The following is a 71749-nucleotide window of genomic DNA, read 5'->3' as shown; positions in this document are numbered from 1 at the left end:
CGAGGCTCTGCTATTAAATTATCTCACTCCCTCGGCTGCAGGAAAGCTGCGCTCAAACCTCATTGCTTTGAGGGCTTTTTTGCTTTCCAGTCTGAATTGTTTCATGGCTGCTTCATCCCCACTTCTTGTGCCAGTGCTGTCCTTTCATTTGAGCAGCTCTTCTCCCTCCCCAGTGTGCAGCCTCCATCAATCTTCGTTTGGCCAAGCCAAACAAAGCCCACGCTCCTCCACTGTGAGGAGCTCTCTGTCCCCATTGTCACCTCTCCCCATCCCATTTTGAGGCCACCCCGGGACAAGCAGGACTGTATGTCCTGTCCGGAGGTTTAGGGCTTTTTGAATTTCATTCTGCTGCCCGATACTCACACGGGTGGAGTAACAACGCTACAGCCAGGGCATAATGAATTTTAAACAAGGCTTCTTGAATCCGTATCACCCATGCAGACAGGTTCCCACCTTCTCTCTTGCAGTTATTGATACACAGGGGCAGGCATTGCTTTTGTCCTTAACATTTGGGTGATGGAGAAATAAATCTTGTAAATCTTACTAAAAACAACAACAAAGAATACCTTCCTCCTTCAAAAATCTAAAGCAATTTGCAGATAGTGCCTTATGCCAGAATTCAGCTGGTTTATAATGTCCCATTACTATTTTTGAAATTTGGTCAAAATAAATATATAGAGATAACAACTCAGGAAAGAACAATTGGGTCTTCTAGAGGCAAACAAGAGTTATGAGTAAAATTTACTGCTTAACTAGAACACTTCTGAATGCTAACAGTGCTACATAGCCAGAGAATGCAGACCACATGTGCTGGTTTATTAGCTTAAAAATTAATATCTAGGCTTTCTGCACTCATCAAACATAGCCCAGAGAAAGATCAAGCTCTTAAGCTTTCTAAACTCTGTTGATAGCTGGGTGCAAACCCATAAGACCTTTCAGTACAGAAAAACTTGCCCAAAACTTTATTTAGCTCATTCATCCTCAGATATATTGGCTTCAGTGATTTTACTGCAGACTTAGCAAATGATTCTTTATAGTTCCAAAAAAAAAAAATATTCTCTGGCGCATCAATAAAGAGTTACTTGATACAGTCAGCAGAGGGAATACTTTACTCAGCAGTAATAAAGCAGAGAGGCCAGTAGCAGAGGGGGATGATGGGCTCTTGGAAAGGGAGGGAGAGCAGTTATCTCAGCTCTTGCAGCTCTGGAGCTTTCCCCTTTCCTCCCCTGCTGCACCATGCACCATGTGGTTGGGTGCGCTGGAGACCACCACGCCTGGAGGAGGCAGGTTCAAAGGCTGTGAACAATACTGGCATGGCATTGAATAGGTTTCCTGCTCATAAAAGGGTCTAGAAATCATCCACAGAGATTTCGACTCCCTCCTGCACACGCAAAGTGAAGGACGCTCACCCCTGTGGCTAAGCCCATCTGGCGGAGCTGGGCTGCGGTCTTAAGGAAACAGACTCAAAGATCTGGGGGATTTTATTTAATATTTTTCTACTTCTTGGCTTTTCCAAAGCCAGTCCCATTTAATGAATGCAAGTTTTGCAAGATCCTGCTTCAAAGGCAAACCACTGGCAAGGGAAGGGGAAAGGAATTGACTAAAGTAAAAAATTGCAAACTCTGAGGTTTTTGCATTGATTGAAAGGTGTTAACCATTGCCTGGCCAGTAGCAGTCTTTGCAGGGGTGCAAAACAGCCTGGAATAATAGGGTAAGGATTGGATGCATCAAACCTGTTTTCCTGCAGAAAACAAGGATTTTGAAACTTTCGTTCTGTGGTCACTTTTTATGGAGTGTTTCCATTTTTGTCAACAAAAGCAAACACACAAGGAGGAAAACATTTTTAACTGTTCAGTTTCACATTGAATGTTTGACAACAAAATTAGAAATCTGAAGCTGTAGCCCTAGAACTGCTTTTTACGTAAGACTTTGGATGGTTTTATTTGGAGTCCAAAAGAGATTATGCAACAAAAATCAGCATTTCTCCCACAAGTAGAAAAGGCACTCACTCATTCTCTGCTCAGTTAACACACTTACTCATTAATCATTTTTGCCATAGCATTTTAGGGAAACATATGCACTACTTCTCTTAGGATACATGTGCAGCCATGAGCTATTTAGCCTTGATCTAACTCAACAGATGCAGCCCCGTGCTCTTCTCGCCGTGCAAATTACACCTCAAGAAACATTTTCAAGGTTTCTGTATCTTCAGCTCTGAGATTTCAGCATGATGCTCATGGAGTGAATTCTCATGAGACCAGATGCTGCAAAATTTATAATTGGAAATGCACAGAGCCGTCATGGCCCTCGTATTGCAGGGGGGGGAGCTAAGCCCACAAAAAACCTGCAAGCCTGTAGCAATGACTGCAGAGCGATGCCTGGAGGCACTCCCTTCCCAAAGGTTTTAGGAAGGGGGAGGCTGGAAACCAGCTCCTCAGTTAGAAAGTTGTCACATGGGGTCAAAGATTTGAAGGGGACAAAAAATTTCCATCTACACAGAGAGGTGAAGAGAGTCAGCTTACCGCATGGGACTCATTTGCTTGGATAAGATTTATCTGCAGATTAAGGTGATTTAATGTACATGGCTCCATATGTGCTGAGTACCTATCCTCCCATCAGTCAAGAGAGATCTTGGGCGCAATTAAATTACTTAAGCATTTGTTTTATTTGGAACACCCTGAGGGCACCCAAGACGTACAGTGGCCTGGAAAATGTGACACAGGCTCTGAGAACAGTTCTTTTCTGGAGGGATGTTAGGAGGCCATGCAAGATACTGTATGGCAAGTGAGTTGCACTAGAAGTCTATACATAAGCAACCACATTGAGCTTCTCACCAGTAGCCAGTGCAGACCTCGAGACCTTTCTGCTCACCCAAGTGGACCCTGAGACTTTGCTTTGCCTGTGACCTGGGCATGTCCTTGTGAGCAGGGCTTGGATGTGGACTTGGAGACAGACCAGATCAACGGTACCTCCATACCGTTGCTGGTACTACAGTGGGCAGCAGTAGAAGGGTGTGTGGACTTGCCACCACCGCTGACCAGTCCTAATGACTGAGTGTCACTGGGCAGCTCCTGGTCTTTGCATGGAGATACACAACCCCCTTGGCTGCATCTCACAGAGCTTGCTTAGTTGGATCAACTGCAGTGTGCAGCACTCTGGTGAATGGGCCGGTGTGATTTCCAGTTTAACTTCTTATGAGTTATGCTTTCTTTCCCCTTTCTCGTATTTTCCACAAAACAAAACAATGATTATGGCACAGCTCCTGAGAGCATAGCACAGGAGGGTATTTAAGACCATCTCTCCCTCTGCCACCAGCCATGTTGCCCCTTAGGGGAATCCCTCCTTTTCCTTGCCTTCCTCATGCTGCTGCCTGCCTTCTGGTTCTCACCATACAGAGCAAAACACTTCTAACTCAGAGCCCCCAGGAATTCACACAGACCATTGACTCGCCAGCGCACCTCTGGAGTTACACCCGCTGGGCTGAGCCAATTTAATGATGCAAACATCACAAGCAGCAAAATGATTTGCAGCATCCTAGAGAAGCATCGCTTGCGGCATGCTGCTCTGCCTGTAGATGTTGCTGTGGGCTGCAGCTTGCTCCAGCCCATGGCTGGTTCCTGGTTAATAAGGTGTACAAAGCTGGAGCTTGAACGCTGTGGAAAACAAACTGCCTGTGTCTTTACAGAGGATACAGCTGTCTTAAATCAATGCTTGGTTTTTAGGGCTCTTTCTGATTTTAACCAGCATAGCAGACATCCTTCTAGCATTTCCAGAAAGTCTTAAGAGCATCTACAGTTCTTGGTTGTGATGGGAAGTTAGTTTTTACAATTTTTTGCTCATCCTCATCTGACAGTCTCTGTGTAGGATCCTAAATATCCTCCATGGGAAAAATGAATGTACATCAGCCTAGGTGTTGGGGCACTGTTTGCATTTTATAACGATTTTGAGCTCTTCTCAGTGCAAAAACATAGCAGGATGAACGCCTTATCCCAAATGGGAAGTTCAACAGACACTTGTGACCAGCTGGGGAGGAGCAAGGAGTTGTTTATCCAGTGTCAGATAAGGAAACTTTCCCCAGAAAAATGTGGGGATTGAATTCAGATGCAAGTCCCTCTGAAGTGACAAACCCAAATGGCAGCCCTCCTGCATCTTCTCAGACCATTGCCCTGTGACACAGCCACAAACCTGAGAGGAGTTTGGCTCTTCAGAGACAGAATCCAGCTGCAGCTGGAACCAAAATCCCCCAGTTTGGGTGCAGTACACACTGAACAAGATATGCTTTCTTTCAAGCCAAACAGCTGGATGATCTTTGCAGTCATTGCCTCAGAGGGATGGTTCATTTAGGACTTCTTTCCCCTGTGATGGAAAGAGAAGACATGTCCCGTATCTGTCATACAGCTTCACATTTTCCTCCCATGCCTAATGAAGGGACATTATGAAAACACATGCTTGGGGAAGGAGATGGGTGCCCACCAGTACTCTTCCTCCCGAAGATTTTGCTTCAGTCATGAAAAAAATCCCAGAGACAGTTTGTTCTCCTGATCAGAATCCAGGTGCCATATTTACATTTTGTCTGAAATTAATTCAGTCAGATCTTTCAAATGCAAATAGCTGGGAAAGAAATAGCCCTGGATTATGGGGAAAGTATATATATATATTTTTTCCCTTAATGAAACAATGCAGGCAATTGTTTGTGTTAGAGAGCAGCTGTTTGTAAACAATCAAAAGCATTACATTCACAGGTTAGCAAGACATAGAAATGTTCTTTCTTCTCATCTTTAATAAATTTTAAAAATTGACATTGACCGAAGCTACTAATTCTGCTATTAAAAGCACGTGCTTACTCTCTTTTCTATTTTTCCTGGTTAGCTTCTCATAAAGAAAATATGCTTAAGAGAATTAATCAAGTATCAGCAGTGTGTTTGCAAAACATGCCAAAAATAGGGCGGAATCTGCTTATTAGTGCTTTGTGCTAAGCCCTGCAACAGAGAGTCGTAAGTTGTATGCACTTGGCTCTTTCCACTGAAGCTCACCTGGGATACTCACAGGCACAACAGAGTGCGTGTTTTCTTTTCACTTGGATGTGGTGTTTCATAATATTCACATATATATTCAGCAGCAGCTCAGAGTGCTTTGGAAAGGAAATCATCAGCCATTTTCCCATTTTGTGGAAAATGAGGCAGAGGAAAGGGAAACGATCTGCTCCCAGCCATCAGGTTAGGAAGCATCACTGTCGGTGGCTGTCTTGCCCGCTGCCTCCTGCTGCTTCTTTAAAGAAGGAGCATTTTTTTACCTTCATTCACCTAAAACATCTAGAAGAACAGCAGGTTGTTTCTGGCTGGATGTGCTTTAAGCAGATGCCTTTTAACCCAACGCACCTGTAAACTTTGGCAACCAAACAAGTCCCATGTTCCTCAGTGTAACTGTCTCATTAGTGGGAAAAGGTGCCTTGTACCTGGCCGCTTTGGGGACATTTCAGGGCACATAAAGTTCCTTGTACTTGGGAATACCTGGTGCATTTGGCAGAGAAACAAACATGTCCTGCCTTGCAATGGCAGGGAAATGTGGCAGCAAATAATGTTCTGCTGACTGGAGATGGTATCAGAGGAAAAGTGGTAAAAATACAGTGGGTTTGGCTTCTGGATTTCCTTAGGCATTCCCAGGGCTGCAAAGCAGGATTCAATGGTCTGGGCATGGTGGCATCGCTGCTTAGCTTTGGTCAACCCAGGTAGAGAGGAGCTCTCTGGAAGTGTGCTCCTGGCCACCCATGCTTCTGGCTGCCCAACAGCCGTGCCGAGCTCAAGCACCTCAGGCTCCTTTGGGTGCCCAAAATGGGGGTCTGCTCGGAGTGCGGCCAACTGGCTCGCACGCATGGGTGTCCTCCTTGTGGAAATGCAGGTGCCTGGGTGAGGAACAGCGGGGGTCCCTGGGCTGTGTCCAAGTCGGGATGTGATGGGAGAAGTGACAACCAGCATAATGCAAGCAGGTGCAACAACGCAAAGGCATGTGGGTTTGTGGGCAGCGGTGTCTCACCACAGGTGGTCCAAAAAAGCCGCTAAAAGGGTCAAAGAAGATGAACAATGTTTGGTTTGATTCACCTCAGCTATGTAGAATGCCAGAGCCTGGTCAGTGTGAAAATGCCAAGGCGCTTAGGTGGAGAAATATGCGTGAGGGCTCTGCTTGTCCCTGGCTGTGGCATTTGAGATGTCAGGGCATAGGTACCTGTGGGAGGTCCGGGATTTTATTTATCCAAGTTTGCAAATGCTAGTCCAAATGTTTTCATGGCAAAAACAGAGTGTTGGGATCCCCAGAGCAGGGCTGTCCAAATTACTGCTCAGAAAATTAAAAACAAGAGTATGTTCTGTTTGCTGAAAATGAAAACATTTCCATTTTCTCACCAAACCTCAACTCACCTAAAGTTCTGTTTTGGCCTGACACAACTTTCTGTTTCTTTGCTTTTCCTTTTGAACAAAATTTTTTGCCATCTTTGGTGTAAGAATTTGAAAATGAAAACCCACTTATTTCACTTCAGTGAGAGCAGGAAAAGATGTTTCGTCACATCTGAATCCTTCTCCCATTTGTTTTTCTGGACTGACCTGCTTGATAAATACAGCTCAAGTTGGCAGATGTTTTCTGTCAGCTACCGGTTATTTTCATCAGCAAATAAATTCATCATGTGAGCTAATTTGCCAAGTCTGTTTGGGAATCCTGACTTGCCTGTTGCTTCTGCCCTGACGGTTAATAGCAGCCACGTGAATGTGCCCTGACTTTCAGTGAAAAACTAATAGGTTTTTAATATCACCACAGCTTAAGATGAAACCAAAGCATTTCATTTTTCTTGGAACAGAGCTAGAAAGGAAAAGGAAAATATGAATCCTGCCAGGGACTTCATGATTTCACTCTGTGCCAGCGAGGACCTGAATTCCTCAGAGTGTCACTCACCAGGCAGCCTTCATCATTAATACCCAGTGGCAAATGAGAAGTCCCAGGAGTGCAAGATTATTCTTATAAATTAAGTTTCTGTGGAAGAGGTTGGCAAACCCAGAGCATTGGCTCACACAGTCCTGTAGGTTCACCAAGGTGCTGGGGGAATGAGAGAGTGGGGCCAGACAAACAGACGAACCTTTAAACAAGTCATTAAAAAACAAAAAAAAAATCAAGTGAATTTAGTTGGTAGACAAGAAATAAACATTTTGGTGTGGCCAGAGGCTCAGTGATGTCCCTATCAGATCTCCCCTAGACTGGGAATATGTGATGGCGACGTGGTCTTCCTCCTCATTTAAATTAGTAGCAATTTGATGCTTGGCTTTATCTTTAGGTGATAAACATGGCCCCACTTGCATTCCTCCAAGTGAAGGGCTGTCTCCCCTCTCACCCAGGAAATCCTCATGATGTCAGTGAATTTCTCTGGATTAGCAGAGAGAAAAAATTATCCCAAAGCCTATTCCTGCATTTTGGAAGGTGGTGGGAGACACACTACAAATATCAGCCTGGTATAAAACAATGGATTTTGGATAACTTCTAAGGTGGTAAGAAATGCCTTACAGGGCAGATCAATGGCCCATGAGGCCCAGGGCTGTCTCTAATGGTGGCAGCAGGACATCCCATCCAGGCACGGCAGGAGATCCCAGCTCCTATCAGAGGACCTTTCCCTTGTACCCTCCCTTCACTTCCACACCTTCAGTCATGGAAGGTGTCCTTCATATCCATCAGCTCTGCTCAGATATCTCAGCTATCCTAGAGCTTCTCCAATGGTACTTGGTGCCTCTCCTGAGGCAATTCATAGAATCATAGAATCGTTTAGGTTGGGAAAGTCCTTTAAGATCATCGAGTCCAACTGCCAACCCAACACCACCATGCCCACTAAACCATGTCCTGAAGTGCCACGTCTACACGTTTTTGAACACCTCCAGGGATGGTGATTCCACCACTTACTTCCCTGGGCAGCCTGTCCCAATGCCTGACAATCCTTTCAGTAAAGGAATTTTTCCTAATATCCAATCTAAACCTCCCCTGCTGCAACTTGAGGCCATTTCCTCTCGTCCTATTACTAGTTACTTGAAGGAAGAGACCAGTACCTACCTCACTACAACCTCCTTTCAGGTAGTTGTAGAGAGCGATAAGGTCTCCGCTCAGCCTCCTTTTCTCCAGAAAATTCAGCTGAGCACTTACTGACCTTGATGGGGTCGTGGATGCCAGGCCCAGTTCAGTGGCCCACACAGTGTCTGCTGCCATTAGAGATAGCTTAGGGCCATCCTGCTCCTATGGCACATAAGTGCTCTGGGTCACATTTGCCATCCCCTGAGCATCTGAAATGGCCCCAGACACCTCTGGTTAAGCAGCGGTGTTGATCTTTAATGGGAACTCAAACACTGACATGTGGACACATACATTTACGATCCTTTGGAGACAAATTTCACCCACTCGAAGACATGCAAAAGAATGCTATGAGATCCAGGAAATGCATTTGTATTTTGGGATCTCACAGTGTTTTCCTGACGTACCCAACCAAGCTAACCCTGAGACTGGAAGCCACCCTCTGTAATCCCAGCCTGCCTGAGCCATGTTGTCTGCCACTGACTTTCCATGACTCTGATTTCAGTCATCTCCAGTAACTGGACCTGGGCTTTGTATCTTGCTCTTTTCCTTCATCACCTCCCTTATTTATGCTTACAGCCACACACACAGATAGAAGACATTCAGCTCAACAGTGGGCCGGGATCGCAGGCTTTTGCAGTTCAGGTTGCTAAGACACTACCTCAGAAAATTTGGAGGAAGAAGCAAAAGTGAGATCTGTTCTTCTAGCTCTACTGGGACCTTTTCCATAGATAGATGAACAGGAAACCATACGGTCACAGGACAGTTGCATGCTTTCTGCAAGCACGAGGCAACTTTCTCTACTGAATATTACCTTGCTTTGCAACTCCTTCAAAATACTTTGTGCTGCAGGAGCAGTTCTTACCCCTCCACTCCAAGGACACAGGTTGCCAAACACTTCAGCTGCTCACAAGGTGAGCTGAGGTGAAGAATGCTTGATCTGAGCTGACCCTGGTGTGAGTGATTTGACTGACCCAAAGAAATATAACTCAACCCAGCAGTGGGAAGAAAAAAGTGCTGGGAGAGGAGCCAGGAGCTTTGCAACAGGCTTACCATACAGGCTTCACTGAAAACTGGTTTTCTTCTTGTGCTGTTGTGTGTAATGCCTGCCCTTGGAACCTGAAAACCAGAATTTTTAATAATATTATTTTTTCTGCTGCAAGGAGGACAGGCAGTGCCATTTCTCTTCCAGGTCTTTTTGCTGGACTTAGATACGTGCCAAAAAGCTGCTAAGTAGCTTGTAAAATTCACAGGCTGCGTTCTCCTTTCTGGTGTCAGTGTAGAAGTCTGAAATCAGTGTGTTAACACTGGGCTTATAGTGATATTAATGGGAACAGTAGTATTTAGTGAGTTAGGCCAAAATGTTTTAAAAGAACATTTGTGTTATGCATGTCCAAGATGTGATACCTGCCCTAGAGCAATCATCCAACTTTTAGACAGGTTAAATAAGGTGAGATGAATCCTATAACTAATATTTCTTAATGGGATCCTTTGGGATCAAGATATGAGTCTTTATGATCTCATTATAACTGTTGCTCCCCTTCCAGTATCATTTCAGCATCTTTGACTTCTGCCAACATTTTGTGCTTATAAAAATCTTTTCATTATTGGATCATTTTACAGATATTAAGAGTGTGTGGCCTCACGCCATGTCTCAACCTTTACATCAGATATACTTCACTGACTTCAAAGCAAAAGCAGGCACCCTGCTAATTTCATAATGACTCTGAGATAGCTGAATGCTGTAGGGCCCTTTCTGCTGTCAGGGCTAATTAGGAAGGGATTGGACTGTGTCAGGTCTGAAACTGCAGTGAAAAGCCTGAGGTTTCCAAACCTGAGCTATGTTGCAATATTCAGTGTAATCATCTAAATTTAACCACTGCTGAGACTGTTGCACAGACAGAAGAGGCAGCCTGAAACCTAAAAATGCTAAAATCCGAGAATTTCAAGTGAATCTGATGTTGCTGATGTAAGTCTGGTTCTTCGCAAAAAAAAAAAGAAGAAAAAAAAAAACCCAAGCCACGCTACTTCAAATACTGCTTGACATCTTCAAAGTGGATCTTCAGCAGCCTTCCCACATTTGGGTGTAGGTATAATCTTCAAAGCTTGCTGTCCCATCAGAGTAGCTGTCTGCCCTCTTCAACATGGAGGAAATCTCAGTCTAGATCTGAGCTTCGTGGCTTTGCCCTGGTAGTCAGCTGCACATAGGGTGCTTGGTTTTTTTCAGCAGTCATTTCGAAACTGTGTGATGCGAGGAGGAGGGCTAGAGCTGAAGCAGATCAAAACAGGTATCAAAATATTCATGTAAGCTCATGGGAAAAGAAACCATCAAGTTACTCACGCTCTTGATTACTACTTCTTCTGAGGACAGAACTAAAACACAACAGAGTGCTTAAAATATCTCACCTGCTCTATGTCATGTTCCTTCTTTCCAGTTAAGTGCATTAAAGGAAAATGCGGCAAAAAATGCCTCTATCTGAGGACAGTTCAAGGGAAGGACTTCACCTATGGACTGAAATTCTCTCTTCCGTGATAATCAAGACAAATTTCATGTAGGTTGAAGGCCTTGTGCATAGTCACAAGTTCATCATAGGAATTTCAAGCCCTTTCTTGAATCCAGTCTTTACACTACAGGAGTTCATCCTTACAGTTCATTAAGTCTCCAAGGATATTTTAACTGGGGAAGGACTTCACCTGACCAAGAAATGGGCATCTCCAGGGGTGCTGAGTAGCTCCACATGAGAGAGAGTGAAGTGTATGACCTCCCTATACCTTGGGATATATTGTCATACAATTAAATTATTGATAATTATGTCATGTTGGCTACCTGCAGGGTTCTTCCATGGTGTTTCCTGCCCCACCACTACTATCTGACCACTTTAGTAGCCATCCAGTGGATGCCTGTGGGCCAAAGCAGAGAATCAGCAGTAGGTGAGCAGGTACTGGTTTCTTAGCCCTGGAAGCCCAGCAGGTCTTGTGTGCCTGTCCTTTTGCTGCTAAAGAAAAAACTGAAAATCTCTCAATTGGCCCCAAATATAAGACTTTATGTTGTTTGGTTCAGTGAGCCACTCTTTCGGTAGCATGACCTTTGCTGTAGGAAAGCTGTGTAGGAGGTGTTATGCCATGATCTGCTGGGTGTGAAAGGATCCATCCCCACGTGCATGTCTGTGGACGAGAGTGCACAGTGCCACTGTGTTTGGGCTGATACACAGCTCTGTGCTCATGGACTTAAAAGTAGGTTTGTCTCCCTTGCTGCAGCCACACATCAGTCCACTGGATTGTACAAACAAGTGTGTCTATCCAGCCTTGTCGCTGATGGGGGCCAAAATTTTCTTCCCAGGAAAGAGCACAAGAACAGAACACAGCATTTTCCAACATCTGGCCATTTTCAGCTGAAGGACTTTGTTCACCTAATGTGGGGTTTTATGTGTTTAATAACCCTCTATGGATTTCTATTCTCTGAACTTGTCCGTCCTTCCCCTACAAACTCATGGCATCCTATGGTAGGAGTTTCACAGCTTAATTCTGTGTAAGGGTGTTCATCTCTGTGAAGAAACATCTTTTCTTTGCGTTGACTCTGCATTCTGCTACCTTGATTTGATGACCTCGGGCTCTCATTTTGGATTAGGCACTGAATGATCAATTCTTGTATACCTTCTCCATGCATCTCATGAATCCTTCCTGGGCAGCACGACAGCTGTGCTTGAGCTATCCCTGATGTAAAGGGGGCTCTGATGCACGCTAACAATGTGATTATGTCCTCTCCTGGGCAATGCTAGACAATTCTGTGAGAGTTTAGGCATCATCATAGATTCAGAGAGAATGAGAGCTGGAAGAGTCCCTGAGACATTATATAATGCATGCAGTTGTGGACAGACCAGCAAGAATGCATTCCTCTCACATGCAGGCAGGTGTGAGAAGGTGTTAATTCTTTCTGTAAACAGGTTTATTATGATAACAAGACGTCCAAAAGCCCCTTCCAAGCATACACAGTGACTGATACAAATTCCCCTTTGTGTGACTGTGGGTTGGTTTTCAAAAACATCTTCCTCATGCACATAAGGAGACCATATCCCCAGGAGATGTGTGTTCTTGGACCAGTGTTTGCATTTCTAGGACGTTTTTCTATTCCCACAAACCCCTCAGGGAGCACAGATGTGATCTGTTGGGATTCTCACAGCATAGAGTGTTACAGGCACCAGTCCTATGAAGGAAAAAACAAACAGCCCCTCTCTGAGGTTTCATTCATACTGCTCCAAAGGCCCGTGAATGTGCAAGCAGATTTGGGGGAAGGGCTGTTGTTTTCCTTTGAGTGAACCCAGAGAGGCTGTTGATAAACACTGGCAGCTAGTCCCCAGGTCTGAGCCAGCAAACAGTTTGTACCTATGTGCATGATGCATCAAACCTTTGGGATTTGAAGGTAAAGGCTTACAGGAAAGCACAGCACCATTTCTCAGGTGCTTGAAAAGCCAGAGTGACTTCCAAACTGTGCTCATTCTGATGAAAAAGGGCAGGAATACCAGATAAATGCAACACTTAAATGCCTGGGAGATTTTAGGGTTCAGTTTCTTGTTGCTTTGGGTTTGCATCACATAATGTATTTTAATGCAAGGAGTAGACAGGAACAAACATAACGTCCTTAACGACCTCATAGGAGTACAGAGTTACTTAACCCTGGAAGACTACACATATGGTCACACAAAATCTACAGAGACACTGGAGCAGTTTAAGATGCTCCTACCCTGATAGGTATTGGTGACACCTCCTCTCCTGGAGGCCACCACTTCCATGGATGAACTGGTGGAAGTGGCTGTGTCATTGCTCCTCAACTGTTTTGATGCAAAGTCATCTACGCTGGCTTTTGAAGGTGCTTTAAGCCACGTGGGCAGACTTTGCCTTGAGGCAGTTAATGAGCATCCACAAGATCCTTCCGGTGAACTCAGTGGGTTTGATTTCATTTTGATCTCAAAAGGCTTCAGTGCCCAGGACAGCAGCACAGTGTGGGGTCAGGCACACAGAGCCTCTTTGATCTGGCCTGGTCAAATCATCTCAATGTCAGTGGGAAAACGGTCCTGGAAGACAAGAGGAAGCATGTCCCAGAGCGAAGGAGTAGAAACCTTCTACCCTGGTTTGGATATCCTGGGTAGGAAATTATTGTCCCTAATGTTAGATTTTTTACATTGGGCTTCTAATCTCAGCCAGCCATTTGTTGTCAATGGAGATGCTTCAGGAGGCAGATACATCTCATTATTTATTCAAATCTACCAAACCTGTATTCAGGACACCTAATTTGAGTTACTTTTAGTGCATAACCCAGAAAGTCCCTGAAGAATGAATGATCAAGGGAACCTTGTCTCACACTGTTCTCATCTACGACATTTTCTTGACTGTAGGTGATGTGCAACTGCTGTCAATCCCATATATTTTCAGTTTATGCAGACTCTTTCTCCTTAAGGAAAGGAGTCTAGACATAAGACAGTGTCACTTCATGTCTACTGTATGTCAAAATACAGATATTTCTAAGCCATAAAGTTAAACACTAATGCAAAAAGACACAGCTGAGAAAAATGTGTTCATTATTACATTGATCTAGGTGTTGCTTTTAGGACAACTATCTCATAATCTTGAGAATAATTTATATAATTTTGGTTGCAATCTTTGATTTCTTACTTTGTCATACCAAATTTCCAGACACTTTAAAAGGAAGAGAAAAATGCAGTTACTAGTGCTTCATAACAAAATCTCTAAATTCACTGTAAAGCAGAAAAATACTAGAGCAAAAATACTTATTACTGGGGCAAAAAATCTTTATTAGCAATATCCAGGATATGCAAAATAATTGAGACCCATGTCTTACCTTACGGGCACATGACATAGTAAAGGGAGGAAGAAGTCTCTAAGGTGTTTCTGGTTGCAAAGCGGGTTAAACACCACTTGAAAAACTGTCTATCACTTCTAGTGTCTTCCACAGAGAATGCAGCCATATAGTTTTGCCAGGTCAAATATGTAATCCAGGAAACTTTTCTCTCTGCAAGTCAAGCAGTAGAGCTCAGGCTGTGCCACATATCTTAGCTCTCATGCAGGTATTGAATGATCTTCAGAAATGTGCTGTCCATGGACATAGCAGACCAAGCTTTGTGTATTGCCAGAAGCATTTGAGTTCAAGCCTTTAGTCTCTTTGGGAATTCAATGAAATGCATGAACATGCCTCCATCTCTTTGAACTGGCACAAAATAAATAAATAATTAAATAGCTGGCAGTAAAGCACAGCCTGCAGGGAAGCAAAAATGGGCAACGGCACTTCTTGAGAGTCACAGTAGTGGAAAACAAACTCAAGTCCCTTTTGCTTTACAGCAGCTAATCCATGTCAATTTATTTTAAGGAAGCTTAAATCACTGAGCTAACATCTCACCAATAAACACATTTACCATCTAAGGTGTTTGGTGAAATGCCCTGGTGCTGCTCTTGCTGTGCTGTGCAGTGCAATACCAATGGGTATTATACCAAGTAATACCAAGTGGTCAGGTCAGCCTGGCAGAGAGCTGCAATTTGTCAGCCTTTAGGTTGAGACCAGATGCAGTTATTTCACAGAGGGGTATTTGGGGTGACTTAGGAGCATGCCAACGACAAGGAGCCATGGGCTCATAGGTGACATGGGTGCTATCCATTGCATGTGCCCTTAAGCTTTGGAGATGGTACAGATAGAGACCTAAGAACTCTTCCTGTCCTGTTCCTGTGCAGTTGAGAGCCAGCTCTAGTCCATGCTCATCTTCCCTTCTGAAAGTGGGGAATAACAGCATGCAATGTGGGGAGTGGTGGGGGGCTGCAGACCACAGCCAGATACTGGAACACCAGACCTGGACTTCCCATTCAGGCCACACACCACCTTGGAGCCAGTAAGGACAATATGATTGCTTTAGCTGTATTATTACAATACCTGATAGTCTCCACTCCAGTAACAGGATGTCATTCTGTCTGGCACCAAAATCAATCAATCTGGCATGCTTAATCAAAAAGCTGAAACTTTAAAGCTATATCTAATTTACAGCTTGACCACATCTTTCATTTGAGGATGATTCCTGAGTCCTTGCCTAATACTTAAAGCTTTTTCTCTAACAACTCTGTATGTTTTTGTCTTTCTCTCTATTCCATTCTACTTGTTTACCTTACCAGCTAGCTATCTATATATTACCCTTTTCTATATTTAATGCTCAGGAGAGAAAAGAATAAAAGAAGATAATTCAAAATGGACAGATTTTTTCACACTCTTTCCATTCCTATTACATAGTAAGACTATATCCTGGGAGAGAATACAATTCACAGATATTTTTTTTAATCCTAGTGGCTTTGAAAACAAAATTATGAGGTGTTACAAGCCAATTCCAGTTTATTCCAAAGGACCAAACAGACTCTAAAGTCTTTCTGAAGTAGAGAGAGATCCCTTTGTGACCATAGTGCTTTGTGGGCTCATGAAAAGCATAGAAGAAACACTGACTCAAAATACATCTAGAATATATAATATTTAAAACATACCCGAGTCCCCTGCGCATGAATTACTGAATCAGAAAATCTCTGCTTTGCATCATAGGCGATGGTAGAGCATGTAATAATAACAGACCACTGCTCGCCAGAAAGTATGGGAACCTCCTATAAGGGCTGTTGTAAAGCTGGCTGTTAAAGTCAGTGGGATAGCTCCAGCGCAAATAAAATCTGAATATTGCTGTGTCAGCCTAACTTTTTCTTTGCACAGAGTCCTGTTTTGATCAGTGGTGTTGATGTCAGTGGAATGAATCATGATATAAGCCAAAGTGTGTGAGATCAGAAGTAAAAAGCAAGGCAAAACCAAACACTTGGGTCTGTTCAGAACTATCATCTGCCTCATTTCTGATTGTGTTTAGCCCACAAACAGACTCTGTAAAATTGTTGTTCAGCCAGTGATAGATCTTTGCACACAGAGTTAACGTGGTTTCATATCTTTGTTGCATTCCGGGAATGCAAGATGAATTTTCAGCTAGAGATGCAGAAGTAATAAAAGCTGTGAGAATTCATAGAAAGGCCAAGAGTTGATTTCAAAACCTCATTACTTCAACTCCTGTCAGTCGTTCAGGAGAGTCTGCAGCCAGGGTTCTCACCTCACCTACTTGAAAAACATAATTTAAGCGTGAAAATTAGATGGTTTTGGTGAAATGTCTAAGTGTGTCTGTAAACCTGCATACTGTACTGTAAATTAAGTGCTTTGCTGCTGTCTCTCTAGTGCATTTATCATATTTTTTTCCCAGCATGGGAGTGTTGCATGCCCATGGGATGCCAAGTCACATGAACATGGGGGGTGACAGAGGGAAATGTCAGGGGGAAGACCCACAGCAACGGGGAGGTTTCCTGTGCAGGCTGTGCACTGCTGAACATGGCCACAGCCTCTCTCCCACCCTGGGACCTCACACATCAAATACAGCTGGTTGGTAACCCGAAAACCTGTGCCTGCCATGTCTAGATGTGGAACTGGAGCTGCATTTGGAAATAGGCCATGGAAAGAGGGGACAAAAAGTTGCCCTCGCTGGAGCACTTCTGTTTTGGGAGCTAGCACCTGAATTGCTGTAACTTAGTTTCAGACTCCAGTGAGACACAGGTGAAGCAAACAAGGGCTGGGAAGAACAAGGAGGAGATAAACTTAGAAGCCCTCCAAAAGACAGTATCTAAATTTAAGATTCCTGCAAATGGAAGGAGACAACAGCCTGGAAATGGATGACGAAGGAGCCCTTGGGAGCAATGTCTATAGATCTTTAACCTCTGTGTAAGTAAATGGGAAAAGCTTTTACCTAGCATCAGAAAATGGAACAAAGGAGAAAAGCTGGCCAGTTTTTGACAGTTTTTGACAACGGTACCAAAGATGTTGGGGAGAGCAATGGAGATGACACAGATGCTGGGATCATTGATCAATAGCAGGGGTAGGTGACAGGGAAAACTGGAGACCTTACTAAAACTGCCTCCATAACATCTTTGCTTCTGTCTACAGGTGGAACAACCCTGCAAACATACATTTACCTTTCTTGTGTTATTTCCAAGACTGAGAACCTGAGGAAGTCCAGGCAATGCCACCTAGACCAGGGCAAAATGGGTGCAAAGGTCACATTATTCCTATTGCCTCACACGCTGGTGTGATTTTACACCTGTGTTTTACCTTACCTGGCAAGTTGCCCAGTTGAAAGAAAGATCCAGCACCCAAATACAGGGTGCCTAAATGTTTTCTTCAGGTTCCCAGCTTCCTCCAAATCATCATACCAGGCAACTGTTCTTCATCTGTCCTGTTTCTCATGCCTAACTCCAGTAACATGGTGACCTTGGAAGTTTGCTTTCACTGCATTGCACTCCTAAAATTTCATTAAACTATCTCCGTGGCTCCCTCTGCCAAAAATGCTTCACCTGGCTTGCTATACATGATCTCCCATTTGTGAATCCAGGCCTGTTCTCTTTAATTAAATCAAAACTTACCAGGGTTTTTTCCTCATCTGTCCCTCATCCTGTTCCCTAGAATCTTCCCCTTTGGCAATGTCAATCTTTACAGGCCTGTAGTCTTGCTCTGCTGTTCCCTATAGCATTTTCCTTTGACAGGTGTTGTGTACACATCACTAAGGTCCACTGTTAATTTTCCATTTTCCGAGGAAGCTTCTGATGTACCATCTTTCTAGTTCTAGCAGCTCCCTTAGCTCCTTTGACACTTTGCTTGGAGTTTGGAGATTTGACCATCTGGTCTTTTTTAATCCTAAATTTTGAACAGTCACCTCTCTTGACCAGCTATTTGTCACAATCCCTTTCACAGATTTCTGCCTTTAGAAAATTATCACAGTTTTCCTTTTTTAGGTCCTTTCTTTTATGTTCATGGGAAATTTATGTCACTTAAGACCTACAATACCATGGTGTGGGAGATGGAGCACAGATAGCACTGTGGATCAGACACAGTCCAGGTTTCTCCTGACCCATTAGACCTAACCAGTCCTGAGCTAAGCTACCCCTAAGGATAATATGATGATAATTATGCTCATGGACTTGAAAAAATCTTTAATGTTTTTACTGACCTTGATATCACCCTAATAAAAGTTTTAGATGAAATACAACTATTATCACATGACAAAGAGAAAATTACTAGAGAGATGTGTAGACGCTGCCCTTAGTTCTCAGAGATATTAGTGGTAAAAGGGTGAAAGATCCACCTTCTCTTTTGTGTCTAGAAGTTAGATGTCTAAGTCTGCCCTGGTCATACTCTATATAATTAGTAGTTAGACATCTATACCACTTCAACCTGTTTCTCTTAGCCTGAAACAGGCACTTAAGACATGTCGGATGAACTGGTCCCTGAAGGTTCCTGTTTCTTTCTGTTTCCAGAGGAAGCCTTCAGCAATGAGCTCAGGCTTAAGGCACTAAAGGTTGGGTCTCCAGTCTTGTGAGAGATGACATTCAGCCCACAAATCCTTCCTCTGACACTGCAGATCAGAAGTAACTTTGGTTCCCTGAGTTTACATGGGTGTAAGAGGGATCTGAGATCCCATCAGAGATCTCTCAGAAAGAGAGCTGTCAGTGGCTTGTGAGTGAACTTTCAGTCCCTGCCTGTTTTTCACATGACCTTATTTAGGGCATCCCACTAAATTTTGCTGTGAGCATGGATTTCAAAAAGGTCTAGAAAGTAAAGTAAACCGAACTTCAGCCAAAGCCATGATTTCTGGTCAAAGCTCACCTCTCTCCTGTTCCGCATGTAGCTCCATGCTAAGCAAAGAGCTCATGAGGCTCAGAGATGTTTCTAACTGCTCTCACCTCAGGTTTTGTTTTGTAGAGAAACCATTAATTTCTCCAGAAACGCTTTCATGGATTTGCGTGTGAGCAATTTCTTGGCACCTCTGAAGCAATCTCCTTGTCATGCACTGTCTCAACTCTTTACATTCACTTGCTTTTAATATATTAATTTCATTCTGGCCCCTTTCCAACAACAGCACCTCGCAAAATATTTGGTATCCTGTCTTCTGAGAATTAATCTCTACATCTCATTCCTTCATAATATTCTTTATTCTTCTATTTCTCAATCTTCTCAAGAGTACTGTCATTGACTGTGCCAGTTTTTCTTATCTTACACAAAGACATGAGAATTCTCAGGTCCAGCCTGGTCAGTGTTACAGATCTAAATGTGTCTCATGTGTGCATGGGTTTGTTCTTGACTTTCAGAATACATTTAATCCTGTGCAATTTGAAAGGTCTGCAGAGTGTATCTCTGATGAAGTAAAGCAGCAGAACACAACCAAAGTTACAAAAGTAGACAGTTTGCCTTTATAGGTTTTGTTTTTATTTTTCTTCTATGAAACATTTGCCAAAGTCATCATAGGTGGCTTGCTTAGAAGAGGGAGCTGGGCAGTATTAAGCAGCTGGGTTTTGTCCTCATCTCAACTGGTTGAGAATCTGAACACATAAATATGTAAATGAATCCCAAGCCTGTATCATACAGCCGAGAGCTGGCTAGTCCCATGCTAGCTCAAACATTATTTGTTGGGCTTGATGCATTTCTTCTCTCTTCCCTCTACCCTCCTCAACCACAGAAAAACATTGCTAAATAAATATTGACACATACAGAAAGATGTTTAGGGAATATAGAACTGGGACACATGATGAGAGGGATGTTTTCTTACTCTGAAACCTTATTCTTACCAGGCCAAAACTTTGCTGACCTTGAGGTATAGATCTGAATCCTACTCCTTCAACACAGCTGCTGACAAAGGAGCTTTGAAGGTACAGCCCAGGCACAGAAAGCCTTCACAGACAGCTGATGGCCACGCTAGCATTATCAGATCATCTACCTGTTTCATATTTTAATGGTCTTTACTTCATTTAGTAATCTGTACTCCAGAAGGCATGTACCATTAAAAAGCATTTATCTGGAGAGAAGTCTTGTTTCCAAACACTGTGTTCTGCAGTTTGTGATTTGGTAGTCAAAGAGAGGACATTTTGCTAGCTGTTTTGCAGATGTAGGATGAGAGATAGCTCTAATCTCCAGGCATGTCTGATTCAGAGGAAGTGAGTGATTAGTAGTCACCGAAGGAAATGGGGAGAGAATCCATCCTTTCAGTGCTGAGATGCAGACAGACAGCCCCTGAAACTCGACTCATCTCTTCCTAAATCAGACATTGTCATAGATGGGATTGCCAGGAGGTATCTGTTCCTCTCTATTGGTGATGAAGACAGACAACAGTGATCTGCTCAGACTTTTATATTTAACTCACAGCCATCTCAAGATTCAACTCCAGATTAAGACACCTGAATGTAGGTGTCTGCACATAACCTAGGAATCTAAGGTCTTTTTATATTTGGTGAGGATGCAAACTTCATTCAGTAGCTGACAAATAGTTATTTACTACAAATTCAGATGCCCTAGAGCATCCAAGGCATCTACATGGGGCTGACAGATATGATTCAGCACCTATGGGAGACACGGCCTTTCTGGAGCAGCAGTTGGAAAATAAATGTGATTTCCTAGGGAATGACATGGCAGCTATGCCACTGGAGAGCTATATGTGAGCAACTCCATCAACCCCAGCATAGATACAGCCCTTGGAGCCTGGAGGACCAAATGTGGGTGGTTTGATTCATGAACCCAAATGCAGAGACTGTGTGTGTTCATGGCTATCTCCAAGGATCTCAAATTGGCACTGTTATTGGGACCATTGGAACTGTCAATGGATGTGTCTATGCTGCTTCTGGAGGGTGGGTTTCCGCATGGCCAGCTGGCCTTCCCATCACTGGAGTGTCCTCTCTCATGAATGCAGGATCCTATACTGAAGCATGCCTGGCACAGCGGGGTGTCCGGGGCAGTGCTGCAGAGGGATCTGTGGCTGGCAATGTGAGACATATGGGTAGGATGGAGAGGAGATGGAGCACATGCTCTGCTTCCAGCTGCTTTCAGCATGGGATAGCTTGGGCTGCCAGGAATACACTCACTTCAGCTACCTGAAAACCAAGATCTTGGGCTTTCAGCTCTTCAGGATCCATTTCACAGCTTACATGGACATTTAGCCTTGTTTGCCTTTTAGCAATGGGCAGATTTGGGAGTGCAGGATTTGTAGGTGGCGATATTTTTTAATCCAACCCACAAAGCCTTTGTTCAAGAGTAGGTTTTTTGCACTCTCTAGTCAGCCATTGCAGCAATAAACACAGCATGAAGGCCTGGACACAGGCAGCGTTATGGAGTTGCTATTTATGGAGCAGATGCAGTTTGGGTTTCTGAGGAGACGAAAGCCCTTTTGTGCCTGGCACTGCCCCCGTTGATGGTACAGAGTCCCTAATCCGGAGAGTGATAGCTTCCTTGGGTATTTTTAATACTGGTTCATTTAAACAAACACATACCCACATGGAGGGATGTGAAGGTTTAAGTGATTAGAATCTACTGAATAGTCATGAAAGCTATATCCAGACACAGCAGCTCCTCAGAGTGCAAATTGCATGAATATATATGAAGTGACTTATTTAAAAACACTAGCCTTTAATGCTGCTTCTTTCAGTTCATTTCATGCAGAAATAGAAGTGGAGTTTTAAGGTGAAAATCTATTCTCTTTTATGCTGCCATAAATCAAGATAGTTAATTCAAAAAAATGTCAAAGTCAGACCCTAGGGTTGTGACTCACCTGGATTCTGCTACAAATCATAAAAGGAAGTGTGAGAGTAAAAGGGGTTTTTTTTGAAAAAAGAGTCAGGACCCTAGAATTTAAGAACCAGATTGTTAAAAGTGCTCAATGAAAACAATGAAAACAGAGTGCTCTGTTTCTAGGAGGAGTTGGGCAACATTTTAAAATGAAAACTTTTTTGTGTCCTTTAAAAAATTCTGTACCAATTCCCAAGCAAAGGAAAACACAAAATAGCTGGAAACTGATGTAAAATCTTTTGTTTCAAGATGACTAGTATGCTTCATTCTGATAAAACCTGAGTGAGATGAGTCATTTTGGATGTGATCATAACCTGAAATGCTTGACTTGTTTTCACCTTTCAGTTAACTGATTATTATTTTTTTTAAATCTCCTGTCTTCTAACTTGAGGAAAAAATGATGTCTTTGGTTATTTCATAAACAAGAACTCTAGATCCATCTTCCTTTGGGAATTATGTTACTTACTGGCTCTGATGGTGCAAGTGATGATTTCTTGCAGAAGAGACCCATGTTGTTGCAGTCTATGGGTGGAAGTGACACCAAAACCACATTTGCCTGCAAGGGGGTCATTCACAGGCAGGACAGGGTGGGTGTGACATGGACCCGTGTGGCAAATCTCCTTCCTGACCTGCTGTCACCCCATGCATAGATAACTCTATGTGATGGCATTGTGGGAAGCACAAACATCTGCCTGGGATCCTGCCAAAACCACCAAACACATTTTCTAGCAGGAACTTCAGCAGGGTATGAAATCTGGTCTCTGAGGGGGGAAGTGGGAGTATGGACCCAGCCTCCTTCTTGCCACAGTTATTTGGAAAATGTTTAATGGGTATTAATTTTTCCAATAGAGAAATTGCCGTGGTTACTGTGGGCTGTGGTGGGAATATATATACATATATAAACACACAAACACACATATATATTTATATATTATACATACTGAAGTTAACATCTTTAAAGAACACCTTGAATAGGAGTATAAGCAGGGGCTTGAGAAAGGGGACAGCAAAGGGAAGAAACGCACGTAAATTCTCTGTTTTCTGGACATATATCCAAGGATATGTGGGTGTCTGGTGCAAACATGTAGAGGTTACCTGTTCTAGATGGGGAAATCAGGGTGGGAGGAAAGCGGAGCTGGGATTTCCCAGGGAAAGCTTCCTTGGGAAAATGACTGTTAGGTGTGATTCAAGGTTTTCGATGGCATGGGTCTGTTCTAATCGGTGTTTTCACCTTTATTTCACCTTTATACCTTTATTTCAGGTATAAAGGTAAAAAACCTCCTGTACCAGCTAGCTTGGACATTTTAAAATAATAAAGATGTCCAGCTTCACCTTGTATTTGGAAGACGTTTCTGAAAATGAAAATTAGTTAATGGAGTATTCTGAATCACAGGTTTGTTTGTATGTATATGTATGTGTATGTGTATATGTATATGTGTATATATAAAGCTTTGCCTGACTTCGCCCACCTATTTCTCAAAATTTTGGTTTAGAGAAGTTTTGTTGTTTCTTTTAAATTCTGTCCTGACCCAGGATTAGAATTATTCCAATGCCTTGACATCTTCCAACACAAAGAAAAAAAAAAAAAGAAAAAAAATGGTTCTTGCCTAATTCTAGTGATGGACTTCTCTCTTTTAGTAGAAATAGAGCAGGAGTAATGTCTGAGTGTCCTGGGAGCCCCTTGGTCCAGCAGCATCCCTCTGCACCCTGGCCAGGAACGGTGAGGGGTGCTGGGGTACAGGCACCTCCCAGGCAAAATTCGTCACAGGGACAGATTTACCAGGATGTTCCCTTTGGCAATTCTTTCTGACCTTGAACTGGTGGGGAGAGCAGATCGGTTTTTTCCATAGTTTGACCTCTCTAGTCCCACCCGCTCTTCCTCACAGCATCCACTGCCCACATCAGGCAGGGCATGGCTGGCGTTGTCTTCTCAGACAGACACCCCCGTAAAAGGGTTGTTTCCCTGACCATTGGCAAGAGCAGTAATAGAGTCTGGGATGCTCTTGCACAGAAATTTGGAGTGGAATGAAAAAAAAAAATCCCTTCAGCACCTGCTGCCCAGATCCCTTCATCACCTTGTGGGAGCTTCATGCCTGGCAAAGACCTCTGCAAAAGAGCCTGAAATGGGGAAACAAAGGTGTAGAGGGAACTAGACACTCCTCACCCATCCAGAGACCTGTGAAATCTATCAGGTTTTGACATAGACCATCATGGCCTGGCCCAGGGAAAAGTCCCCACTGTGCTTCTGGATAAGGGTGATCTCTGCTATAGGGATAGAATCAGAATAAATCATAATCAGTAAGATTTTCTGAATTGCTCCCATCCTCAAAACATTTCTTCCCTTTTCCCCTGCTAGAGAAGAAACATCCAGTCATTGGTCTAGCAGGGAAGGGGGGGGAAAAAAAAAGAAAAAAAAATGAATGAAAAGCCTTGAAAGCCAGCACACAAACATGCCTTATAAGGGTGTCTTTATTTAAGCGGATGGGGTAAGGGAGTTAGAATCACTTTTTGAGGATGAAGAATTCACCGGGGAGGCTGCCGTGAAGTCTCACAACCGTCCCCAGCACAACGCTGGCGTCTATGCTACCCAACCCACGGGAGCACCTCCAAAAACCCCCGCTGTTTTTAAAAAGGTGTGCGGTGGGATTTATGGCATTCCAGCATTTAGTCCGGTATGAAACAGATCTTGTTTTTTTACAGTTACAGTCAAAGAGGAGGGCTGTAGGCTGAGAGTGACAGATGCACTGCATTCATGAAGATTGTTGCAAGATACGTTCATTTCTAGAAAAAAACACAAACAAATCATTGAACTTAACAATTAGTACCAAAAGCCAGTTTGTAGTTACAGGGATGCACAAGTGCAGACAGCATTCCCAAGGACCCTGCTTCAACCTATTGGTTGTACATTCAGGTGCTACAATACCATTTAAAATCCAGTCAATTAGGCCACAATAATTGTGCACATTTAATAGGATTAAAAGCAACAGTGGAAATGAATCTATTGAAGAGTAGGAGGAAGAGAAGGAGGAATATTCTGGGAAAAAAAGGATGTAAAATGCCAAGAAAAATTAAAGAAACATTACCCTTTGCATTACCCTGGCTCTTGGCTACAGCTTGTTGCAAATGCTCCATCACAACTGTTTTTGAAAGGAAAGCAGGTTTTCAATTAAGTATACATTTTTTTTCCTAGAGATCCTCTGCTTTCCTGGGAAAGGCTTGATTTTTTTCATCCAAACAAAAAGTACCTGGATTCTGCAGCTGAATTTATATGTTCCTTGAATCACCTACATGCAAATCCCAAGATGTACGGCCTTCTCTCTTTTAGGAAAAAGAATTGTGAGGCATTGCAGGAATTTTACTCCAAGAAAATGCCCAGTAAAGAGAATGAAAGTACGAGGTATGCAATTGAGTAGTGCTGGCATTTTCAAAGCCCAATATTTAGATCTTGTGCCGCCCCCACCCCTCACCAAAAAAAAAAAAAAATATTAAAAAAATTAGGGCTTATTCATTTCTGCAAACAATTTGTTTTCATGGATTTTCCCCTATTTTCTTCTAAGTATTCCATTAGGGAGAAAATAAATAAATAAATAAATTCTGATCAATTGTCTAGGGACATCCAGGCCAAGCTTCCAACAGTTCTTCACCACAGCTGATAAAGTTCTTGCTCATGTATTTATAATTTTGGCTTAAAGAGAAATGCATGCACTGCTTCAATCCCCCACTTCATTTACATATAAAACCCCATTATTTAGTTATACCTGAGACACTTAGAAGAATTCCTTCTGCTTTCATCTTGGTTTTTAAACCTCAGTGGCAGCCTGTGCTGGGAGCAGACCGACTCTGAGCAGTTCTCTGCTTTCCTCCCCAGTGAATTCTGGAGTGTTACCAGGACAAGCCCTAGTAGGATGGCTGAAAGCTTTACCGAACTGAACTGATTTTTGAGCATGGCTAGAGATAAAAGTAGAGAAAATAAGAAAGCAAGGTCTTTGATTTCCTTGATCTTGAAAGAAGAGCATCTCTTCTCACTCACACGCGACAGCTTGTTCACTCACACAGTGTCTGGTCTCCAGGGCCTGACTGAGGTACGTGTAACACGGACAGCATCTTGTCAGTGCCTCCAGGCAGGAGGTGTGTTTAGAGTTAATGGAAATCAGCACCCCAAATACTCTGATTTTCATTTACACTGCAGAGCTTGTTCGCATCACACTACAAACCCCCAGAGTCTCTCCACAGGAATAAATGTGCAAAGTCAGAAACAACACGTACTGCTCAGTGCCCTTCCTTCACTGATTGCTGATGTTTCGGATCAAGCACTGGTACGATAAGCAGTTTGGTGCCGGGAGTTTCTTTGCAGCAGTTACCATTGCATGCTGCTGGCCCATGACCGGGTGCACCATTCCTGCTGCTGCAGCTCCTAATTCCTAAATCCTGCTGTGGTTTCAGGCTAGTGCAATTAGCTCAGAAATATTTACTGAATGGGACAATGCACATATCGGAGAAGTGTTTGTTTTGGCTCTTGCTGCCAGGTTCACAGTGTCCAGCGCATTCGTTGTGAACGGCACCATGGCCACTTGTGGTGCAGATCCAAGTTCTGAGCTGAAAATTGGCACCAGCACACAGGAGCAACACCACTTCTTACTGTTTGCTTGTTGGAGATGTGAAAATGAGTAAAAGAGCAGGAGAGTTAAAGACAGATTGAGAGATGACAGAGAACAGAAGGTGATGAAGGAGCCATCATGCCGCTGGCTGGCTTGTTACCCTCACAGCTAGAGAAATTTTTGAGTTAAAGCTCTGCACCTCTCCTCCGTGGCCTGGATTTTGGGAGGCAGACTCTGCCTGGAGTTGCAGTGGTGCAAATGGGATGTAAGTGCATCAAAACCAGCAGGATGGCTTCATATGCACAGCAATGTAAGGCTGGGCTGACTCTATATGGTTATAACGCAAACACATCCACAGTTTGGTTCCAGACGCTTTCTATCATAGACATACGAACTCTATAATTCAGTCTTTCTAAACTTCCCTGTGCCCTGATGTAACTGGTTATGAAAATGAAGTGTGTCTGGCACAGCTGGAATTGGAGAGCTAAATTATCATCTGGCGCCTTACAGCAAAAATCCGGTGCCTTGAAAGCAGCCAGGTTTCTGCTATGCTGTAAAACACAGAAAGGAGCCTGTGCTTTGCCTGCCTTAGACTGCCTCCTCCACCTCCCACCTCTCAGCCTCACTATAAAGAAAGTCTCTAAATCCAAGTGTAGATCATGCAGTCAGGGCATTGTCTGTAGAAAGGTATTTGTTTAGATTAAGTCTTTTAAAAATAATGGTGACAAAGGAATACGCGTTAAATAAGGAAAATCTTAATTGACCTAACCAAACCATTTGCTAAATTCCTTAGAAGATGTAGCAGTGTATATAGAATAGAAATAAGTATATTATATTTACTGTAACATAAGATAATGAATATAGTGGAGTAATGAAAGCAATTAATCTTGCATTATACTAGCTAGTAAATTTAGAGCGTGCGGAGAGGAGATAATACACTATTTTAGCATCAAGTGTCCTTATGAGACATTAGTGAAGTGAAGCTGTGATGAACTGAGCATTTTGTCACATACTTGTGAATTTTGAAAGTGATGCATTAGGTGGTCTTAATGCTGCTGTCAAGGTCGAAGCGATATGAATGTAATCTTAACCAGTAGAATGAGGTCTCGCTAAGTGTATCATACGGGATGCAAGACTGCATAGGTAATAAATTAGTATGTAAATTGGGGTAGTTTTAGGAGATAAAAGGGCATATTCGAGGGGTGTACTCCAAGAGCTGTTCTTCCAAGATAAGGTCACCGACAACCGCCATGGTCCTTTTGCTGTCAAATCAGCCTGTAACAGAAGTTCCCAAAGATTTTGCTCTGTTAGAATACTTATGTGCTCCAGAGTATAGCAGGTACTGAACTTATGTCCTGTCTGCCCTTTCTTTATTGCTTTTATTCCAACAGATCTAATAATTTTCATGTGACTGTTGAGAAAAAGTGGTATTTAACTGGCCTGTGTTTTCTACCAGCAACAATGGAATAGGTTACAGTCCAGAACTGAACCATGCACTCGTATTTAGGGATTTTCATGAAGTCCCATTTCTTCAGTCAAAAAAATGCTATAAGAATAACAATAAAAAAACCCACCCTTCTTCCTAAACAAAGAACCTGGCTTATTGCAGCTCCTTTGTTCAGCTCTTCTGCACAATGTGTTGTCTGCAAATGGAAGTCCAAACCAGCTGCAGTGATGAGATTTCCAGCTTTGCGCAATCAAAAGGCACGAATCTCATTTGCAGGCTGTCAGTTACAAAGCCCAAATCTTTTCAAGGCTACACAACAGTGCTAACAAGTGGAGGTGGGCAAACTAGAAAAGGCAGTATTTTCTTGTGGAAAAGGAATCCCGAATACCTGCCTATATAGAGCAACTTGAGCCAATACTCCCAGGGTAGGGAACGTATTTAGGACCGCTCCCTGAAGCATTTAATCTTGCCTTTGATCATTTCTGTGTCTAGCTGCAGTTAGAACATAGTACTAATAAAAAGGCAAGACGAAGTTGAAAATTAATGACTAAAGAAACTAAGGAAATTTAGGTTTTTTTAACAAGAATTGGACCTTTTTCATCTGATGTGACGTCTAACCTATGGCACTTGCCCCATCACTGGTAAAAAATGATCTCTATACTGCTGGGACAGATCACCTCCTGGAAACACCTCCATCACTTCTGTGGCTTTCCCCAGAGCTTAGGTGACTGCTAGAACTAACTGCATGATCTTTTTAAGAGCTAGTTAGGACAGGTGAATCCCATTCTCTGCAGGTATAATTAATTCCATCTCTAATGAAGCTGTTTCTGATCTTCTAGAACATCGATATTTCTCTACATGGTAATCATATATGCTTTGATTTTCCATTTTCACCCAACATGTCTGCTAAGTGAGGAATGGGAAACACCAGCAATTCTGCAAAATATCAAGGATTTGGTATGATAAAATTATTCTTTGCTGCTTTATTTGGGGATTTTCCTTTTAGAATTCTACCTGCAACCAGGAAGCCTGACTGAAAACAAATCCTGTTTCATTTTTCTTTACATGTGCAAATGAGCTATATTTATTTCCCAACTTTTTAAGAGGCTAATTTAGTTTTGGAGAAAGTTCAGGTTGTTTATGTTATTCTAAAAAAGAATGCCAATCTTTAGTTTCTTCATTTTAAAATCTAACACTGTGTAGCCAATATCATTGTTACCTTGGAGTAGGTTTCTCTGTTATTCCCCACATTGCAAAAGAACATTATAGATATGAAATTGTTCTGGGCAGGAGCTGGGAAAGAAAAGCTGGCCAGGAATATAAATTACTTTTCCTCTCATTCATATTGAGTTTGTAGTTATTCTGGCATAAAACTAGACTAAAACCACTCTTACTAGAGGATTTACACCATTGACTTAAGTGAGGTTGCTTTGTGTTCACAATCCTGGATTCAATGGAGGTACAATAGCACCAATAAAAGCACCATAAGGACACCAATAAAAAATAAGCAGAATCTGGCCCCTCAGAAGCACCTTTTAGACAAGTTGGAGCCCTAAGTCATGGCGCTGTGCAGCAAGCAAGGAAAACCTGAGGCCAGCAAGGAGAGCAAAAGCAGCAGTGTCTTCCTTGCTAGCAGCTATTGCTCGTGGGCCTGTGATGATGGGAAACCACTGCCCTGGGTGAGGCCAAAGTTTCTCCCTGAATACATATAATGTGGTTTTCTAATCCTCCCTCTGAGGTGTCAGTGGGGCTTTCCAGGATTGTCCTCTTTTTGGTTTTGGGAGAGCAGCTTCTAGATGGGAGGCCCCTTGACTACGAAGAGGTCAAGGATTCCCTGCACTCACACACCGAGTCTTTGACTTGGCAGAGGTGGAGCTCACAGAGCAGATGCTCCTCTGACTCATACAGGTGTAAATAAGGATTTCCTCCAAGGAAAGCTGCATGTTACACCTACCCGCCTTGCCAGAGCTTGTGGAGTCACTGCTGATTCACGCTGGGAAAATTTGGCTCCATGACCCTGACCACTGGACCACACAGTCCACTCCCTTCCCCTCTCCATAATTCGTACAGAGTAACACACTTGTAAGGATGATATATGCTTTCAGCAGATGTTCCCCATGCCGGTATGATGAATATGCATCTAGGGTATTGCACTATGTAACCGGTGCCAGCAGAGAAATGGTCTGGTGGGCTCAGATCTCAAAGGGTTGATCCATGCAGACAAGAAAAGCCCTTGCCCAGGGATCCTGAGGCATAATCCCAAAATAGAGGCAGTCAGATTCATAGATGGCAGCAGGAGAATCATTTTCGGGAGTTTTCTCTGATCTGAAGTCTAATAGTCCAAACTACAAAAAAAAAAAAAAAAAAATCCCATTTATACATGACACAGCTGGTTTAGGGTAAAAAAGCTTTTTTCCCCCAATAATTTTTATCCAAAATTTTAAGAGAAGTTTGCCAAACTTTTCTTTCCACATCATTTAGTGTATCCAGCACAGAAGGGAACAGACATAATGGCTGGATTGTGATGCCAAGTGTTGGTTAAATCCAGACCTCTCCTCAGATCCAAAGGGGACCTGAAAGAGGACGTATTGCCAGAACGCAATTCTTCTGAGACTCCTGGGCTGAATTTCAAAGACATAAAATAAAACTTGGAAATAAATGTAACATTTTGGACAGCTACCAGGATCAAAAGAAACTCCCAGCTGATAGGGTTCCTCTATAGCTACCAGCAAGCCTACGTAGCTGCTACCCACGTAGTATTTTTTAAATCTGTGGGAACAGCAAATGAATATGTAAAGAACATATCTTTTTGTGTGTCATAGAAATTTCCCATTGAGACCTATCACTAGGCCATCCAAACTGTACCCATATAAAATAGATGAAGTCGTCAGTGAATTTAATGGAATCTCTGCTCTTTTCTCTTACTGGGCTATATAAAACTCTGCTTAGATCATTTTTCTCAGAGTGTAGAAAGGAGAGGAAGTGGTTGCTTTGTATTTTGTTCTGTTCTTAGTCTGTGTTGCTTGAGAAGAATGGTTCAGTAATTGCTAAATGTTTTCAGCTATTTTTCTTCTTTTCCTTCACTGAAATCTTAAAAAATACCCAATCAACTCCATAGTTCAACAACTACATTAAGAAGCTATCACAGGAATTTCTTTTGTACATTTTAAAGAACTTTTTGATCAAAATTTTAAAATTATTATACTTTCCACTTATGGTGATGAAACTCCCTGTGATAATTATGGTTGGGGGTTTTAACCCAAGCTTTGTCTCAATGAAGTATTGCTTATATTTCTGTTTCTGCATCTCTTGTCTAGCTGAGATATATATCTAAGCTGACATGCCCACTTTGCCTCCAGCTGGAGTTTTTCTGAACAGGACCTGTCCTGAGATTCACCACCAAATTATATTTTCTTCCATATTCACATTCCTATTTTAGGCGAACACACAAAAATGTCATGGGTAAAGCTACTGACATGGTGAATGAATGCCTAAGAGCAGTCCCACAGAATTATTGACTCTGCTGAAAAACTTCCAGCTGGAGTAAAATTATGCAACTGCTGGGTCAGATAATTTCACACAAATTAATAGTTTTGCAGACAGCAAAGTATCTTGCCTCTTGAAATGAATACCAGGATGGCCTTTATCTTTCTAATTGATGTAGAACCTAGTGAGCAGAGCCAGTGGTCTCCAGCCCAGGGAGGGTGGCACTTACAGCCATTTCACTAAAACTGAGTTTCTTTGCAGGATTTTGTGGTGGAACATTGATGTCAGAGTTACAGGATGACAGATGGGTGCAATTCAAGGTGAGGGTCTTCTGCAGGAAGAACAAAGAAGGGCTCTTTGTGCAAACCACAGAGCTCCAACCACTCTATTCAAAAGCAATTCAAAATCCCATTCAAAGACCTCATTAACTCAGTGGGAGCCTGGTCTGACCAAGAATTTTAAGCTTAGACCCTTAATAAGGACAGTCACAAGGGGACAGAGACAGCAGGATATATTCCATTTGTTTCTAACCAGGATGAAATTAATCTCTATGCAGAAAATCAGCTTAAGGACTCTACCCTCCTTAAATTCCTGCAAGGCCTCTGTAGTTCACTTGAGTAATCATTGATTGGATTCTTAAGAGATACAGAGAAGCTCTAGCTAATTACAGTACATCTGTGAATAACTGCATTTTTGGTCCTTAGGCAGTTCTGAAATTTGGAAGGAAAAAAAAATTCAACCCAAAAGGAAAGTATTCAAAAATGCGGTGTCTTGAAAAATAAGACTGTCAAAATCTGGTCAAGTGAAACATTTTGATTTGATTGCTACAGGGTTTTTTACCATATATAACACTGAAACATATTTTGAGGTCAAATGTTTTCTCAACCTGAGAAGTTGAAATGTTTCATTTTGAAAATGGCAAAACAAAATGTTCCCATTTTTATATTATAATTTGTGGGTGGAGGATTTTTTAAAAAACTCTGCAAAGTTTTAATACATTTGTGTAGGTTCCAGCTGATCCTCATTTGAGTTTTGGGGTTCAAAAGTTTAGCTCAGACTTCAACTTTCTGTGCCCATCATGACACAGAGCCCTTTTCCTGTGCAAAAGCTACAGATGAAGCACCTGCACAAGAGGGTCTGTCTCTATAGACAGTTATAGTGGACATATATGGAGAAAATGGATTGTTCTCATTTTGGCAGAAAAGATGAATGTTTGTGTGATCTATGCACACAAGCTGCAGCAATATTTTAAGATCAATGGTACTGAGGACAGTCACAAGAAAAGACCATTTGCAACCCTGTAAGATTGATGCTTCCTTTCAGGAATGGGTGAAAAACACTGGCAAGATTTCTTTCTACTGTCTTAAAAATGCTCCCAGCCTGATCCAAAGCCATCTGAGCCAACAAACTGATCAGTTGTATTATGGTGACATCAAGAGGCCACACTGCTGTGCTGGAGACACAACTGCTCTGCAGAGCTCATGGTCCCCTGAGAGCAGAGCAGTAGCTGGCTCAAGGACATCTCTGTGCTCAGAGGTATGACCCAGACGTGCCAGATCCCAGCCCTGAACTGCCCAGCACATGCTGCTTTGCCTGCATCTGAGGCAGGTTTTTGAGGCTACAGAACCAGCTGCAGAGCTGAGATGGGGTTTTGCTAAAAAAAAATCACCCCTGAGGGTGGTTCGTGACCAGCTGCAGGGTATCCATCTGAGAGCATCCTGCAAGGCTGGGATCAGCGGGATCTGGAGTCAGGCATGGCCAGACCTGGTGAGGCAGACCAGGGCTGTTTTGGGTTCGTGTGGCGGGGTTTTGGTAGCGGGGGAGGGGCCGCAGGGCCGGCTCCTGTGCGAAGCTGCTGGAAGCTTCCCCGGCTCCGAGTCGGACCCGCCGCTGGCCCAGGCCGAGCCCCTCAGCGAGGGTGGCCGCGCCTCTGGGAGAACAGGTTTAAGAAGGGGAACCTGCGGTGAGTAGTGGGAGTGGAATGGGAGAGGAACCCCTCCGCAGATCCCGAGGTCAGTGAGGAAGGAGGGGAGGAGGAGCGCGGGAGGAGGGGATGCCCCTGCAGCCCGTGGGGAGACGGCAGGCTGTCCCCCCCCAGCCCAGGGAGGGCAGCGGGGGAGCGGAGGCCCCCCAAGATGGCCGGGACTCCATGGGAAGCCCGCGCCGGAGCAGTCTGTGACTGAAGATCGGCCCGCGGGAGGAACCCGTGCCAGAGAGGTTCATGGAGAACTGTCTCCCGTGGGAGGGACCCCACGGCGGAGCAGGGGGCGAGCGCGGAGTCCTCCCCCTGCGGAGGAAGGAGCGGCAGAGACAAGGGGTGAGGAACCGACCCCAGCCCCCAGCCCCTGTTCCCCTGCGCCGCCGGGGGGAGGAGGGGGAGAGAACCGGGAGTGGGGTTGAGCCGGCAAGGAGGGAGGGGTGGGGGGAAGGTGTTTTAAGGTTTGGGTTCACTTCCCATTATCCTTGGTTTGATTTGATTGGTAGTAAGTTAAATTGATTTTGTTTCTTCCCCAGGTTGAGTCTGGTTTTTTGCCCATGACCTTAAGTGGGGAGCGATCCCTCCCTGTCCTTGTCCCGACCCTCGAGCTTTTTGTTATATTTTTCTCCTCCTCATCCCATCGGGGAGGGGAGGACTGAGCAAGTGGCTTCACGGTGCTTTGTTGCCGGCTGGGCTTCAACCACGATAAGGGTTCTCACAACCTTGGAGAAATGCCTTCACACAGAGCTTTCTGAGAAAAACAGGAAGATGTTGCTTCTGCAAACTGCACAATAGCCACCAAATTGTTCTTCTTTCTATTTCCTAGGAGATGAGGGTGGTGATAGTGCGAGGACCAATTGACAAGGTCTCCTCCTTCTCTGCCCCGCTTCCTGCATAACAAAATCCCCCCACCCCATTGTCCCTTTCTGCCATCTCTCCTTCTCCCGAAGCTCTTTGCACAGGGGACACTAGCTGCGCCATGCAAACATACCCTTTAGTTGTAGTATTGCTAAATCTCTCGTGCCAAAGCACGGTGGCCTCTGCCCTCCTGCCTGCCCTGGGATGCAGGAAAGGGTCTGGCTGTCAGTCCTGATGATCCCTGCCTGGCACCAGCCAAGATCCTCTTCTGCTATGGGACATCTGAGCATTTGACAGGAAAACTTTCTCCCACTCCCAGGAACCTGCTCCAGGAAGACAAGCTTGCGTTGAGTGTTCAATATGTAGGTCTGAGACATAGCCTGGTGCCTCTCACCTCTATGTATGCTTGCGGGGAAGGAATGGCTTGCACATCTTTCCTGCCAAGCAAAGGCTTGATCTTAGGGCCAAATAGTAGAAACAATACCAAAGGCCAAGAATGCCACAATTATGTCCTGCTCATTTGAGACGTAATTTAATTTTAATCATAGCATTTATCCAAGAAAGTTATCTGAGGAGTCAAAATTGGGAAATCCCTTGAAGTGGTGACATTCCCAAACAGAGCTGGGATTTGCAGTGCATAAGCAATGGCTGTGTGCACCTCCTCCCCATCCTGCTTTTTGCAAGGTAGTTTTGAGGATAAGCCACCTATCTCAAAGACAGCACTAGTACAGCATCCGAATCCCAGCACACCACTTCTGATAGAGGCTTGTCCTGTTTCTCACGCTGTCTCAAGAGTTTCCCTTGACAGCCTTTCTGCTGACTTTCAGATGTGCATATTCTGCTATAGGCAACAGTCCCTCAAACTGGGAGTATGAGCAGTTAAATTTTACTAAGATTCTCATGTTTAACGCAGCAAGTGTTCCTTTCCAATCAAGAAAATGGAAGCCTTATGGTCCACGTTTGCTCTTCTTCCCTACAATGCCATCAGTGTGACCGAATCCTAGAAGCTCTCTGCTTTCCTGAGCTCAGTTTAGACTTCAATTCACTTTTGCGGTGCTGAAGAGGCTTCACTCTGCTGTGCAAATCGTCCATGTTTTCCTGCATTTCTTGGCTATTGTTGTTGGCCATGGCTGGTTTGTTAAAAAAACATATTCAGCGTTTCTCTATCTGTTGCAAGTCAATTTGGGTGGAAAGCTTGAGAGTGGGTGAAGGAGCAGAAGCGGCCTCCATACAGGCTCCTATGTACGTGTAAATATTTGAAAGGTCATTCAGTTATTCATACAGTATGTTCTGCCAAGCTTTGTGCAGAAAACGCTCACCTTTTTTGGTGTCTCCTAATAAATCTTTTGGGGTTTGCAAATGTAGCAGCAGGCAGTCTTGTTCCCTTCTGCAGCTAAATAATCCATTGTTTGCTTGTTTGTTTGTTTCCTGAGCAAATCAGGCCTAGGAACAAAAATATCATTAATAGGAGGTAATTGCAGATGCTTACAGTGAGCAACAAGGGCAGGTTATGAACAAACCTGGAGATGGAAAACTCAAAAGGGGTAAGATTTTTACATGGTGACTAAGTTCCAGGAATATGTTGTTTTCCTGTTGTGGCGAGCAGCAGCCCACTAATTGGGCAAATCTCCCGTGGTTTGCAATGGGCAAGGTCCAGGTCTGAACTGTGGAACAGGGCTCTCCTTTGCCCTCAAATAAGGTGAATTTGGCTCTGGATGTGAACTGCTCTTGTGGATTGTGCCTCCCTCTCCTGGCCTGACCTGATCCCAGGTTGGCCTCTGTGCTGGAAGAGGACCAGCACTTACCAGCACCCACAGTCCTTTGGAGTGCAATGGACATTCACAAATAGGTGTGCCAATGCTGCAGGAGTCTGGAGACATGTTGTTCCAGCAGCACATTGCTGGCACTTGTGCCTCCACATAGGTGGATCCCCCATGTCTCAGCCATCTCTCAACAGAGCCTCCCAAAGCTGCAGGAGCTCTGAGGCAGAGGCGTTGTAGGACACACCTCAAAGTCCTTATGTACCCCAATGGTCCTTTCCATTTTGGAGGTGATTTGGGTCATGGATTTCTCAATGGTGTGGAGGCAGCTCCAGCTGCCATTGCAAAAGGGATTCCTCTCTGCTAACGAGCTATTTATGAGCAAGGTACCTAGTCCAAGTTGCTCATCCAGGCTCCTACATTCAGGAGAGGGAATCATCCCATGTATCTCAGATTGGACACCTAGGGTGAGATTTAGCTCCAAGGTGAGGAGCAGCTTTTTGGTGTTAGATGGGGATATCTCTGCATGCTGATGGTGGAAGCTGTTAGGAGAAGCAATGGAGATGTGGCCCTTAGAGCCAAGAGGGGGGGTGGAGCTGGTCCATGAAATGTGTTGGCAATTTAGATACCTGGCACACAAGTAGACTCCTACATTTAAGTGTCCTAATGGGGAGTTGAATCCCATATTTAATTTTATAAGGCTAGGTCAAGGTAGGAAGGATCTCTCCATTAATCCCTCATATGAATAACAATTAAAGAGAAGCAGTGTTTTATTAATTTATCCTTGTTGGATGACTGTTCAGATTAAACTGCTGCCTTATTTAAAACCAAAGGACAGTCTTGTTCTTGCATAGCTTTGTGAGTAAAAGCTAACACAGCAGCTTCCTCTATCCAGCTGAATGAAAACAATAGTCGTTTACCTCTGTGAGCGCTTAAATATACTCCAGATTATTATTTTTTATGTCTGAGAAAAGCAGAAGGCATGTAAAGTAATGTATAAAATATAGTAAGGTATATCTAGAGGGAGGCTATATGGACATCAAGCATAGCAAACCTGATATAAAATATAATGAAAGAATAAAGCAGGTAACAGGGCAGATATAAATCCTGGTGCAATGAATAAAGCATGTCACATAATGGCGATAAAAAAAGTAGCAAATGGCAAAACACACATCAGCATAGACATAAAGCATAATGAACTGATGGATGAAAGTCACATTAATGAATAGATTGCTCTTGTCACTCAGAACAAGCAAAATGATCATTTTGTCTTCTGAGCCCTTAGAGAGCTCCCGGCTACACGGGACTATGGGGAGGGTTTTCTAGTTTTCTTACTCAGAAACTAATAATATCTGACACGTGCAAACACCTTTTGCTGAATATTATCATCAGGTCTAAAAAACCTGTCAGGTTGAAAACCTTTGCTGCTGGGCTTAGCAAGGGTTTGCACGAAGCAGGCATGGGCTGGAGACCTAGGAGAAAGATGGGTCAGCACAGCTTAGGGGAGCGAGGCTGGGAGTGTTATGAAATTTGGCTATGCTGCTATTGCAATAACCCCATCCACAGTCATGTCTCCATGGTACTCACTTGCACAAATATGTGTTCCCCAAATATCCCTGATGAAACACAGTCTGCTCAATGAGATGTAGGTAGAAAAACATAGATGGTAACTTTCTCTGGGGTATTGCTTTTCACCTTTGTTAAAAACATATTTGAAAGTATTTTTTTAAATCACGGTGATGTAATTCTCATGTTATGCTGTAACTGTTTCCGAATGCAAGGTTTCACCTTTTCGCTGCCTGGAGACAAGAAGCTTTATAGAGGGAACAGAGGAACCCAGGTATTTGCCCCTAGAGAGCAGGAAACACCCCCCTGCAAGACCGGAGCTGCAGTGGGATTCACCTGAATGGACTTGGGCACAGATGTTAATAAAGCACTGGTTTGTAAAACTCACTGATGGCAGAGTATTTTTGCCTACGAGCACCCTTCAGCTCAATCCAAGATAGGAGCCCATTACACAGAGCTCTGGTCACAGCTCACAAGCAGGTGCAGATTTTCACGACACGCTGACTTCTGGAGAAAGCCCCACATGCTCCCCTGTCCCCCCAGTGCTTTCATCTGCAATCTGGCAAAAGGCAGCGACAATCCAGTGACTGCGCCTCTTCTCGCTTCTGTTGCATTCTTTGCTAGCTGCATTTTTACAAACCTCCTTTTGCAAATAGATTTGAAAGGAAAGTGCATTTGGTTTAATTAGGAGACTCCAGAAGCAGAAGCCATTTGTCAGCCACTTAACCAAACTCTCCCCTTTTCCTGGCAGCAGCAGATGCCTGAGCCCAGCTGGTTTGCAATAGGAATTTGCGGTAGCAGACCCAATGCCAGCCTCTGCCAGAGATTTATTGGTCTGCTGGCATGCAGCGCTTCTCTCATTAAGGCTCTCACATTGTTGTTTGGCTGCTTCTAAAGTGCAAACACATGAAGCAATGCTTTGGAGGAAGCCAATTAGGAAGGACAGAAGAAACATTTCCCACTGGCTGGGGCCAGACCCAGGACTATGCAGGATCACGGCTGCATGGAAATTGGGAGCCTGTTACAAGGAGGCTGTTAGAGGTTTGTGTGCAGGAAGCTTAAGTACAAGTCAGCTTCGTTGTAGGCTGGTTGTTTCTCTGGGAAAAGCTTCTTAATTTCCTTGTACTTTGTTTCCTCATCTGTGAAGTCAGCACAGGCTTTTTAGACTAAAAGCTTTGTCTTCCTAACCCGACCTCTTGCTTTCAGGATTCTCACTTCTTCCATAATTGTCCTTATACAGAACAGTGCATGCCTGAAACGATGTCTGAATTAGGCATAAAGATTTAGACAGGGAACGTACGGCTGTGTTAATACCCTTCAGAGCAATGCAGGCAAATTGGCAGCTCTGATTTATTCGCAGTGGCTGTCCTACACTCTGGTTCAAATCTGCTCTCATCGAGGAGCAGCACACCCAAACCTGGGAAGCTCTTTGCTGCCACGGGTGCAAAGGAGAGTGGCACGTGGCTTGTTTCAGCCTCTCCTCATGCTCACTCTGAAGGAGATGTCTCGATGGGAGATGCTTTCTGATAGCAGTGGGCTGTGAATCAACCTGCAGGACAGACACCCCTCAAATGAGAGGTCCCACCTGGGATTGCTTCCAGGAAGGAGTCAGGGGCAAAGGTCTGCAAAGCATATAAAATATATATCCATAACTCCATGAAAAATACATGGCTGTGTTCCTTAGAGCAGACTGACTTCCTACAACACTGATCTTTCAGCAATGGTCTGGGTGTCTGAAGAGGCTGGTATGCAGACCACTGAAAGGGGCCACTCAGGATAATTCTGTGAGCCAAATATGCAGTGGCATTCAGGATTATTTGAAGCCAATGGCCCAGCCTGGGCCACACTTTCTATTTGTTTTTACACGTTGAGAGCTAAGTTTGGGTAAGGTATGCTCAAACACACAAGCAAGCCTCTGTCTGCCTCTAAAAGGAGAGGGGGGATTGCAAAGGGAAAGTACACTTTTCAAGCAAAGTCAGGTTCAAACTATGAACCAGCTTTTCATATTAGCAGGAAATACTTGATCCTCCTGCACCTTCATTCGGCTGGGCCCACAAAATGGCTTTGAGGGGAGGCAACCCCCAAAGAAAATATGTTTCATGTGGAGAAGCTAAAGCAAAGCCTGTATTTGCAGCTGATTTGGAAATGAAAGATGCTTAAACAGATCAATTTTTAAAACCAAATATTATTTTTAACCCTATTTCCCCCGTGATGTTCCAGACATTATTGTGGTTTGGCACAGCTCTAGCTGCCCCAGGGGAGCTGATAGATGCACAGCCTGATGCTTGTGCTGCCTTCAGGCCTCATCTATGGCTTTGTGCTTTCCCTGCGTGTGAAGAGCTTTCAATTTCATGTTGTACTATGGATCCATCAGTGAGTCTTTGCAGCTGGATTATGTTTTTAATAGTAGTTAGAGGCTATGCTGAAAAATGTGCTAAAACAAGCTCATTTTTAGCCTGAAAAGCACATGCCATAATGGTGACAACCAACAGCGATGTCAGAATTTTACCAGTTATTAGTCATGAGTGATTTGGTTCAAAGGTGACCCCAAAGTGGTAGGATTTAGTCTAAACCTAGTCTGAGGTCCATTAAAACTTATAGCAACTGTTCATCATTCATCTCTCATTCCTTCCTCTCTCCACCTGATGGTTTCATGGAGGCTAGGAAGCAGGAGCTCTGAAACACTGGAGTAAAGTCTATATTCATAATACTGCTTGGAATAATAAAAAAAAAAAAAACCCTGCCTGTAAGTGTGTATTCATAACACTGCTCCACTGTGTCTGGAGGAAGAAAAAAAATAAACACTCCTGTCAGAGATAATATTCAAGCAAACCTGCTTCTCCCCGTCTCCAGAGCTGCAGTTTCTGCCCCACAAGAGCTGCTTTGCTCTTCCAGGTCATGTTGATTACGGAGGCAGAAGTTGTGTTCTCTAAAGAGCTCATTTTCCCAGTATAAACTGCATCTCTAGTAGAGGGGGGCTTTCTTCCTGTATCCTCGTGGACCAAACTTAAATGAATGGTGCTGTAGGTGTCTGCTGTCTCAGCGCTGAGCACCTCTGGAGCCCTGGAGGGTCTGTGGCCATCTGGTGCTGTGCTCAGTGCAGGCTGTCATTGTGGAGACACACAGGGGACAGAGCTGTCTCTCTTGGGGGAAGACAATCTTTAGGCTTGGGGGCTAATATTAGGCATTTGCACTCATTCAGCTGAAGTTATGACCACAGGAAGGCAAAGTTTTCACAGAGCTATGAATATCACAGAGGCTGTGGTCAGGGTGAGGGCTCCGAGGCAGAGGCAGACAGGAGGGCACCGTCCTGCTCTGCTCATAACCAAGGACAGGTAAGGGGGAAAGTGGCAGAAATGTCTCCAGTCCTAGGTAATGGGGAGGTCAGTGCACAGTTCAGACTAGACAGCAAGGTCCTGACCTCTGGACAAACCCTAATCCCACCTAAAATTGGTGAACTTAAAACAACAGGCAAGACGGACGGTGCACTGAGTTTCTCAATGTTAATAAACACCCACCAACAGTGCTGAGATCACAAAGTGTTTCCAGGAGATGTGGCTATTCCTCTGTTTTGTTTAAAAAAAAATGAAAACCCAAATCCACAACCCTACAGCAATGACACTTGAAACAAAGGAAGACAAACCCCCTCAGTGGTTAAAGAGCTTTGAAAATATTTCCCATCATACTTAAAGAAAGATTGATAGAAAGGTATAGCTTTAAAACAAATCGGAGATCCCATTTTGGGGGCTTCAGCCCAAACCTTTCAGTACTGTGATAATGCATGACAAAATCTTTACCTCTGTAAATAAACAAAAACTAACTAGAAGGAGCATTTCCCACCTGCTGCCATGGATTTGCCTTTGCATGTGAAGGCAGGAAGCTGCAGGAGGTCTCTTGTAACAGGAGACCCATAACTATACTCTGTAGAAGTTACTTTATTTCCCATCCTAAAAAGAGGCAGCATCTGTAGAAACTCATACTGGGGAGGAATGAGACCAAACATACTTCAGATTTACCCTGCATAAAAAATGTATCCTTGAAATCTGGAGCTGTTCAGAAGCCAGGCAGATTTTGAGTGGATTGCAGAAATATAACTTACAGTGATGCCATCTTTTGCCAACACTATAATTTCAGCATCTATAAATTTCATGTTTTCCTTGCAATGAAGTCTTTCCTTGTAAACTGAGCAGCCTGTGAATCCACAGGCACCGCTTCCCTTCCCAGTTCTCTTCTGTCCAGTGGTGTGGCCCTGAACAGGGGCATTTCTGCACACATTTCTCAATTTCCCACCTGTAGAAAAAGAATAATGATGCTTGCCCACCTCTGCGGAGCCTGCTGAGGCCGCTGGATGGAAAGCTGTGTAGAAGGAAAGCAGATCTCTCTGGTCTTGGTGAGCATGAATTACTATGGGCTCAGCCATGTGTGCTCAGCTGGGTTTGCAAGGAAATGTTCAGCTGGAGTTGAAGCCATGGACTTGGACTGAAATAAAACACACCAAACTGACCATGCAGCCCTAGGCTGAATCACCCAGAGCTGACTTAAAACCGACTCCACTCCCACTCTCTCCCAGGGTGCTTAGCCTTCTACTGTCTTTTTTTGCATTTGAGCATTTCTCTTGAACCGGGGGATGGTGGAGAGCACAAGTTATCCACAGCAGTGTGAGCTCTGTGCTCGTCCCCAGGGATACCCCAAGGCTGCTTTCAGCCTCCTGCCAACCGCAGGGCAGGAATTGTACTGATGTCATCAGGTTTTTGAAGAATATGAGTCCATCTTCTGCCCCAGCTTGTTATGAGATTGGCTAGAATGCAATACTTTCCCTTTTCTTCTTCCATTCAGCTGCGCTTCACTCTTATTTGTAAACAGTTTCCTACAAATGCAAGACTGAAAAACACAGAGGCATTCTTAAAGGGGGGGGGGGGGGGGGGGGAAGAGAGCCATGTGACTTCAAAACCTGGGACTTAAGTAATAAACTGTCAGATTTGGTGAGATTCCAAAGAAAACCATGGGAATATGCAATGGGACCCAGCTGCACTGACCTTGTCCTGCCCTGAAATGTCTTTCTGCTGCAGACATCCCTGGCTCTGGAGGGGGACTCTGGGCATAAAGGCAAGGCCAGTCTTTTATGGACCATGTGATTTAAGTTATAAGTTGACCCTGTCTCAGATGCAGTGTTTCCAGGGACCTTCAGCTACTTATATTTCATACCATCACTGTCCAAAACACCTGACTTTCTCTAAAAACACATCACTGTGAAACTTCCATGACATTTGGGAGCATCCACTCAGCCAGACTGAAGCTTTCCAGTACACCTCCCATAGTTGGATGTGTAGTGCTCTGTACAGTTTTGGAGGGCTACAGAACAGCTATTTCCTGGCATTGAAGTGGAATTTGTGCATTTAGTTTCATAAGACCAATCAAGAAAACCCTCTGCCTAAGCACTGTAGGTCTCTGATGATATGCTGGCTAGGAACACTCCTGGAAGCACAAACCAATAAACTCAGTGGGTACATTTGGGATGCTGAAACCAGGCATGCCAGCACGCAAGTTCCCCCAGAGCCTGTTTGAGTGTGCCCAACTCTTTCACTACATTTACCTGCTGGAGAGCTGTCACCCTGCTGTGGCAGACCAGACCTTTCCCAGGAAGCCAGAAACTCAGGCCAATCTGCTGCACAGAAGGTCTAAAGCATGACTTTTATGTCCCATAGGGTGGGGAAAGAGGGAGAGAAAAGAAAAAATGTTTTTTATGAGAGAGGTAATACATATTTAGCAAAGAGCACATTTTAGCAAGTTCAAGCAGGGGTAGACTGTCTGACATCCTGCACAGTGTCTAAGTCACCAGGCTTAGATGTCTCTGTTGCTTTTCTTTTCCAGGAGCTGACTAACATAAATCACATCAGCTCTGCCAGGAACCCAGAGCAAATCTGAAGATCTCTCAGCCAACAGCTCTGACCCTTGGAGTCCCATCATCCTTTTGGTCCCAGAGTCCAGAGCTGCTCAAGCATCAGCTCCCAGGAACACTTCCAAGGAATGGTGTATTTGCTGGCAAGGAATGAGCCGCTTCAAACTGAGGAACTTGGATGCTTTACTGCAAAAACAGCGGGTCAAGTTTAAGGTGAAATTCTTGGCCCCCTGCTTTTGTTTGTGATGATTTTTGTAGGACAAATCTGCACCCTGCTTCGCATCCCTCCTCTCCCTGTATACCTCACTTGCTGGACACCACCTGCCCAAAGCAGCATTTGTGCTTACATTTGCCATCTGGGATGTGCAAGCAGTTAAAGATCTGTTAGAAAAGAAACACAATTTTGCTTTCTTTATTATTGAGAAATCAAAGACCTCATGTGACTTTGTAGATGACTTAACACATTTATAGACCAGGAAGGAAGTTGAGCTGCACTGCTCGCTTCGCTTTTCAGTGGGGCGGTTGCTGCAAATTCAACCTCATTAACTCACAGCTCTGCAGAGGGATCAGAAAATGACTGCCCAAACTACCACTGAGCCCCCCAGATGTTGCTTCTTCAACATCAAGACAGCAACAGTTGCTCTAGGGATCTTCCACATGGTAAGTTACAGGACTGAAAGGGGGGACAGCGAGAGTGACACAAGAAAAGAGAGGCAGAGGTGTAATCTTTGCAGAAGGTGTAATTATTGCAGATCACAAGGTTTCCTGACTGTTGACTTTTCTGTGTTCCCAAAAGAGAAAAACCAATTATTTAAGAGGGATGGACAAAAGAATAGTTGGCATGGGGAGAGGGGGACAGGAAGAAATTTATTGTACTGGGAGGGTTTTTTAACTACTTTTTCCCTGGCTCTACCAATTGGAGCTCATGGAAACTCACTCTGTCTCCTGTTTTTCCCTTGCAGCTTAATGCGGGAGCTCTTACCCATGCAGGGGTGTGTAATCTTGGCCAGGGCTTAGTATGGCTACCTGGACCTGTTGGTTAGAAACTGGGCAGCACATTGGCAATGGAAAATATAGGAGTGCTGAAACTATGGGTCACTGGAGGGAGGAGGGATTTGGGCCCCAGGCAAGCAAAGGGCGGGTGGGCAAAGCTGCCTCATTTCTCTCTCTACGGGCAGTTGGACACTATATGCACCGGTTTAGTTTCCGTTTGGATCTGTGGCTGCGTTCAGCTGCCAGGCAGCTGGCGTAACTGCTCGTGGGTGGCTGCAGATGGCAGCAAGCAGAGGCAGCAGAGCCTGGAGGGGCATTTCTTCCCCTCCACCTGGTTGCACAGAGGTGCTTTCAGGTGGCTTTAAGTCATGCTGAGGATGTGGTTTCTTGCAAGGCAGAGGCACTTAAAATAATCCCATCCGTTGCACTCAGTGTGCACAGTCACGGGTTGGGAGCCTGCAGGGTGATAACTGTTAACGGGGGCTCTTAACCTGCTTCTTGCACAGGAGAAGTGGAGGGAGGGGAGCTGTAGCCTGCAAATACATGCTGGGCATGGCAGCTGTGGCAGCTATGCCACGCATGGGAAGTTCATGCCATGGTCCCCCTCCAGCACCAGCCTGCTTTCCTGGGGCAGCAGGAGCAATCCAAGCTGCCTGAGCAAATCCTCACTGCACCATGGCCCCTTCCTCACTCACACAAAGCCAAGACAGCAGTCTCACATGCTGGTTTAATGGTTTTGACTTCCACGATGCCGTGCCTGCATAGATTGGTGGAGGATTCGACTCATGAAATGAAAGGCAAAGAAATCTGGAGATCAGCTTGGTTGCTTTTTTGGATAGTAAGATAAAGGGAAAGCATTCCGTGACTGATGGGATTTTATAAACACGCCGGGAGTCAGCAGCACTGTGGGTTGCTGGGGGCAGTGGGCAAGGGGGTTGACTGTGCTTGGGCACAGTGCAGCATCTCTGCACCTCCCTGGCTGGGGGCAAGAGATGGTCCTGTGCCAGCCCAGAGCAGAAGAGCAGAGAAACTTGGATCTACACTGCATCTTCATGCAATGTAACTACCAACATCTTTCCCCTGGCATTACTTGAAAGCCAGGAACTGTAGTGGTATTTCCATGACATATTTTAATCATTTGGGGACCTCAAAGACATTATGAGATCGGTTAAAAGAATCATGCAATTTTATAACCATTTTTGCCTTCTGCTTTTTGAGCATGTAGATTACACCCTGGGCAGGCTACTCCTCTTTTGCCACAAGCTCAAAGCTTATAATCTCAGTGTTCTAAAGAAAAAGAAATTGCTGCATTTCTTGTGCATTCTCATGACCCCAAGACACAAAAATTGAAACGTATCAAAGCTGAGAGTTTGCAGCAAAGCACAAGCAATTTCTGACAACCAATTAAACATATAGCCATCACAGAGGGATGGTCATGAACTGTTTAGAAATGGGACTCTGGTAGGAAGTATAGCCAAGATCTGAAGAGGAGCTGGCAAAATTAAAGGTCTGTGCAAAGGTGGGAAACACAAGACAGGGAACTACAACACATTTTCTCCAGAGAGCTACAAGCACGCCATGTGACATGAGCTATCTGTTATCAGTGGTGAAACAGAGATACAGAAAATTTTTTTCCTAGCTGGGAGGGTGAATCGTAAAAAAGCCTCCTTTGTCTTTCTCAGAAGTCAGCAAATGCTTTGAACTGAGGCACATTTTTTCTCACAAGTGTTTCACTGTGATGCCACTAACAACAATAGAAATTCCTGATTTGCACCAGTGTGTGATGGAGGAGAATGAGACACCACATTTCAGTGCACCAGCACCAGCTGACAGGGAAAACTTAATTACCAGTGACATCATATGAAAGATGTGTTATTTCAAAAAAGTTTTGTGGATCTGTTGAAGACATCAGGTGAGTTTTGAACAGCAAAAGGCAGAGAGCCTTGGAATGAGCCTTCACAGCACTCACGGGAAAGATTTTGCAGAAGACGTTCAAAGGTCCACTGAGGGCGGGCAAGAGAAGCTGCTTTTTGCAAAATGGCAAAGGCAGAAGTCATAAGACAGACGTCCTGAGTCTGCCCCAAAGTCCAGCAGCCTCCCAGCCTGTCTCCAACAGCACACAGCAGCAGCTGCTTAGAGAAGTTGTTGGAAGCAGAACAGGTACCAAGTGATCCCTGCCCTGTGTGTCCTCTGCAGTCAGTAGGTCAGAGACGTCTTCAGCTTGAGGTTACATGAAAACTATCATGTTTACTAGCTGTTGTGTTAATAATCTCCAGCTCTGTTCTGCTCGCATTTTCTTTTCAAACATTTCTTTTCCATGTTTGACAAATTCTAGGGTAACAGGGCTCTCTGTGAGAAGAGGCTGTTTCATACACAGTCTTTTTTTATCGCTGTGAATGTTATCCCTCTCCTGGCTGTTAGTGGAGACATGGTTCAAGTCAGAAATTATGTGTGGCATACTTAGTTGTAGTTTATACCTTATCCTATATAAATAAAAGGATAGGTATCTGCAACAAAACACTTAGATTGTCTGCATTGCTAACTAAAAGAGGGTAAAGAACTGATCCTGAGCCCTGAAGCCAAGCGATGCTGCCTGGCTTGGAGTCAGCCCCTTCTGGAGCAGATTGGTCGAAGAAAAGTGGTTGGAGTGGTTCAAACCAAAGCCAGGGAGCAAGCTAAGTAAAGCAGTATAGGCAATCAGGGGTCTGGTGCTGGAGCTACTCATTGACCCTTTTTAATGTGGGACAAGTCTGCACTGAGTATGAACGTGACTCTGAGATCATTTTTAAAACAGACTTGCCCATCACTCACAGCACGTCCTAAGCACATTCACAGGAAAGGACTTAGCAGTAATAACTCCACCTGATATTTTAATGAGGACCAAACTCTCACATGGCAGTCAAAGCCACCTGCATTTGTCCTCTTTCTGCTCTTCCAGGGCATAATTTGTCTTCATCCTGCACCTGACAGATCACAAGCAACATGAACTCAGCATGGGATCTCACCATACTTTTGGAGCAGATGCTGCAGAGCCACTGCTGGGTCCTTGCTCTGCTCTCCCTCTGCCCACATTGGTAGTCCCCAGTGCCAGGGCTGCCTGGGTAGGGAGCAGCCCCCTTTCTCTAAATGGCAGCTCTTGTGCAGTTCAACCACCATCGCAGTGACCAGCTGGATGTGGCTGGTGGTCAGGAGGGTTTGGGGTCACCCTCTGAAACTTTGTGGTGCATCACTGCAAAGCCAGAATAGCGGTTACCATAAGATATGCATAAGCATGATGTACAAGATCAATGCAGGCCATGTGGTACCAGGGAGCGTTAGCAACTAACGTGCAACTTGGGTTTAGACTAAAGGAACAGAGGTGCTCTTGAAGACCAGGTTTGATCCAGTAAAGGATATGGGGAATGGGCAGGGGCAGCCTGAGGCCTCAGCTCTTCAACCCTGCTGCTGCTGGCTCCTGACAGGGTAACCGTCATTGTGATACCAGAGCCTGTAACTCCCCAAGTCCCTGCGGGTCTCACTGTGTCTGTACCTACCATATCATCTCAGTGGGTTTCTTTTACAGAGAACCCCTTGGAAAACAGTTTCATTTTCAGAGAAGGTTGTCTTCTCTTACTTCTTTAAGAGATAACACAGAATAGCAACCATTTTTTCCCTACCTCTTCTCCACCTTTTTGATCATGTAGCTACAGCTGAGCAGAGGGAGGGAAAAAGAAAAGGGGATCTATAACTCAGCAGTGACTTGGATGATTTGCTACAGCAATACTGTTGGTTTGTATCAGTATAAATTATTGCTGTGGGTCCTAGTGATGAATCATAGTGATGCTGGGTGATAGTAATGCCATCAAACACAAGCTCTCAGGCTTTGTGGTGATGTCTTGTCCTTCTATAAATTAGATTTGTCTCACTGCTGATCTTTCCATAGACAGTTGAAATAAATCGTGCACATTCTCAAACAATTGGGGAAGGAGAAGGAGGGGAACAAGGAGGGGACAGAGTTGTGTGATTAGCAAAGCTTCACTGGGTGTTGTGAGGTGACTTGCAGGTGACTTTCAAAGAAAGCATGGAGGAATTTGTCCTTCTGCTCATCGGCTCCTCCTGGGCATGAACAGACCTCAAGTTATTTGACATTAGCTTCAAGAACGAGGCTGGAAAGTTGCATCTGTGCATACAGCGTGGGCAGAAAACCTGCAATTCATTTGCTACTAGTCCTTGATTAGAGCCAAAGGAGGTCTTAGAAAGTAGCATGTCTGTACCTTGGTCTGGCCTCAGTCGCAGATGAGCTCTTCTCTTTGGCAGCTCTTTAACTCAAGGAGCAGAGTCTCATCTCTGGGACCTTCGCCAGGTCCAGTCCTCACCGGCGGACGTGACTTGTGTTGGTACAGCGCTGCGATTCATCATGCTTTCAGCAGGCTGTGGCTGACCCAAGATGTTCAGCAGACCCTGTGCTGCTCCCTTGTCCTCCTGGAGCATCTCTGTTGCACAAACAAGACGGGGAGAAGGAGGCAGCAGGAAGGAAAAGATAAAATGTTTTGAAAGGAAACCAGATGGGAGCTAAAAACACTCCTCACTTCATCCTACCCTGCCACAACTACTTTCAAATTAAAGTAAGAAAAGGCGAGGCTCTGAAAGTACAGCATTTGTTTGTGGTGGTATTTGCCTTCAAAGTGAAGGGTGTCACCTGCTTGTGTGCACCGCTGTCAGAAACCATCTCAGCACCCCAATGCATTGTCAGAGCAGGATGTCACTGTCCCAAATGACGCTGGTTCATTGTGGCTTCAAGCTCTTCTTGCAGAAACACTCTATGTGAAAAAAAACAAAGGAGCAGCCATCACACGAAGGCCACGTGCATAAAGATAAATTATCTGGAGATTAGTCAAGCTGCACATATTTCAGAAAAAAAAGGCACGTGACACAATCTCTAACAGCAGTTTAACCCTACTGCAGCTGCAGCAAAATTATTCACCAGGGAACGGGGGCTGCGTGTGTCATGCTGTTAATATTCTGCCTTGCAAGACACCCCCAATTTAGCTGCCTTGATTTAACGACTGGCTCTACCTCAGTCCTACACTATTTGGCTAAGTCACTTGATTTCCTGGTGTTACAGATCTTTTTCCAAGAAATTCGAAGGATTCCTTTTAAATGGAGGCAGCAACAAGATGAGAAGTGTTGTCCTGGTTTTGGCTGGAATAAAGTTAATTTTCTTCCTAGTAGCTGGTATAGTGCTGTGTTTGGGATTTAAGATGAGAATAATGTTGGTAACACACCGATGTTTTAGTTGTTGCTAAGCAGTGTTTATACTAAGTCAAGGACTTTTCAGCTTCTCATACTGTCCTACCAGCAGAGGCTGGGGGTGCACAAGAAGTTGGGAGGGGACACAGCCAGGACAGCTGACCCAAACGAGCCAAAGGGGTATTCCATACCATGTGATGTCATGCCCAGTATATAAATTGGGGGCAGTTGGCTGGGGGACACTGGAGCTTGGGGTCAGCAGGTAGTGAGCAACTGTATTGTGCATCACTTGTTTTGTATAGTCTATTATTATTATTTTCCCTTCCTTTTCTGTCCTATTAAACTGTCTTTATCTCAACCTGTGAGTTTTACTTTTTTTTTCCCCTGATTCTCTCCCCCATCCTACTGGGTCAGGGGGTAGTGATCAAGTGGCTGCGTGGTGCTTAATTGTCAGCTGGGGTTAAACCATGACAGGTGCCCTCCAAAAGTTGCAGCTGTAGGAGATAAAATAAGAAGGGCTGGCTGGTGGAGGGGTTGGGAGACTGTAGTACACTGTGAGCTGTGAATTGAGTGCTGGGAGGTGAAATTTCCTATTTTAAGCCCACCTCTCTCCTGTTGTGACATAGCAATAAGAAAGGGAACTGGATGTCTGTCTGAGCAGTCCTGTCTGTCTGAAATGGGAACCTTTTGGTTTCTTCTGGAGCTGAAGGGTGAATCATGAGTGAGAATATATACAGGCTTGCCGAGCAAGGAGTGCTGGGCAGACATTACATCAATCTTCCTCTATCTTTTTCTCAAATTGTGGCAAGCAGCCCATTGTAGAGGTTTCATCACCTTGTATGTATATTCTTTACAGGATAAATGAGATTGTCACGTGCCAGGCAGCAACATGTCATAGCCAAAGTCAGGTGATGGAGAGGTATCCTGGTCCTCACATGGCACTTGTGATGGACAGCCAAGGGAAAGGCCCAGAGGTCTTTGTCTGTTTTATCTCATTGCAGTGCAGTGGCTCATTCTTTCTATGCAAAAGTCCTTTTAAATGGAAAGTTTAAACCAACTTTCGCTTTAAAAGTCTTTCCTTAATCTTTCAGGTTGGGCTTGGGTTTTCTATCTGATGTGTACTTATTCTATGTGACTGTGGTTGGTCTGGTTGTGTGGCTCATTTCAACACCTGCAAGGAAACCAGGGCCTCTTTTGCTCTACTGTTCCCCTCTTTGATAGATATTAGAGATTGTTCTTCATACTGAAGTTTAGCCTCTGGCTCTGCTCTGGCTGTAAATCCATCTGGGATGGGAGCATTTGGGATTTTATGTCCTGCTTTCACTCACTGGTCTTTCAGGAATGAAACAGATATTTAGGGCTCAGGTCATCCATTTTGCTCAGGCTTCCTTTTAACAGCAACCTGAAAAAAACAATTTCTTCCTATATTTCCCATGTTGACATTTGAGGGGTGTGATCAACAGTAGCAATAAGGGAAATGAAATCTCTTCAGAAGCATGTACATGGAACCTCTCAGCCAAATTAGGGCACTTGAAGTCAGCATGTGATTTTCATATGTAGTTAGTTAAGAGATGCTTTACATCCCAGGGGAGACTGTCAGGTGTAAAGAAACTTCAGATTGATGCAATTTCATCCTTGACAAGGTTCAGTGCTTCCATGGGACTTCAAATGCTGTTACGTTAAACTGAATTCATGTTAACTTTCTTGTGTCCCCATGTAATGAGATCAAGATATTTCTCCTTTTCCTACCGGGCTCATGAACAAATTGCAAAGTTCATTTTCTGCATGACAAAAACTGAAAAAAAGCAGTGTGTCTTATGTAGCTGTTGAACAATCTGATATCAGACAGGCCAGGAGAAAATATGGCACGCCCTTTCTTCCAATTCAGACTCTGGACAGTATTTTAAATTCTGAGGGAAGACTCATGGTAGGACACAGGGTCCCAGTCCCCACTGCAGCAAGAGTATGGCTAGATGGATGCTCACTCTAGAAGCAAAGGGCTCTGGGGGATGGGCTACAGCTCTTCTGGAAACTGTGCTTGCAGCTTGTGACACAGAAAGTTGATGAATTTGGGTTTGAAATAGTTTCCAGGTCTGCTGCAGCTAACGCAGAGACAGTGGGAGGGTCTGCATTCAGTTCCTGTCTCTGCTGCAGGGCATCCCTCCCAGCCACACTTCCCCATTTCTGGGGCAATGCAAAGTCTTTCTTTCCATGCCTCTTTGTTTTGTTTGCTTGCAATGACAGCCCTAGCACATCTGTTACTCCTGCCTGAACTCTGTCTGGATCTCATATGGCACCTCCAGCCATTGCTCTGTGAAAGACAAAAAATATTATCTCTTCTGCTCACTGAACAGTTAGGTTTGCCTCATCTCCCTGCAGTTGCTGGTTTTGTGCTATTTCCCATACATAAAGTTTGCAAACACAAGTGCAGACCACAATAGTTCCGGTTCCTCCTTTCCTGCATCACTTCTTTAAGCTGTTGTTGAAATGAAAGGCTGCTATAGCTATTGTGGAAAAGTTGTTTCAGCTCTATGGTACGCAAGCTGTATTGATCTTGGTGGCAGATACAAACTTGCTTCCTGCACCAGCGTGTGGTTCAGGTGACTCACAGACAGAAGTTGTGCAGTCCAGATAAAATGACTTCTCTCATTCACCTCTTCGTGACAACCTCTTTTTTTGTTGATAGTGCTTTTGTTGATGGCTCCTGACCCTGGTATTCTGCAGAATGGGTGCTCCCAATGCTGGACCCGGTGTTGGTGGGGTAAAGATGGAGAGTCATGTTGGACAGGTTTCTCCATTTTTTGCACACCTCAGGATTTTCTCTCCTGCAGACTCTGTTCCCACGTCTCTGAGGAAAAAATGCCCAGGGAATAATGGTCCATCCATTTCTCCTGGTCTGACACCTGCCCTCTGCTCTCAGGCTATGCCCTGTTGTTGTGGCAGGAGGTCCTTCTGGACAGGGGTAAAGCTCAAGCAGAGAAGAAGTAGCAGCTCTTGCACAGTAGCAGAGAGATCAGAGAGCTTGTCCAGATCACTGATCAGACAGCGAGACGCAGCTGCAGGGTGACAAGCCCATGTTTCCTGCATCTTCGGGGAATGTAACAGCAGGCTTCCTCCCCAGCCACCCACACTGTTAAGCCAATTTTAAAATAATACAGTACACACTACGCTGCTTTTGGAAAGTGCAGCTGTAGGTATAGGACTGGCAGACCATGCTGTGCTCCAGCTTGCTACACCCTCAAAATGCAGAAGAAATGAAAAGACATACCAAGCATGAGGGAGGACAGCAGAGATCAGAGAATGAGGAAGAAAGTGATGAACAAGATGAGATGCATGGTGCAGTCAGAAATGTGCCATCTCACTATACAGTGCTGAAACTGCCGGTAAGGTGATGAAGGAGCAATAAATGTCATCACAGTAGTCCTTTACCCCAAGAAGTGTTATTTGCTCTGACAACAGTGTGGGCAGTGACTGATGCCCTGTAGTGGCCTTGGACTTCTTGTTCTCGGATCCGCAACAAGTTTGGTCCCCTTGGCATGCACCGTCTGTAGCATACACATTGGCGGGGTGGGATTGTCCCAAGGAGGGATGTGGTGGGGTGTCTGGTCTTGTGGCTACTCATTTCCTGGTTTTACTTGCACAGAAATACCCTGGACTTGCTGTCTGAGGTGCTCCAAGGCAAGGTCTCCAGCCTTATGGAGGTCTTCTGCAGCCCTTGACTGCCCAGTGTCCCACATGCAACAGGAGTTCTCCCTAACCTGGGGGTTAGAAATTGATTTTTCGCTGCAGATCATAACTGTTTGGATATAGAAGTTCAGTGCTAGGACTGAGACCACAGCTCTAGACCTCACTCCATCTCACAGCTTGCTAAACTCAGAATAGAATGAACCCTGGAGTCTGGGGTTTGATAGTCCAATTTGGAAACTTGGAGAAAATAATTTTGGTTCAATGTGAAAAACAGCACATTTGGAGATTTTTCCCAAGTAAATAAAAGGACAATGATGTTTTTGTCAATGAAGTAGTATAGCTAGACTTACAGAGAGATCTTTATTCTTTTTTGTGTTTCTTTTATATTTTAAAATGCTATTGTTACATTGCAATTTCAAAATGTAAAGCCAGGACTTTCTAGATAAAAAATGTTGAAACGAAACTCATTAACTTTATAATTTCATCATCCTCTTTCAGAAGCTGGCAGAAGAAGACAGTAAACTGAAACCATTAATAAACTGATAACTTTTGCTTCAATATTTCCTTGTACAGGACTTTAAACCCTTCATGACTGTCTCACTTGGACACCCATCCTGCATTTAGGACTGTGGCCATTGCATGCTCCCTGGAAACTAATTTGTTGACAGGAAGTTGACCCAAGGCCCACTGAATTGTCTTTTGCTTTTGTTCTCCTAGGTTATGAGTGTTTTGCTGCTGATTGAGTACTCCCTGGAGGTAGCAAGCGGGAAAGGCTTTTGCAAAGACCTGGACAAGGATTACTACAGAATTGGTAGGTCACCAAGATACTGGAAAGCAGCAATGGTCTGTGGGGTTGAGAAGGAGCCCAAGGTCCTGCATTGGTCCCTCTTTCTTTTTCATCAAATTAAATTGGAAAGTGGTATTCAGAGCAGATAGGCCAAAAGCTCAGACCCAGAGACAAAATTTAGGCTCTAAAGGTTTGGATTTTGGTTTAGGCCATGACTGTGTTGGCTTTTTGGGGACCAGTGTGGAGCCCAGAGAAGATGTCTTTATTTCAGTGGATCAGGCCCTCAGCCCAAACTCTCCAGTAGTCTTGTACTCCTCCAGCCTTCCCAATCCCTCTGCAATACATTTTGCATTAATCTGACAATCCTGTTTTCCCCTTCTCTTTCTTTTCACCAGCTGTAGACCATTTAAGCCTTACACACACTGTTGACTTCCTTCATGTGTTGGGCGTTTTCCAGGAAAATACTGAAGTGTCTGACCAGCCTCTCAATGGACCTAGTCTGGCCCGTGACCTCAGGGTCCCGGAGTGGGGAGAAAGTGCAGCCCCACACTACAACCCATGGGTGTGTGGGCTACCTGACATTGCCACCAACACCCTGCCCTCTATGCCATGGAGCCATCCTCTTCTCATCATCCATCGTGCTGTGCAGCAGGTCTCCTACCACACAGCTGAAGGCACTTCAGAGGGCCACACCAGCCCACCTCCCTTTCCCCCCTGTCCCTTTGGCCCCCATCCCCAGATTTTCCCAACCCCTGGTGTTTTTTGCAGAATGTTGGTTGTCTGGAAGAGCAGCCAGGCTGCTTCATATACCACAAATAGTCACAAGCATCATATTTATCATGGATGATTGACTTCCTGCTGCTTGATCTTGGAAGGATCTAGCTTAGCTTTCAGAGACCTGGCAGCTATCTCATGTGGGGTGCCATTTAAAAGAAAGTAACTCCCCAAACTTCAAATATTACTTAACCAGGCTAATTATGCATGAAGCTGCTTGCAAGCAACAAACAGAGGGTGCTTTTTCCTTTTCTTAGTCACTTTTCGGTGTAAAACCACAAGTTGAGATAACCCTTCTCTGCTGTGTGCAGAAAGATGGAAACCAGGCTTCCATACCCTGCATTGTCTCTCTCTGCAAAGAAGGCTCATAGTCAGAAAAATGCAACTCACAGCAGCAAGGACTTGCCTGTTCCCTGCTTTTCCAGTGTGTCCTTCCCCAGGCTGCAAGCACGCACAGGGAGGCCCCTTGTAAGTGGAGGAAAAGGAAACAAAGTACAGCAGATTCCTGCACATCCCAAACTCACTTGTCCCTGGGGTAGGAGTCATAGTGGAAAGCACCAAAACAGGCATAGTCACTGCCTGGGTGAAGTTACTGCTAACAGATGGGTTCACATCTTTCAAAAGAGCCCAGCTGGGTTTTAGGAGGCACACTGTGATCCACCAAGGCTGTTTTGGAAGGCATCAATACTGAACGGAAAATGGAAATTTGGGTAAGTCCTGCTGATAGGAGACCGAGCAAGGGTCTGCTGTCATGGTTCACATCTTTCACATGGGGCATTATTTCCAAAGTAGTCCAGTCTGGGTGGGTTGGAGGCTACTTTGCTTAGCTGTGGTCCACAGAGGTCCCTCTGCAGCTGTGACTCAACTCAACACCCAATGTAGACTTGCATGATGACTGCTTTGGAAAATGCTTTCTGCAGAGCTTTCCCACTAGAGCAACACACGATACATGGAACAGGCTCTAAAACCCGACCGTTTTCTGGGTGGCTGGGATCAGCGCAACATAGGTAGGAGAATCCAGTTTTCCATTTCTGTGATACATGTTTCTAGTTTTAATTTTACAGATGAAAAGTGAAGAACATGATGCAAGTGTGACCTTAAGGTCTTCCTCCCTTTTGGGGGCTTGGTATTTTGTTGATTTTTTGTTTTGTTTTGATGTACCTGGCTTGGACATGGGCATAGTTGGAAATAATTTTTCCTGATGGTGGAGTATGCACATGAATTTTGACTAATACAGTGATCTGAACTGCTGAAAACTGAACATGGTATTTGCAGATCAGATTACTTTCCCACAGACACAGTTATGTAAAAATGACAATTGTTTTTCATTATTTTTTTCAGAAAGATCATCCAAGGCCAATAATTTTTACTTTTCCTCAAGTATCCAAGTAAAATATTCTTTAAAGAAAAATAAACAAATCGTTGAGAGAGATTTTTCAGATAATTTCCATATGAAACCATTATATGCTTTCTAAGCAAGACATACATTTCTGCAAATCTGGAGGGTTTTCTTTAAGAATAGAACCGTTCTGAGTGAAATTGGCCCCATTTTTAACAACCTCCCCTCTTCCCACACAATCAAAATGACAGGTCTTCCCCCTCCCCCCCTCTTCCACTGCCTCCTACACAAAAAGGAACATTTTATAATGAAATCCCCAGCACTTCCACTTGGCTTCTCTTCCCAAGCATTTCAAAGGACTGTGCTTGGGAGATTGTGTTTTCTGATTATAGTTGGAATAAACACAGTGCAACCCTTCTATTTCCAGAAACTAGCAGGGAAGCAATACAGCAAAGCAGTACAAAAAGTTCAATTTTACTTCAAAACCCAGATGGAAGAGTTGGAGAACAATTTGGGGAGAGGTTCTGTCGATGCCCTCAGCATCTGCTGCTCTATTTGTAGATCCTGCCAGATTAAAGCACATCTCAGAATATATAATGCTAACGCTGTAGTCATGGATCAAGAATATAAATAAGGCAAGGTTTATGGAAAAATGCTTTTCACATGATACAGTAGGAAAAAGTACATATAGGAGTTTTTATAAGAAATCAGAGCTCCGCCAAGATTTCTCAGCAGTATGTTTTGCTGCCTTAAAAAGAGGGTATGGGATGGGCCTCGACTTCCACAGGTATGGTCAGGGAGGGGAAGGAAAATTGGAATTGTTGTAGGTTTTTGCAATTGACAGGGTAATGAGAAGGGTGACTGGGTCAGCTGCCCTTAGAAGAGGGATGCTCTGTCCCTTGCAGCCTGCTACCCCTTGCTGTCTTGGTTTACAAGATGCCATAGGCAGCACGGACTGAAAGCACTCCTCTGAAATTTGCTTTTCAATGAAAGTTGACCAAGAAATTAATATAACACCTACTGAAAATGTTGGATTTAAAAGGGAAGAAGTCTCAGGTTCTTCTTTGTCTTTGGGAGCCTGGAAGATGATTTTCCCACCCCTAGTCAATGGGTCAATGCCAGGATGTTGGCTAAAGTAGATCTAAATTTACTACCGAGCTAACATTTAAGAAATAACACAAGATTAATTTGGCCAGGCAGAGGGAACAGGAGACAAACTTTGCTGCACGGTGATTTGGCGCGTTCAGTTGCAATTTGGAAGAATTAGGTTCTCATGTCTATGCTCTATCTCACGTACAGCAGAAATTTGGATGAGCATTTCCCATGCAGCCTCCCCCATTTCCAGTCTATTAGAAATCTCATCCTGGAGCTGAGAAGCCTTCCTAGCAAAAGACTTCCTGGTAGTGCTTCAATCCCGAAAGCATATGAGCTTTGGCAGACTAGCTTTTCCTGCTGGAAAATTAAAACCAAAAAGCAATCCCCCCAAAACATTTCAGTTAAAACCTCCTTGCCGGTTCTAAGCTGCTAACATGAATAGTTTTCTGCCTTGAAAAGATTACTCTCCACTGCTTGCCATAGGTCAGATCTTTAGGATGTCTTCAGTTCATGCCTGTGTACAGTCTGATTCTTAATCAACTTTATTTTTCATTAATGACTATGAAAATTGAGGCTGTGGACAAACTACAACTGGAAAAGTTGTTTCAATTTCTGTGCAGTTAGCCAAGAAAAATACCTCAGTTATGCCTGAAGACCTGTGTGCACAGTGTATACCATATCCTATGCATACCATTTCCTATGTAAAAAATATTCCCTCCTTCTCTGATGAAAAGTGAATCCAGCTAAAGGGACTGGGAGGCTTCTTCCCCTTGCTGGTCCTGCCCATCGTTTGAATGTGGCTGTCCAGAAACAGCTCCCTGCAGCTTATCAGCAACACCAAATCAGACACTGCCGTCCTTGACAATCTGTGAATGCAACTGTTAAACCACAGTTTTATGAGCCCTATTTGTATTTTCCATGCCAGTTTATTGGGCCATAAAATAAAAAGGGGTTTCTCTGCATTCATGAGAAATATTAGGACTCATTCAGTGTCCCTCCTGGCTACATTCAGGGCAAAAACCCTGATGTGAAGTTAATAAAAAATAGACATTTGGCAAATAAATGCTCTCTCTTCGTGTTGGATGGGTGGGGGTTTTTGGTACTACTTACTAGCATTGCAAATACCTAGTGCAGCTCTGCAGAGGCCCCCCAGTCCAGTTATACCACCTCCACAAGGAAAAATCACATTTACTTCACAGCACATATATATTACTTCTCATTAAATTCCCTGGATCTCTGGGACACTCAGGTAGTCTCCGAGAATTTGAGTAAGAAAAAGCATAAGAAAGAGCATGTTTATTTATTTGCTGCTGCTGTTTATTCCTGTATGCTTTTGGGAAAATGTGCACTTCAAAGGAGGCAAGCTCTCACCACACTCTCTGCCAGCAATAAAGTACCACCGCCAGCATGGAGGTGGTTGTGGAACTGAAATATTCTTGTAGGTAGGATATTCTAGGGCTATAGGAGTGAAGCAGACTTTGTGAGGAGCAACATTTCTTCCCTGACTGATTTTATAATCATCAGATCAGAGCAAAAGTAAGGTGGATCTCTGGAGGTCTCCAGTCAAACCTCCTGCTTGAAACAGGGCTGACTCCAAAGATGGGACAGCTTGCCCAGGGCTTTGTCCAGTTGAGGTTTTCAGACTCCCCAAAATTAGAATTCCACAACCTCTCTGCACCCCTGTTCAAGACCGCATCACTTATTGTAAGATTTTTCTTCCTTTTATCTGGAATTTCCTATATTGTTACAGTTGCCTCTTGTCTTGCAGCAACAGCCCTCAAAGAGCCAATGCACCTTCTACAGGGACAAATCCTTTTATTCACTGAATACTCCGGTGCTTTTTAAGGTGCTGTAGGGAAAACAGGTTATTCCTCAGATAGGCACCCCAATGAACATGCAGGAGGAACAGAGGGGAAAACTGTGGAATGATGCCCCTGTGTTTGAGATTATACAGGTGCTCAAGCTTGGTTCAAGATTCCTAAATTTTGTCATTTTCTGAGGGGTTTTAAGTACAAAAGAGACAAACATTCATCCTACAAAGGCCAACTAAGCATGAAAGCAAATACGGAAGAAACTTAAAAATTAACGTCTTATATTTTTGGACAACAGATGCTGGGCATGGAAAAAGCCTGTTAGTCACAGTAATCCGGTCTCTAGGGTCTGCCATGGCTGCAAGCGCCTCAAACCCTAGGGATCGCCAGGGATCTACTGCTGGTTCTGGAAGGTAACTTGCCAGCCTGCCAGCCCTTACAAAGGTGTAAGGTTCCAGGTGGCATTTGGCCTCTCTATAATGTGTACCACATTCCCATCTCATGGAGGGTTTGCACAGACAGGGCTAAGAGCCAGCAGCTACCACTATCTAAGGGGGTCACTCCTTTAGCCCATCTGCTAAATGTGCTCCCACAAAGGAAGAAGTCATTTTGTTTAAGTAAAATTTTTGATTACTGAGATCAAATCCATTGGTACTAAAATGTCCCTGGAACGGAGAGATCTGCTGCCAGCAGAAAGGATGACTATATTTGCTGTGAACAAATAGGAGGCAGACAGTGAGTGGAAAGTTGTTTTGGTTTTCCTTTTCTTTCCATCCCTTTGTGTCTGTAGGCTTGTGGGCTTTTTGTTTCTTTGTTATTTTGTTTAGGGGGTTTTTGATCTAGGTTCCGCTTGGAAAATTCAGCTGGGTTCTGCCGGCAATTAGCCTGCAGAAGCAACGGCCAGTTGCCCAATTAATTAGTGAGCCTGCCGAGAGAGCTGGAGCATGAGACCATGTAGAAAGACGCAGAAAAACACAGCTGTCTTGAATCTGAGGAAACACCGTGCTAAAGAGATAACTCCTCTCTGGGGCAAACTTCTGATGGTTGGTTCTGGGAGGAAAATCAGGGAAAATGGCTTCAGGCAGTATGGAGTTTAATGGGACTGGGACTGCCTCATTTTATGGCTGTTCCTACAAAGGCTGAGTCTGTCATCTTTGTTAAGCTCTTTTCTGTTTTAAGTTTATGCTGTCCTTGTGTTAATCTTTGGTTCTTTGTGCACCAGATCACAGTCTTGTCTCTACTCCCCTGCTTCAGAAAGGTGGGTTTGGTTTTTTGATTTGGAGCTTAGGCTCCTCCCATGACCCTTGTGAGCTGCAAAGCTGTGAGCAGCCTCTTCTGCAGTAAAGCCCTTTCTCCATTGCCCTCTCTGTTCTTGTTCAGGCTTTGCTGGATTTGGGTTTTCTTTCTTTGCTGTTTCCTAAGACTTCTTCCTCTTCTGCATTTCAATTCTCATTACTTTGTGGTAAACAGATCCTGCATTTGTTTTTTTAAACAGGTTATAAGTAAAAGCTATTTTCTTGGTTTGTGCTATCAAAACTTTTTTCCTGATGTAAGTTAAGTGTTTGTTGGATACTTTCGATCACTCCCTTAGGTCTTGGATGTCTGACACCTCCATGTGCAGCAACTCATGTAGTGCTGCTCCCTCTCTCGAGATAAGCTATTCTTGCTTCTTTGAGGGATGCAGCCTCCTCAAAGGGCTTTTCTCTTTGAGCCCCAGAAAGGAAGAGGCTTCTCATCCTCAGGGAATGAAGTACTGGTCAGAGCTTCTTTTCACACTAAAGGTTCCTCATCAGCAGATCTCATTTCTAGAGGAGACTCAAGTGTGTTGCTAATTCTTGAGAAGACAGTAAGGGAAGTTAAAATATCTTTTAGGTTGCCCAGAGAAGTTGTGACTGCCCCATCCCTGGCAGCGTTCAAGGCCAGGTTGGATGGGGCTTTGAGCAACCTGGTCTAGTGGAAGGTGTCCCTGCCCATGGCAGGGGGGTTGGAACTAGGTGATCTTTCAGATCCCTTCCAACCCAAACCATTCTATGATTTTGTATCAATGCATTTAAATTAAATAAAGTGTACTCTCTGCTAGCAGAGTACAGATGTAAGGAACGTGGCCGTTGGTGCCACCTGCCCTTGCTGCTAGATGTGGTTCAGCCCAACTGTCAGGCAGGTCCTCTAAAACCCTGGAAAGGCTCCAGAGCTTCTCACTATCATCTTTGGTCCTTTCTTCAAGTGGCATTCGTCCATACCCACATCGCTTAGCAGAGCCTGGATGCAGTACTTGACAGTTTGCATATGCTGTAGCTGCTGCATCTAATGGGCGCCCATCTCCTGCCAGCTGTCGTGGGCAGCACTGGGTGGTAGGTCTGCCCTTCTCCTGCATGGCTCTCCCTTTGACTTGGGCTGACTGTTTGTATTTGCTCCCTCCAAGAGAGGAACTAACTGGCCAAATTATGATATAGCTGTGACTGCTCTGCTGCAAATGTTTTGTTGCTGTAAACAACAGTGTTGGTGGTGTCTACCTGAAGAAGAGGGATGGGTTTCTCTGCCTCAATAGCCTTGTAAATTATTTTATTATAGTTATTATTATTTTATTATAAAATATTATTTTATTGTCAGCAAAGCTAGGAAGTGAGTAAAGGACACTTTGGTATATGCCCAAGCACTGAAATACTCCCCCACCCGCTAAAAATGTAATGTGGTACCAAAGCTATAGGCAAACACTCAAGCTAGGGGAGATGGAGGGGCATTTTCATGGTGAAAAAATGGGTAATATAGAGCAGTGAAGGATTTCAGAACAGCTGGAACCTATCAGGGATCCAACAGGCTAAAGCACAATTTCTAGGTTTCTTTATGAAAGCAAGTGAAGGGGGTAATGGAAAAAATAGACCTAGGCACTAGATTGGTTTAATAGCCGTGGAATAAATTGGGCAGTTGGCAGGGGGGAAAGCGAACCAGTAATCAAACATTTCTGATGTTTGAGAAACATACCTATGGAAAGCATCAGTTTCTTTTAAAAAGTCAGAAAAGTTAAAAGTTTGGCTCTTTCCTAATAAAATTAAGTCCCTTATTCAAGCACTTGGGAGTTGGAGACCCCAAACAGACTGTTGCTATTTTAAACTCAGGTAAAGCAATGAGAAAGAAATCAGAGAGTGAGTTGGAGGAGGCACTGTAAAAGACTGTACAGTATGCAGAGGCAGACAAAGAAAGTAGCAGTGTTTTGTCTTTGGAGTGAGCTGCCTTTTTTTTTTTTAGAAGCAAACCAACTTTTCAAAAAACCTCACACTGTCTAGACTGCTATGAAGACCAAATGTCCATACTGTACAGTGCAAGCAAGGCTTTGGTAGTCATCATCAGGGCAGCCTGCAATACCAGGAGGGAAAATTGCTTCCTGGGAACTGCTCAGTCGGAAGCTACGTGTTTGTAAGAGATCACCTTTCTGCACCCAAAACAGCTGACATTACTTTCAGCCCTGTAGGTAGAACTGTCTCATGTTGTTCTCCTCACATATTTATTTTTAATGCGTATGTTTCATCCTACAGCTACAGAGAGTGGAGGTGAGATATTTCACTGTGAAACTGTAGTCCGTACCTGTGGTGTGTGGTTAAAACTCATGCTTCTTGTCTGCTTGCGAATCTTGCAGATCTTTCACCAGGTTTCACTGCTGGTTGCTTTACCAATTTTTGACTTTTGAATCTCAAAATAATTTCCAGCTCAGACTTATTAATCATCAGCTAAAAGCACTCTGCCTTTTTTTCTACTTCATTTTACCTTAATATTGTAGCCTAGGATATTTAAAACTGCAGCCTGGGCAATAAAGTTTTTTGGCTCCCACGTGCCTGAGCTGACAGTCTGCTCGACCTGGTGGCTAAAGAAACAGAAGCTTCAAAGACAGATGAAAAAGTGGGTGTAGAAAGGGAAAAGAGGTTTACCTTCCAGCTGTGTGGCATTCATTCCCCCACATACACAATTCTTTCTGCCAGGTTATCACACTTTAACTCTTCCTTAGAGGTATGATTGATTTGGGACATTAGGCTCCAGCTTTTAGTAATGTGGTAATTACTTTTATTACTTTTAGCTGATGTCATCACCAGTTTCCTGTTGATCATCATGCTGTTCGTCATCAGCTTCAACCTCCTTCTTGGTGTGGTGAAGGTATGTTCTCCACAAATGACATTTAGCTGCTGGCTGAGGCGTCTCTGAGTTGGGAGGTAATAGAGGAGGAGACTAGAAGATGCTCAGTGAAAATGCTGAAGTGTGATCAAAAAAGCAGATAAATGTCTCCGATCTCTCACAGAGGGGGAAGGCGGCTGGTTTGCAGTCACAGGCTCATCTGCAAGGCTGCTAACTGTCAGATTTACCAAATCTGGGTGACATTTCCATCAAGACTATTTTTCATGTTAAGGAATGGAAATGTTACGATTTGGAAATGTTGTTTTATTGCCTCCTTTCCTTGCTCTTTCGCAAGTCAGATCCTGGACGGGAACGGTAAGTCCTCTATTACACTGGTGATTCATTTCCCATTTTAGGGGAAGAAATGACCATGCGTTGGTGTCGTTACCCAGCTTTCTCTGTAATGGTAAACTTTGGGGACAGCTGAATGATGGGATCAAGTGCCAACATCACATAGTGAAAATTCACAGAAACTTTCCAAGGGAGTGAAAAAAATCAACGTTGATGCCCTTCATTTTTTCTGAATCAATTGTCACCACAGTATGTGGAATTAGATGCAGAAATTCCAGGAAAGTATTTATGCTTGGAGTACCTTAATATATGTCCTTTCAGGTATTGATAGCTGGTCTCATTGTCCCATTTAGCATAGAAATAACTGGCATCGCTTTTCTTTCTCAGAAGAGGGAACGTCTCCTGATACCATTCCTTGCTCTACAAGTCATGGACTTTCTCCTTAGCCTCCTAACAATGTTCAGTTCCTACATACAAGTCCCAGCAATCATTTCTGTGTCCTCCCTTAGCCACACGGTAGGTAACGGCTCACTTCTGGGGTGGTCTTCTCCGTTCTCTATGAGATGGAGATGGATGCATAATGTGGGAATAAAGGATCATTATCTTGGGCCACAGTTCTTCGTGGCAAGGTAGTCTCTATACTGGCTGGAGACAAGATGCAATCCTTGGGGGCTAGAGGGTCCATAAGGAAAACTAGTGACAGCTGGGACATTGTTTAGTTTCCCCCATCTGGGAATCTTTCTGTTGCTTTTATTTTCTGTCTCATGGCTTTGGGGAGGTTGTTCTGGGTATGCCCGTGCTAGGAGGGGTTTGCTGGAGATAAGCTAGAAATATCACTGCTCCAGCTAGAGGCCTTTTCTGTGGAGCTTGTATAAATCAGCCCAACAAGAAGGTTTGCTCATCATTTTGGCTAGTATAAGTGAATTAAATAGCTTAGGCTGTCAATGTCAACAAAGCACAGGCTCTGCGTAAAACGTGGAAAATCTATAGAAATGATGCAGTCTTGTAATCATAACCAAATTCCTGTTCCCTGCCCTTCTTGCAGCAAGGATACTCCAAGATCCCTTTCCTGGCTCTGCAGCTGCTGGACTTCTGCCTGAGTATTCTCACCCTCTGCAGCTCTTACATGGAGGTTCCCACCTATCTCAGCCTCAAGTCTTCAGACAATGGGGTAGGTTATGAACAAGCTCAACTGACTTTTCATACTGTGAATCCCTATGAAGTTTCTCTCAGTGGCTGTTAAGACAGAGTAAACTTTCTCTGATCTCTACAGTATACCCAGAACTGCTCTGTTTGATGACAAAAGAGGATTTTCCATATGTTCTTACCAACGTGATGTTCTTGATTGGCAGCTTGCCTATGCATGTGTTTCTTAAAAGTACACCTTGTTTTTCTTGTAAGAATCTTATAGATGCAAATTGCAGAGCAAAATGATTTGGATGGAGCCTGCCTGCATGCATTGAAAATGCATCAACTTTTCATCTTTATTAAACAGTCATACTTTTAGCTCTCATTTAAATAGTCTTCTGAAAATCTTTGCCAAAGGGGTGTAAACAGTAGGAGATAAAAAATATCCCGTACTCTTTCTGACGAGGAGAGGAAGGTGGCCTGTCCCACCTTTCTGAGAGGCAGGCTGAGAAACTTGCTGAGATCTCCACCACTTTGTGTGACCCTGGTAGAGGGAACAAGCATTTATGACTGAGACCCTCTCTCTCTTTTCACAGGGCTTTTTGCCAACCCTGGAGAAGTTACCAACAGAGGAATATGCCAAGGTGATGGTCACCTTCACCATTGCATTCATTGCCGTCCTCTTCTTGAAGGTAAATGGCTGCAGGGTCTGGTGAGGCTGAAATGAAGTCCTCTTGCCTGGAGGATTAGGAGGAACTGGGTTTAATTCTCTCTCAAATCTACCAGGGCATTGGAAAGCCTTGTTGGTCTGTCCTTGGGCATAATAGGAGTTACGCCTCTGCATAGTGTCTGAGACAGGTTTAATATTCAAATCACTGGTTTTATGCTTCTGCAGATGTGAGTTATAAAGCAAAATCTCTCTTATATCCAGAAACTACTACTGCCCATTCATCTTTAGAAGGATAAGATGTTTGAAAACAAATATAGGAAACTCTTCTGCTATTTTGTGCCAAAATAAATTAGATCATTAAGCAGCAGGTTAGATCTTCCACTTGGGTAAGTCGTTGTATCCACACTGATGTAAGTGGAGTTATGCACACTGATACCCTGAAATTTAATTAAAACCCGTGAGCTGCTAAATCCTGCTTACATCTCAGAAAACTCCACTGTGAGATGGTTTCTATTCTTCTTGCTTCAATGGATCAGAGAACAGGTTTTTCACTGAGGGGTTTCAGATCAGCTAAGAAAACCAGATCTTTCCAGGTACTTGGGCAGATTCTGCCACAGTGAAAAATGCTACTTGTTAGTTGGAAAGCATTTTTTATTCAGACTCTTCCCAGGTGGCCAGACAAGCCAGTGTGGAGAGGAGTGTCTTGTATGATTGCACTGCAGACATGACTTTAGCATATCTTTTAATATTTGCATAAACTGCGCAATAGGAGTGGAGATAACCCTGAAACCCAGCTGGTAGTGTGGGTCGTCAGCAGAAATCTCACTGACCTGGCAAATGGGTTGATTTGAATTTTCCACAGGGTTAGCTACAAGACTGCTTAACTTGCAATGACTTCTTGCGCTGGAGTTTGTAGGAGGAGGGATGGGGGGGAGGATAATTAAAAAAACAACAGACAGGCACAAGTACTCCTTGGTCTACTAAACTCCCCAAAACAAGTTATTAGGATCCCATCCTTTAAACTCAGTGACAACCCCTCCCCTCCTCCATGTGTAGCAAAACCATTTTCATGAGAGAGTTCCTTCCAAGTGATAAAGATCTGACAAAGGATGTGGCAAAAACATGAAATATTTTAGACCTAAAAAGGCGATTTGGCCAATCTCAGTTTCAATTCACTGAATGCCCACACCAAGGTAGTATCTAAATATGTTGGACTAGCCCAGGACCTTTTAGCATAAATTGACTTGCTTAATGACCCATCGCAAGCATTTATTGCTTTTACACTAAAATGTTGTTTCTGTGCATCCGGTGCTGTTTGCCTGCCAGCTTGCAATTACTGTCTCCAAATAGTTATCTGCATCCCACACCATAGCATAATTCAGCTAAAAGGTGGTCTGTCAGATGGAGAAGAGATGGGACACCTGACTCACTGAACACCTCTGCCAGTGACCTCCTATGAGACCTGCAAGACTTTGCTCACCCTTTTAGCAGGAAAGATTTCTCTGACAATGCTCAGGGGATGGTAACGCTCCTCTCCCTCCTTTCTCTCGTATAACAGCACCCGTTGCAGGGAGCATGTCCTGTTGCAACGTGGAAGTCTCTCCATGCAATTTCACAGCTTCTTACCGGTGCGGTGGCTGGTTGTATGTTTACTTGTAGAGCCCCAATGGTGATATCAGTTCTTCAAGTCTAAGTTCCTTGGAGATGCAAAGTATTCAAATGGCAGAGTGAGTGAAGGGGTGATGCTCACATAGCACCATTAGAGCAGTCTCCGTTGCTGATCTGTGTATCCATGAGTAATCTTTCTCTCACCTCAGTATCATAAAGTCATCCCCCTCCACCACCACGGTGATAAGAATGCAGAAACCAAGGGGAATAAAACATTTCTGATGGGAAATGAAAGAAAGGGTTTAACATAATTACTTCTGAAGTAACTCACTTCCTGACCTCTAGGACAAGCTTCCCATCCACTTATTATGTCAACAGCTGCCAGAGAAGTTTTCTCTCTTCAATTCAGTGTGGAGAAGGGTATCCTACAGTGACTCTTGAGTGTTTTCAGTTAGCCAGTAATGGGATGATCCCAAGGTCACTGGCTGCCTTTACATAAGCTGCGTGTACTAATGTATTCTGCTCAAACCTGCTTTTGCTTGCAGCAGTCTTAAGTGAAGTCAACTTCATTGAATTCGGTGCAGATATTGGGTTGGCACTGCAGCAAACTCTTACAGAATCAAAATCAAAAAAAGGATTTTTTTGTTGTATGATTTTGGGGGGGGGGTGTTCTTTCACGGATGAGGGGGGTTGTACAGTTTATATGATGGCTTCAGTGTCTTGCATGTTTGCTCTCTGTATGAAGAGGCTTTTGGAAGGGGAAGTTTTTTGCAGTATTCACTAAAGGTGGTCAAAGTTTGGATTTAACTTCTCATCTCTGGAAGTTTGTTTGAGAGATGGATTCCTTCAACGGAGATACTTCATTCCTTGTTTTCGTTCTTTGTCTTGGCTTTGTGTCAAGACAAACAGTCCTCATTGTTCTAGGAAATCCTAAGCTACATGGCTTGTTCTCAGGGCATATAACTCCCTATGTTCCTTTGAAAATGCCAACTGTTTTTAAAATAGACTCTTAAGCCAATAAAAATAAGAGGCACACGACTTTGCCTCGCTGCACAGAGTAGGGAAAATATTTATTTAATATGGTATGTTTCATAGGCCTTGCTTATTTTCTTGTGCCACAATCCGTCAATCGATCCATTTTTCTCAGAAAAGCTCTATTTATTGCATCTTGTAACTCTGTGAGGTGCAAAGCAGTCTTGTCAGAAAAGTGTTACTACTGCAAGTATAGGATTTTGTTAACTGAACTGACCTTTCAGGTCAGTCCTACTTGACCAGGGAGCCTTGGATCTCTGGGTAGTGAATGTTGTGCCCACGGTGCTTTTCTGAGACAGCCAAACCTTGTAGCCTGCTCAGAAAAATAACATGAAAGACATGCTTTCCTTTCCTACCTGATGACATTGCACTCTCAGCGCTTAAGCATGTGCCTTTATATTCAATGGTATTACTAGTCCTATTGACTTCCCACACGAGTGTCCTGTTCCAAATAGATGGACTTGTCACCTTTCTAGTGAAGGATCAAGAGGGACTGATTTAAGGCCCTGGGACATATGGTCCCAGACTTCTACTTCCAAAGAAGAGAGTAGAACGATAGCAGGCTGGTGGCACAAGTGGAAATGCTCTTGTTGACTTGCAATGCAATGGCAGACTTCCCTTTCCCTCTCCTTTTCAGGCCTATATGTTCAAATGTGTCCTGAGCTGCTTTAAGTATATTAAAGCCAGCAAGAGAGAGGAGGTGAAAGTTGACCCACAAGCAGTTGAAAAGGTGAGTAAAGACTGCTTCAGATTTACACCGTGAAAAGGCATGGTTTAGACTGATGAGATGCATAATGATCCCTACTTTTGCTTCTCTGGTGGTCTGAGAGATAGTTTGACCCTTCAAATGTGCATTAACAAGTACTAATAATCAGTTTCCAATTATATAATATTCCTTTAACTTTACTTTTGTATAAAAACTTTTGAAGTCAATGGTACCTGCAAGCAACCTGAAACTCAAGCTTCAGGCAAAGCAGAAAATGGGAATATATCGCTTGTATTCTCTGTTCCAGATATTTTTTTCATTTCAGTTGAACTCTGATTTCTGTGCCTAATAATGCTACCCTTGTTTAAAATTAAGTTAGTCTTCACCCTTCACTGGTTCAATGTCTGAGAGATTTGGTGCACTGCACTTCACCTTAACAGTTTGCTAAATAATGAATATCAATGTCCTCCCTTAGATTACTGATGATCTCTTTAATAGTAGCATCCAGCTGCTCTGACACAATGGAAAGATATTGAAGACCTTCCAAAAATAAGAGATACTGTAAAGATGGATGAGAAGTAAAGAGGAAGAATATGGAATGCTAAGTGTTGGCTTTTGTCTTGTTGAAACTTGGCAAATATGATGAGCCTTGTCTTACCAGTAGTGTGTGCCCCTGCTGTGCATGCATCATGGCCCTCTGCAATGATCTGAGCTTAGCTTCTTTGCTCAGGCAATGAGGCTTATATTCTGGACGTTAAAGAGCCTTGGTCTTTTTATTGCAACCGTGCTTTGGGAGAAGTAGGTAGGACTGGCAGCAAAGTGGTTCATAAAGTGCTGCTGACCTCTAACTCTTCTGGATTTCTGCCCTTTATGTCTTACAGCCCATGTGGTTCTTATACCCGGCTTTGAACTAGGTAGAGAAACACATCCAAGATCAAATCCACTTGAAATCCTTCGTGTGATCCCCAAAGCATAACTAATGGTCTTCTCTTTCAGGCTGTGCTGCCATCATATGAGGAAGCCTTAGAGTTGCCTTCCAAGGAATCCCCACCACCCTATGTAGCAATCTAAGCTGCACTCATGGAGAGAAGATGACATCTGTATTGCTGTTGGTGCCTCTTACCCCTTCTCTCAGATAGTCAGCCTCATTGAGAAGTCTTTACTTTATAGCAGTATCGTGCTTTTTACAATCCACCTTGCTTTATGAGCCTACAAAGAGTAATGGTGAACCACTGGAGTTGGCGCCTTGTTCTACACTGGCAGTTTTGACTTGGTACTACCAAGCTGCAGGGCTAATTTTAATAAACTTGGCACCAGGCACCACAGAGGTTCCCATCACTGGCCTCTGACATCTGGCTAACGTGAAGTGTAGGCACTGGCCTGAATCCCTTGTCAGGCTTGCTTTATGCCAGCAAGATGCTGCTTCTCATCTGTCTCACATCTAGCTCAGCAGCTGAGACATTTAGGAAGTGGAATGGGAGGAAAATGGGCAAGAACCTTTTCACTGAGATAGTCCCACCCTGAAGCTATGCTAACTAGCACCTTTTAATGAGAACCGTACATGAAAGGGATTAGCAAAATAATGAAGATTTCAAATGAACTATGATGCAGCTCTCATCCTGTCAGTTTATGGTGATGATTAATAGTGTGTACTCCAGAATATACAACATGCTGGAATTGTCACAGGTCTGCCATTTTATACCTGAGTGTTTGCATTTTTTTGCTTTAGTGTGACTTGAAAGATGAGTTTCAATTAAAAAAAATGTTAATGGCTTCAATACTTTGCTGTCTGATTTCTGACCAACGTTGTCCTTGCTGCCTGAAGTATGTCACAAAGAAGCAATAGTTTTGCTTTCTGAAAAAAATTAGTTAGCAAAAATGGTACTTTGGCCTTAGGCCAATGTTATCTCATGTATGTGCTGCTCACAAAGGAAAAGGTGGTATTTCTAACAGCCAACCTGGCAATTTCATCTAAAAGTCTGGCTTGTTCCTTCCTCTTGTACATTATCACCAGTGATAAAGATCCTGCTTTCTGTGGCACATTCACAACTGACTCTGATTGCACAGGTCAGTCTCTGTAGATGTTAGTGAATAGTGTTGCTGATGACAGATGAGAGGTATCTGGAATTTAGCATCTGCTCACCTTTTTGGATTGTTGCCTGCTTTTTAAAACAACTCAGTATGAATGTGTAATTTCCTCAGTAGTAACTATTCCAGCATCATCCACAGTGTGGATGGGGTCTTTGTTCTGCTCTGAAACAAAACAAAACAACTAGCTTCAATGAAAGATTTGCCAACGTATAAATAAGAAATGTCAGTGCTGCCCCATGCTCTTTTCACTGGATGTGTATTTATGTATATGGGGATGAAGAGAATGATGTTGGTCATATATTTTTGAGCTGGTTTTCTCATCACTGGAGAGGGAAAATGACTCCCGTTCTCTACGCTTCATCTCCCTTGTTCTGGGGACCAGGATACTCAACAACAGACATGAAGTCCAGAAGAGTGTACCACAATGACATCTTAATGTCTCCAGTGCTTTTAAACATGCTTTAAATCACTCACAAAAGTACACAGCCCTCAAATTCTTCAAGCAGAAAAGAATTTTTCTGGCCCTAAATCTGGCAGTTGTTTAGCTGTGAACAAAGAGCAAGACACCAACCCAAAATTCAACCAGAAAACCTTGCGGAAGCATGTAAAGAGCCCACCTTCTTGTATCAAGGTCCAGCCCAGTATCTTGCTTAATTAAGTGGAGAGATAAAACATGCTTTGAAATATGAATAATCAATAGGTTTCAGTACCTTCCAGACATCACCTGTCAGCTCTCTTGGTCAGTCTTGAAGACCAGGCTGGATGCTGAAACTGGCTGCTGCTTATTTCTCACCAGCTGCCTGCCCACCCACCTTGGTTGCAGTGCTCAAAGCCAGGTCTAGAGGAGGCCATGGGGTGGGCTACCTGGGTGGAGCTTCTCTCCTTGTTAGTTTAGGGAGCTATTTGAGAGCACAGTCCTTCCCTTAAGATTCCTCATCAGAGTCTGTAGGTGCTGAGATGGTGTATGACAACCATCACAG

General features: G+C 43.9%; 1 protein-coding gene across 2 annotated transcripts; it reads left to right on the top strand.

Annotated features, from left to right (window-relative positions):
- The first annotated feature begins 43828 nt into the window (after nt 1–43828).
- Nucleotides 43829–70456, top strand: LAPTM5 (lysosomal protein transmembrane 5). 2 transcript variants are annotated; one of them, XM_052811468.1, is made up of 8 exons: nt 43829–44024; nt 53991–54084; nt 63149–63225; nt 63922–64050; nt 64580–64705; nt 65259–65354; nt 68610–68702; nt 69675–70456. In XM_052811468.1, the coding sequence occupies exons 1-8, from the start codon at nt 43938–43940 to the stop codon at nt 69747–69749; spliced, it is 777 nt and encodes a 258-aa protein (XP_052667428.1). In that variant the 5' UTR covers nt 43829–43937; the 3' UTR covers nt 69750–70456. The 2 variants fall into 2 exon arrangements, with proteins under 2 accessions (XP_052667428.1, XP_052667429.1); XM_052811469.1 differs by lacking the exon at nt 53991–54084 and having other exon boundaries at nt 43847–44024.
- Nucleotides 70457–71749: the final 1293 nt, after the last annotated feature.

Source organism: Harpia harpyja, chromosome 16, assembly GCF_026419915.1.
Source record: "Harpia harpyja isolate bHarHar1 chromosome 16, bHarHar1 primary haplotype, whole genome shotgun sequence".
NCBI classification, from domain to species: Eukaryota; Metazoa; Chordata; class Aves; order Accipitriformes; family Accipitridae; genus Harpia; species Harpia harpyja.
Note: the sequence above shows the minus strand (reverse complement) of the source record. Positions and strands in the feature narration are given on the sequence as shown.

Excerpts from the sequence above, each read along its gene's own strand:
- LAPTM5 (XM_052811468.1), top strand. The coding sequence starts at position 43,938 with ATGACTGCCCAAACTACCACTGAGCCCCCCAGATGTTGCTTCTTCAAC. Across the intron at positions 44,025-53,990 it reads CTCTAGGGATCTTCCACATG|GTTATGAGTGTTTTGCTGCT; the intron begins GTAAGTTACAGG and ends TTGTTCTCCTAG. Across the intron at positions 64,051-64,579 it reads TGTCCTCCCTTAGCCACACG|CAAGGATACTCCAAGATCCC; the intron begins GTAGGTAACGGC and ends CCCTTCTTGCAG.